This window comes from Ipomoea triloba, chromosome 2 (assembly GCF_003576645.1).
Source record: "Ipomoea triloba cultivar NCNSP0323 chromosome 2, ASM357664v1".
Lineage (NCBI taxonomy): Eukaryota > Viridiplantae > Streptophyta > Magnoliopsida > Solanales > Convolvulaceae > Ipomoea > Ipomoea triloba.
This window is the reverse complement of record NC_044917.1, coordinates 12618391-12689660: the sequence shown is the minus strand read 5'-3', so window position 1 is coordinate 12689660 and position 71270 is coordinate 12618391. Positions and strand designations below refer to the sequence as shown.

Below are 71270 nucleotides of genomic sequence, written 5' to 3'. Positions count from 1 at the left end.
ACCTCGATGGATCTATATGAAGGCCTGAATATATTACATCTTGGGCATGCCCATATTTTTCTAGCTGCCAATCATTTTTAAAATGGACATCATCATACAAAAGAATTAAAATACTAATAACCTTGCAAATACAAGCAGTGAATGCATGCTCATTCAACCCATGCCTATCAAAAGATTACTGAAATAAAAAATTTAAAATAAAAAAATAAAAATAAAACACACACACACAATAGTAATAGTGCAGCATGTTTGTGTGTGTGTGTGTGTGTGTGTGTATACCCATATATATACATTATGCTACAGAAGAAAAGAAAGCAATGTCACTCGTACAAATAAGCTCTAAGTCAGCTCATCATGCTAGATGGATCGCACACACAACATAAGTTAACTTGCAAGTTGCAACCATGTTCCTTCTATGCCATTCTAAGTCATGCATGCTTTAAATGCATGTGTCTACTTGGTTTCTTTTTTAACATAGTTTTTGTTTAATTGGATTTTGCTCTTCATATCAAAATCATATCCTCACCAAAATGAGTGCATTTGCCTTCAATATGTGGGATGTTAACGAATTGCTCCTCAAAGCCACCACTTTCTCAGCATCCTTCAATGCAAGCTGAAATCAAAAGTAAAATCTTAAGCAATGCACACCCCTTGGAGGTTAATGATTATTAAACACACAAGCAACAGCGCATACCCCAGCATGTGTTGTAGGATCCAGCCCACTCAATGGCCTAAATTCTGAATCTGATGAAGATCTATTCTTCAGAAACTGGCTAAACCTATAACAAATATGCAGTTATCAATTGTTATCAGAATAGTGAAATCCATCACTTTGTTCAACAAGTCCATTCATCCAGAACACAATGGAGTTTAACTAGCATGGATGATGTAATCACATCATTTTGGAACAACAGAATCGAGTGGGCAGAAATGGCATTAGAGTGTGTATTTGCATAAGAAAAGAATATGCAAAACGAAATATACCTCAGGTATGAAGCACATCTATTGCTAAGAATGATAGGATCATTCGGTTTAATATTGTTAGCTTTGGAGTAGCAATTGATTGCCTGGCAAAATGGAAAGCATATGAGAAAAGTAGACCTCAAGCAACTAGAGAATTCAATTTGGAGTTATCGAAAATACATCCAAGCACAAAATGGTTACCCATGTAAAAAAAAAAACAAGTTATCATTTTAAAGCAGTAATTGTTGGGATAATGGTAAATTATATTATTATTATTATCCCAAATACTACAGATACATGGGGCATACCCCAGTCCAAAAGGAAATACAAGATACACCAAACATTTGGGATGTCACATTCCATGTTTGGTTCAAGTTATCTTACTTCCCTAAGGGAATACAACTTTCCCCTAGGAATGCAACATGCCCTCCACATACGATTTTGAAGGGAATGTTATTCCCTCACAACTCTTAGGTATTATGAGATTCCCATGCATATTTACTACTTTTGTCATTTTAATTATAATTATTATGAAATATATATTTTATGTTATCTTATGTTATCTTATTATACATATCATGCACATTTAATTATTTTGTAATTATATGTTTTTATTTTATTTCTTATTATGTCATGTTAGCTTATAAAGCAATTCTTATTTCTCAAGTTCAAGCTCTTAGTTAATTATTTTTAAATAATATACTTATATATGTTACAATTGTCTTATTTAATTATTTTAATTTTGAAGTTATGAAATACATGAAAATATGTTAAAGGTATTAAAATAAAATTTAAAAAAAAAAAAAAAAGATAACCCCTAAACCAAACATGTTTATATTACATACCTCAGTTTTAACCAAACTCAGGAATCTAGCATTCCTAATAATTTAACATTCCCAACAATCTAACATTCCCTAAGGTAAGATAACATTCCGTGAACCAAATTCCCCCTAAAAGCCTATATTCGGCAAGAAGAAAAGCCTAGACTGGAAGTTCATAGTCACTTGGATGGGCGCTATTTCATCAAAGGAGAGATAGAGGAAGAAGTAATTACGATCAGAGTAGGATGTTAAGGATAAGAACAGTAAACTACTACTTCAGAACAATTTCTAGTATATCATCAAGTCCACAAAAATAACACCTTGCCTCCATTTTCAGAGTATTAACCACTTTGACTAAAAATTCAATCTACCCGTGAACCACTGAACCATGAGTGATGCTCAATTTCAAAATTAATGTCTCATCAATTCCATTGGATTTGCAAACCAATTTGACACCCAGATTAAATTTCCAGAAAGGAAACAAACCCAATTTTGCTCATTTCCCAGTGCATTCAATTCGTTTTATGGATCAGGGTCCTTGAATTGCAAATAAAGATCCCTTCTCTAACTACATACAAAGATTTCGGTTCAGTACAAAATTCAGTAATTGCTCATCATAGATTCATAGAAACACTAATTGGAAAAACCAGTTATCCAGACTACACACCCACAGAAAGAGATAAAATTCACCTCATCCAGTCTGTTCTCCCGGAAGGCGGTGTTCCCCATCTGCATAAGATCGTAGAGATGACTGAATCGGTCCCACGACATGGACGACTCTCCTTCATTCGCCTGCATTCAAACAAAACCCAAATAAACCTCCATTTTCTTCATACATTCAATAATCTCAAACTCATTTAAAAATAAAAATAAATATAAAAATAAAATTCACCCATGGAAAATCCTCGACATCGTCTATTCCTTCCAAGCTCGGTCCTAACGAGGAAGACGATGAAGCCACGCCCTGCATTCTCACTGACTAACACCAACTACAGAGAAGAATATCGAAAAACCCAATTGGAAGCAGGGGCAGATGGGATTAAATGGCACTGAAGCAGTGTTCCAGAGCGCGCAGCATCGTGTTCTCCTCTGTATCCTTCGTTAACAAATGGACCTTATTTGTTTACGTGGTCTAAATTTCTCACCAAAGAAATGGGTTTTGTTTGTCTACTCTCTCTATCTCTCTCTAGAAAAGTCCTATCAGTGTTGGCAGAGCTTTCGTTCTCAATCTCAGGCTAACCCGGAAATTTAGAGAGCCTAAATTTACTGAAAAATGTGTGTATCCTCTTCTTCATATACACCGCATGTGTATGTGTATCATCATCCTTCCTTCCTCAACTCCCGGCTTAGCTTCTGCCGCGTGACATATATGCTGATATTTATTGGGTGGTATGACTTTCAGTCAACCCGCTCTCTATGCAACTCAAACTTTAACACTTCTCCAGTAGCTAAGGGTTTGGTGTAATTTTTAGGAGATTTTGTAAGTGTGATTAGGGAAGAGAAAATAGGAGCAAAGAGAAAAAAGAAAAAGGAAAAATAAAACAAAATTAAAAAACAAAAAAAAAAAAAATTTACGCGCCAAAGTAGTGCACGCGCCCGCCTGGACGTGATTCGTGAGGCGCAGTTATTATGTTATTTGGTGGGTCCCACTAGGACTGACAAAATTTAGAAATAGCAGGAGAAAAACACAGCTTCAATTTCATCTTCCCATTTGTTTAAAAAAACACACATGTCAGTTTCTTTTCTTAAACTTTGTGTCCAAGAATGCTATTGGGGATGACCTTATACGTTAACACTATTGTGAGACCGTCTTATACGTCTAAATCTACAAAACGGGTCAAATTGTAATTAATAAGTCAAATTTTTTATTAGTGGCCGAATCTTTAATATTATTAATTAATAATCCGACCAATCTCACGAATTGAAATTCGTGAGACAGTCTCATACAAGTTGTTATCCAACTTTATTAGAATGAGTAAAATAGTGGAATTCGAATCAAATAATAAAATATTTAACTCGATTCGATTCGTTTACACTTCTGGTTTTAATGCAAATCTTACCTGTAAAAAGTGAAAATTAATATTAAGTGTCGAGAAAATTTCTTTTTTGGTCCTTTGATTATTATATGAATTACATTTGATTTTTGAGTATTAAAATTTTCTAATTATATGCATGATTATGTAATTTGTAACATATTTGGCTCTGTTAGTCTAAATTTTCTGACCAACTATTACTAGAAGTGCTACTTCTTAAAGAAACACTGCATTTATTTTTTTTTTAAATACACTGCATTTGTGCATACATAGTGGTGCAAAGTCACACGACTGCACGAAAAACAGTAGCCGCACATAAACCAACTTCTAATTTTTTAGGGTCAACTCTCTAAAAATTATAATCATTTTCAAACAACTTTAACTTAATACTCTAACACTCTAACATCATATGCTTAATATAAAGTTTAGTAACAGTAAATTTAACTTTTACTTTGACATTATTGTGATGTTTTGATGCAGTTCTTGCTTCGATGGCATCCAAATTAAGCTGGAGCCAGATCATTAGTTGGAGTGGATGAGCATGTACAGGCTAGGGGTACGGTGGAGTAAAGATGAATGGGCGGACCGTTTCATTCGGCGACCGTCGATCCTGAGGTAAAACGTAAGACTACAAATGCCTCAAAACAAAGCTACTTGGCTTCAGCTTTTGAACAAAAATTAGGATGACTCATTGACTGGTCATTGGTCAACACCCAATTGCTTATGCTGTGTTACCATATTTTATTTAATGTTGTATTTTGGTGTATAAGGCTATTATTATCACTGCAATATTCTTTAACTTTTAAAAGTGAGTTATACTTTCACATAATCATATTTGTAATTCGTTCACTATTTTCTTATAATTTTTATATTTTTACAATTTTAACACACTTTCAAACGTGAAAACATATTTCACATCAAATATAAAAATTATTAGAATTTCATTAATATTATTATTATTTAAATCATTAAAAAAGGATAAAAATAAAAAAGTTACAAAAACTCACTCTCTCTCTTATTTAATGCATTGTACTTTTGCGACAATTTTCAGTACTTTTTTTTTTAAAACAAACCAAGACTTCATTAATAAAGGTCAGTAGACAAAGAGCTTACAATGAAAGAGGGAGAGAGGGAGGACCACACCCTGCGAGCAAACATGGAAAGGGATTCCCGGACTAACAAATGGGCAATCCAATTCGCTGAACGCTTAACAACCGAGATAGAAACATCGTTAAATGATGATAATAAATCTTTTACATCATGGAGGATAAGGTCAAATTGAGAATCAAAAGATTGATTATTGAGACTTTGGAGGATCTGTAGAGCATCAGTTTCTAGGAGGCAGTGAGAAATGTGGTTGTCCTTTAGCCAACTAAGGGCTTCTCAAACAGCCATTGCCTCCGCTTCCTTAACTGAGTAAAGACTACACCAAGGGAGGCTAGCTGCTGCCTTGAAAACACCCTGGTCATCACGTAGAATCCAACCGAAGCCCATACGTCCTCTGGAAGTGTTGATTGCTGCGTCGACATTCAGTTTGAGCCAAGCTTGAGCTGGTTTTTTCCAATTGGTGGTGAAGGACTACCGGGATTATGGAGAGAAAGCGTCTTTATCGTGCACGGTAGTCCATTCGTTGAGGTGAGCTTTGGATTTTTCCACAATGATTGCAAGCGTGAAGGAGGCATTGTTCCAGACCTTTTCATTCCTAGCATACCAAAGATACCAGCAGGGGCGGTTTTTTGATTTGCGTGGCCCTGTGCTGATAAATAAGTGAGGCCCTATCAAAGTATAAATAAACTGCGAATTGAAGAAAAGTGATTCGCATGAATATTACGAAGTAAATTTTTTTTAAAAAAAAATAATACGTAATAGAATTTAGATCAGTCATGAAAACCTCATTTTGAGCCAATATAATCACAAATACATATACTAACTATTGGACCAGGGCTGGACTAGGGGCCCCCAAAATTTTGGGGCCCTGTGCTATTGCTCATCTTGCACGCCCTAAAATCCGGCCCTGGATACCAGCAGATCATAAACATCAATTTGCACTTGGACCTCTCAAGATTTTTACTGTTTTGAGCAAACCAGTCACCTAAGGAAGTTGTTGTCAAAGAAGAGATGTTGATGTCGGACAGATTCCAGCAATGCGAAGCAAAGGGGCAGTGAGCAAGCAGATGCAAGATACTCTCATTGGAATTATGGCACATTCGGCAAAGGGGATCACATTCCACTCTTTTTGCACGCAGAAGATCAGCCGTGGGAAGACACGAGGAGCATGCTTGCCACATAAAGGTTTTCACTTTTGGACGGATTCTGCATTTCCACATAGCTGCCTAATCCTTTTTAGTATCAGCTGGTTGTTCGCCAGTATAGCCCTATAACAGCTTTTAACTGTGAAATGTCCGCGTTCCTCACACATCCATATTAACTTGTCTTCCCTGTTGGAGATGGATAGGGGTATGCTAGATATGAGAGCCACGTCTTTGTGATTGAAAATTTCCTGAATGATCTCTGTATCCTAGCTTTTGGAGTGAGAGGTCAAGAGAGATGACACATTAGCATCATGCATGAAAGGGTAAGGTGTAGTGGAGATATGTGGATTTGAGTTGTCCATCAGCCATTTATCCTTCCAGATCTTAACCGTGTTACCATTGCAAATTCTCCAACGGCTGTGACGTCTAATGATATCCTTAGCAGTCAAGAGACTATTCCAGATCTACGATGGGTTGTTGCCAGATCGAACATCGAAGAATGAGGTTCTAGAATAGTATTTTGCTTGGTAAACTCTCGCAACCAGTGAGAATGGATGTTGAATGAGTCTCCAAGCCTGTTTACAAAGAGCGCAGTATTAAACAAATCAAACCTCTGGAAGCCTATACCTCTCCAATCTTTGGGAACATACATATTGGACCAGGCTTTCCAACGAATACCTTTCCTGCTACCATATCCAGCTCCCCACCAAAAAGCATTAATGGTACCTCCAATCTCCCTTATAATGTCATTTGGAATGTGGAAAACACTCATTGCATAAGATGGTAGGGCTTGAATAACACTTTTGATGAGGACTTCTTTACTGGCTTTTGATAGAAACTTGTGGTCCCAACTACGAATCTTATTGAGAACTCTATTTTTCAGGAAGCCGAGAATTTCTTTCTTGTTTCTGCCCTTTTCATACTTAATTAGTTATTGCCCCGTGCGATGCACAGTCTAAACTTGTATAATCTAAACTTATATAATTAAATATGAATTATTATTGTAACATTTATAATAAAAGAAAGAGAATAATATAATATAGTTTATGAAAACATATGTGATTACTAACAAAATCTAATGTTTGATTTTATGTGATTATTGAAAATATAAATGCAAGTTCTTTGTTAGGCGCATGACTCCGCATATACTCCAAATTAAAGGTATGATAAATTTATACTTGCAGAGAAAGTTTATTGTCTTGATCCCTTTGGCACCACCGGTAAGATCTGTCTAAAATCACCACCTAATACCTCGCTCTTAGTGTAAATTATACAATATAATAATATGGTTGAATTAATTTATTTATGTTAATTTAATTTGAATTAATTTATATTATTAAATTTTATAGATAAGCATACAATTAACACTTGTTAACCTTTCTGTTCATAAGAAATATGATTTAAAAAAAAATTGGTAACCCTTTTATATTTGAAAATATTAGTAATTTTACAGTCGGATATGCATATTTGTTAACCCTTTTATTTAGAAATTAATCTTAGTTAAATTTAGGTATATAAATTAATACAAATTGATTTCAATATATTAGTAAACTATTTTAATTGTAATTTATCACTATAAATAGATTTAATTTTTTGTATGTCATGTTTTGGAAAGTCGATGTTGTTATACTGAAAAAATCTTGTAGAATGCATGAACAAGATCTTGTATTTGTGGTGCGTAGTTTTGTATCTTATATCATTTGTTGCAACAATAAAGTTCTTAATGGAGTACAAATAACCCTTAGAAAAGATTTTTTTTTTAAATTCATCACCTTGAGCTTTTTTTATGGTTGCATGAAGGTTGAATGAGTCACATATAATACAAATTATATGTAATAACTTTCCGTGCAAATTAATGTATACAAATTTATTAAAGTTATGAGTTATGTATGCAAATTATATGTAATGATCCTATATACCAAATGTATTTACATATAATGAGTTATGAGTTATGTATATAAATTTAGCACACTGTTTTCTGTGCAATTAATGTTGAAGATTGAATCAATAATGATTTTATTTGGTAAGCTTGATGGAACAAATTCCTTCCATGTATGTGATATGTCTAGAGTATGTATATCAAAGTGTATGAGTAGAGAGGATGCTAGAAAATAGCTCAAATGAGCTTTCTTATAGCTTTGTTATTGAATCTTGTAGAGAGAATTGAGATGAATTGTCTAAGTGTTGTTTAGAGAGAGTGAGAGAAGAAATGGCATCCTCTGCCAGTAAAACTTCTTCCAGCTTGACTACTTCTTTCCCGCTTTTTGGCAGCATCGAGGGATTGAAGTATGGTAGAATCCAGTAAGTGTTGCCTCCTCATATCATCAATATAAATATGAATTTCTCCATTGTGTCTTGGACAGTAGCCAACTTAGCCTTGAGTTTTTCAATTTGATTTTGCTGATATTGGATCAACTGTTGAGACTCATTCTGAATATAATCCCTTATGGTCGTTTTCTCAACTTCCTGATTTCTAATGATGGCTATGAAGTTGTCTTGGATCTTCTTTCTAGCTTCTTTGTGAGCCTTCTCATTCTCAGCTACAAAGCCTCTAAATTTTTGGACAATGTTTTGCAAATTTTGATGGATGATGGCCTCTCTTGATTCTTCTATTTTTTTTAGATTTCTTAAGGCACACCCTATTTCTCCAAAGAATTTGCCTTGCTTCCCTTTAATGCCATCCACTGATAGCTGAGGAACTGACTTCACATTTCTTGGAAGAAAATCTGGTAATTAGCTTGTTAATGGCATCATTAAGTGCAACCCCCTTTCCAAGAAATATTGGTTTGGGGATCAAAATAATATCATGCTCATCAGCTGGTGGAAGAGCAACATGAGGTATGCCCATGAGACCTTCTTCCCTAGATTTTCTCATTGCCTATGCCATCTTCTTTGAGGTGCTGCTTCTCAGCATAGGTCTCATTAGATTGGTCTGCTGCCTTCTTTCCTTTCCTTACAGCCTCAGCTTCTCTTTTGGCACGCATCTTGTTGAAATAAATTTCATTGATCTTTGCAAGCCTTGTAGCTTCAGCCAAGTCATCAGTTCCTAGTCATCTCAAAGAGAATATCTCATCCTCCTTTATGGCATAGCTGACTTGTGCCATATGCTCATCATAAGGAGTCCATCTCTAAATTCTCCAAGCTTTTACTCTTTTCAATTCTTCTAGAAGTTCAGAATCTTCTTGAACTTCTTCTTCATCATCATCTCAAACTCTTCCAAATCAGCATCAATGTCCTCTACCAAATTTAAATCTTCTATGTTAGCAATTCTGTCTTCATCTTCATCAAAAACATCTCTTTCTATTTCCTCATATTGTAATATGGTGGCAACCTCTTCATCCGTTTCTTGTTGGATGGTAGTATATGGTTGCCCTTACTACTTCTTCTATCCCATCTGCCACCCTAGGACTGTGATCACCAGGTAATTGTAGAGCAATCATATCCTCTCCTCTGCTCACTACCTCTTGTGTAGAAGGTAATGTCCTAATAGGAGTAGAAGAATTAACTTCCCCCCTCAATTTCAACCTCTCTAACCCTCTTGGCAAGTTAAGTAGAAGAACCTTCTTCTTCTGCAACTCTTTTCCTAGTTCTCCTTCTTTTACAAATTCGATTGAAAAGGTACGTATTGGAATTAACAGAGGCCTCAGCTGAGGTATCTCTATCAAATCCACCCTTACTTCCTGCCTGTTTAGGCCTAAATAACTTCCAATATTTGGCAACATTTCTCATCTTTCTCAAATTAATCTCCTTTCATTTTCAACAAATGACTCACCAACAGACCATACCCAACAGAGTCATTAAAGGTATCATCCACAATGGGCCTACAATTTTGCATTAACTCTTTTATGTTATTAAAAATATATCTAGCCCAGTTGTACTTTATTTTCTCCATGATAGCATGGAGGACTCCAATCTTCTCATTACTCACATCATCCAGGGCTCCAATTCTGCTATCAACACATTTGTATAAGATACCCACCAATATTTCAAAATTACGTTTTATAATTGTCTTCTTGATGTTGGTCAACTTGGGCTCTTCAGAGGTTCCTTTGCCCCTAATTCTATTCTAGAAATCTCTCAACTTGAATACATGAGTATCAACAGTCAAATGTAACTCTGAAAGGTTAAATTCTCTTCTAATAGCGGATTCAATGATCTCTACATATTGTCCATTCACCCTGGAGATGAGTACAGATACCTTAGTTGTTTCCTTTTCATAAAATTCTGCTACATCCAGTGGATAGTATCCCTCACACTGGAAAGTGCAAAATCAAAGAGTCAATATTCTCTGAGGGAAACAAATTCCTTCTATGTATATGATCTGTCTGGAGTATGTATATCAAAGTGTATGAGTAGAGAATATGTTAAAAAATGGCTCAAATGAGCTTTCTTATAGCTTTGTTATTGAATCTTGTAGAGATAACTGAGAGGAATTATCTAAGTGTTGTTTAGAGAGGAGGAGAGAAGAAATAACCTCCACTTGAGTGATGACAGTGAAGTAGAGCTTAAGAAGTTGAGAAAAGAGCCATAAGAGATTAGGGTCACACTTGTGTGAGGCCGTCTCACGGATCCTTATTCATGAGACGGGTCGAGTCGAGTCGGAGCAACATGCATATGTCATACTTATATGTGCAAATGTCATACTTATATGCTCAAATATAATATTAATCAAAAATAAAATTTTTGTTACTTATAAGAGAAAAAGTAATATATTTTTCATAATAAGTAATGTTGACAAGTGCCCCTTACTTATAAGGGAAAATATAATACTTTTGAGGAAAAATGTAATACTTTTAAATCAAAATGTAAAAGTGTTGTATTTTCCCTTAAAGTATTACATTTACCCTTATAAGTAACAAAAATTTTATTCCTGATTAGTATTACATTTGAGCATATAAGTATGACATTTGTGCATATAAGTATTACATTTGCATCTTGACCCGACCCGACCCGACCCGACCCGACCCGTTTCACGGTGAGACGGTCTCACATAAGTTTTTGCCAAGGGATTATATTCAGAATGAGTCTCAATAGTTGATCTAATCTCAGTAAAATCAAATTGAAGAACTCAAGGCTAAGTTGGCTACTGTCCAAGACACAATGTAGATGTACTTTAGAGACATCCAATCAAAAGTAAAGCCAGTTGGGAAAATGCATATTTATATTGAAGATATGAGGGGGCAACAACTGTTGAATTCTGCCATACTTCAATCCCTCGATGCTGCCAAAAAGGGGGAAATAAGTAGTCAAGCTAGAAGAAGTTCTACTGGTAGAGGAGACCATTTTTTCTCTCCCTCTCTCTAAACAACACTTAGACAACTCCTCTCAATTCTCTCTACAAGATTCTCTCTACAAGATTCAATAACAAGATTCTAGCATCCTCTCTACTCATACACTTTGATATACATACTCTAGACAGATCATATACATGGAAGGAATTTGTTCCATCACATGGCGCCGTTTGTGGGGACCTAACAAAAAGTCCATTTTTTTTTCTAGTAGATTTTCTGACCTCATATCCGATCTAAACTCGAACCAGCAACCATATTGCAATTTTAGTCTAGTTTGAATAGTTGTTTATCTAGTTAGCATTGTCCCAGCCAAAGTTGTAATTGAAAATTGTGGTCGCATGAGGAGGAAGATGGAAGATTTAAAATCAAATTGGAGCATATAAAGAAGACCACTACGCATCTCTAAGGGGTTTGAATTTCAAAGTTTATCAGGTGCTTCATTTTCCACTCCCTATAATTTCCTTCTTCCTTCGCCAACACAAACGCCTTTTTCATCGTCGGAGAGCTCTACTTCACTATCATCACTCAAGTGGAGGCCATTTTTCTCTCCCTCTCTAAACAACACTTAGACAATTCCTCTTAATTCTCTGTACAAGATTCAATAACAAAGCTATAAGAAAGCTCCTTTGAGCGATTTCTAGCATAATCTCTACTCATACACTTTGATATACATACTCTAGACAGATCATATACATGGAAGGAGTTTGTTTCGTCAAAGCTTTATATATATATACATGTACCGAATTTAAAGTATTCACTTAAATATAATTTAATTTTGTTATGTATTGTAAACTTAGGTTGATCGATTTCAAATTTCAAACTAATTTTTTTGTTTAAAATGGGCGGGGAAAATGACACTTTTGTATATATATATTAATTTTAATTAACAAATAGTAACATGGCATAATGCCTTATCACTTTGAAACAAGCAAAATTTTAGGGATAAGAATAGCCTAATGCACCACAAGTATATATGTGATCGAAAGTTTGAATTTAAATCAACGAAATAATATTTTTTTCAAAAATTGTTTTGAATAGTACTAATCAAGATTTAGTTAGATCAGTAATATTTATAAAAATTGTGTTTTTAGTCTTTTAATTATTCATTATTTGTTGTTTTATTCTTTTTTTTTACTGTTATAATATATCATCTAACTTTACAAATAAATTGCATATTTAATCTATGTAATAATAAATATGAATGGAGTTTAACGGTTCTATTGGTCAAGCTAAGGTCATCCGCATGCGTGAAAGAGTGGCAATTGCAAAGCTGATGTGGAATGTTTTTTTTTAGGGATTATGTATAACAATTATTATTGCAATCTGACAGTCAAATTGTTGCAATTTAACTGTTAGAATTGCAATTGCAATCTAATTGTTAGAATTGCAATTGCAATTCTGGCATCTTTTTTATTTTTATTATTACTTTTATTATTATTTTAATTATTATTAATACTTTATTTATAATGATGAAACTAGACTTTAACTGTGAAAGTATTCTCTATTACTGGATAATTTACATAGTGTACAGGGAAAGTGTATTTCTATACACTAGAGATAGTCTAGAACGACTTATTTCAAATTCAAAACCTAAGGTAGAGAGTAATCATATCAACCTCTCTCCTATCACTCTAACACTCCCTCTCAAGCTAGGACATAAATATCAATCATGCCTAGCCTGTTACAAATGTATTCTACTTAACTCCTTCCAAACCCCTTTATGAACAGTATGCAAGTTGTTCACCGCTTAGAATGTGGCCAGTAGATATAAGCCTCTATTGCACAGTTTCCCATATGAAGTGACGATCTACTTCAATATGCTTGGTTCACTCATGAAAGACCAGGTTATTTGCAATATGTAAAGCAACATTGTTATCGCATCATAGTTTTAGTGGCAACCTTACCTCCATGCCAACTTCTTTCAAAATTTTATACACCCAAATTATCTCATTAGCAACATGAGTCATAGCTCGATATTTAGACTCTGCACTAGACTGTGCTACAACACCTTGCTTCTTACTCTTCTACGAAACAACATTTCCACCTACAAACACACAATATCATGTAGTATACCTCCTATCACTAGGTGATTCTTAGAAAAAGGCTTCTATACTCATGTGTCCCTTATCCACATACAACACTCTTTTTCCAAGAGCACTAGTTAAATACTTCACAATTTGAACTATTATCCCTAATGAGTTTTCGTCAGGGCACTCATAAATTGACTCATCACACTAACTAGAAATGCAATATCAGGACGAGTAATGGTAAGATAATTAAGTTTACCTACCAACCATTTAGACTTCTTTAGATCACAAAGGGTCTCCCCCTCACCAGCTACAAGTTTCACACCTTGATCTATGGGAATCTCCCATGGCTTCGAACCCAACAACCCAACATCAGCAAGTCTAACACATATTTCCTTTATGAGATGAATATTCCACTCTTAGAAAAGTGACGTTAATGCTTAAGAAATACCTTAGCACTCCTAAATCTTTAATATAAAACTCACCTTGGAGAAAAAGATTTAAAAGCAGTTATACCTCATGTATCACTACCTGTGATCACTATGCCATCAACATACACAATTAACAAAATGCATATGTTGTTAGTATGTTTAAAGAATATAGTATGATCACGTGCACTTTATTGCATACCAAACCTGATAATGGCACTGCTAAACCTACCAAACCATGCACAAGGAGACTGTTTCATACCATATAAGGATTATATAAGGATTTCTTTTGCTTGCACACTTTACCAAACTCCCCCTGAGCAACAAACCTAGACGGTTGCTCCATGTACACTTCCTTATTCAAATCACCATGTAAGAAAGCATTTTTCACATCCAACTGATATAGAGGCCAACGGTTAGCAACTAAAGAAAATAAAATATACACAAAAGTCAACTTTGCTACTGGGGAAAACGTTTTTGTATAATCAACACCATACGTTTGGGCATAACCTTTAGCTATCATGCGCACCTTTAGCCTTGCAACTGAACCATCATGATTCATCTTAACCACATACACCCATTTACACCCAATAGCAACCTTACCCGTGGGATGAGCCACTAGATCCCAGGTCCGGTTCTCTTCGAGAGCCGTCATCTCCTCTTCCATTCATCGCACACCTCCAACCATCATAGGACAACGCCCGACTCAAAGATTTTGGAATAGAGTCTGAGTCTAACTGAGAGATAAAAGCACATGAAGAGGGGGATAAATGACTGTATAACACACAAAAAAAAAAGATATAGGATGATGACAACTACATTTACCTTTCTAGAGGATAATAGGAAGATCCAGGTTTGATGATGAAGATTCTAGTAAGAAAGGAGCCACTAGTGGCACTGCTTATGTAACAACTTCCCTTGGATGCCTTTCATAAACCTATGTAATTGGGAGCTACCCGCTGAATCAAACAAGGTAGATGGAACAGTAGCAATGTATATAAGAAAGTCATTGTCCCTAGACACAGAGGTAGGACTAGAAAGACACTCACTATCACTTTGTGTGCTAATCCTATTTTTCATGCACGAACCAATCATGTTGAGATTGACTATCACTTTGTTCGGGATAAAGTTGTCTCAAAGTATTTACAAGTTAATTTCGTTGCCCCATTGTCATTACTCTTATACTTTAGGTCCAAAGATTCCCACAGCTCTTTAGTTGTTTTCAGTTTATAGTACACACTATATAACAAGTCACACAAACTATTTCAAACGTAGTTTTGGCATTGTTAGTGTTTTAAGTCTAAACCCCAACTTGTAATTTGCTGAATTATTATGGCAAGTTATATAGTTTTTAGTTGTGTGTCTGTCAAAGATTAAAGTGAAAACATGATTGAGTAGACACTACGCCAGAGCGTTCAAAATATATTTGTTAGACTTCACCGACTTATTCGCGCTGATCTGGCAGAGTAGTTACTACACAAGAAGTGACATTACAAGAAAGTCCCTACTCTTTAGAACACCTCGAAGGGTAAGACAATAATCTTCTGCCTGGACATTCAAATTAAGATTACTGATCTACCTAGTCTATCAGAGTATATATATGTATAAGGAAGTTGATTCAAGAATTGATATACAACAACTACGAAGAATTCCATACTTGAATCACAGACATTCTTTCTCATATTTTACAAAGACTTACTCTGATATAGTCTTCTTCTCAAGACATAAGTTCTGAAGGTTTACAAGGAAGACCTTGAGAAGAAATTCATTGATGCCTAATCTGTAGGCATGAAGGCCATGCAGCTGTAGTGCAGTGTAGAGTGAGCCAGCGAATCGGACAGCAATAGAGCGGCTCTCCAAGAAGGGATTTCTTGGACTTCTGGTTGCACAGATCTCCGACTTTGACAATCTGCTATAGCCTTTGACAGTCGGGTACTTACCGTGTGTGGATCACATTGGGTGAGATTGTATCATCTCTTACCTTCTGTACAATTGTTGTTGGAGATAGTGGATTGAACGCATTGATGGTCATCCCCAAATGTAGATACAAGTTGTATTGAACTGGTTAACTAATATCTGTTCCATTTACTTTCTGCCAATTATATTTCCGCACTTTAGTATATTCTGTTGAACTATCTGATAGATCAATTGATTAGGGTTTGTATGTTTTCAACAACGTAATAGTTAAGGTAGATTGTATGTTAGTGATTAGGAATTATCAAAATAAGTAAAATCAGAGGCATAGGAAATCAAAATATTTCTAACATCCACTTTCCTAATGGTTTGAGCGTTATAGTCATGTTCTTTTTCACTATGAACCTTTTCGGTCAAGAATCATGTTAAGCCAGGAGTCGTAATGTAGAACTACATTTTTTGTTACAACCTATTGAAATTCAATGTATTAAATTTCCAAGGCATTTTCGTTGAACCAATGGTATCGTCACAGGCACCTGCACCATAGAGATCACCCCTTGCGTGCCAACAACAGGTGTATGATACGTATTCAAAAAATCCAAGTCAAGTGCACCACACTCTCCTTAAAATCGATTTGCTACCTCCCGAGGGTACTAAGAGTTTTGTAGCACCAGTCTTCTTGGACAAAATGAATTACAGTAATATAGTTGAGCACTCAAGCTACATTACTCTCGGCAAACTAAAACACAATGAGAGCACTTAGAATTTGTTGGTTTATCAAGGAAAAAACTTTAGAGAGAGAAGGAGAGGGAGAGGTTTTTATGTACTAATATCAGCAAGCAGCCAAAACAATCTGGTCAACACAAGATTTTTATAGGAGATGATGAAATAAATATCAATAAACAATGACATTAACATATGAATTAAATCATATTTGTAACCTCCATAACATACAATTGAATATGGAATTTAATACAACGGTTATGTACGCTAATTTTTTAAAATAAATTTAAATTAATTCAAAATTAATTCTTACGAATCAGAATTAACACTTCCAAAATAATACACCAAAAGTTGAAACTCATAAGAAACACACGGGAAGAACCGTGGCTAAGCAATCCGCAAAGCACATTCCAAAAATTAATTTCAGAAGAAACTTAATCACTTAGCTAGGGATGACAATTTGCCCTATCCTCGATAGGGATCCCCGATCTTCGCTCCGTTAGGGACAGAGATGGAGAAAATTTTGAGAAACGGGGACGGGGATGGGAATACGCTTCCCCGCCCCGCCTCATCCCCGTCCCCGAATAATTATTATAATTAAAAAGTAATATATATATATATATATATATATATATATATATATATATATATATATATATATATATATAGAGAGAGAGAGAGAGAGGATCGTGTTCAGGTGCGAACGGCCCACGCAAGAGAGAACTAAGAATGCATGTCATCCGCCCACGTGTCCAGATGTAGTTGCACTTAACGTTATAATTAGGTGCACCTAGGTGCATGAATGCCAACAAGTTAAATTACTTGCAATTCTAAATGAAAATAGGTGCACAAGTGCAAGTAAAATGTACTACATGTGCAAGTAAATTATACATTGAGCATCAATACTAAGTGCACCTAATGTTATAATTAGGTGTAATTAGGTGCACCTAGGTTCATGAATGTTAACAAGGTAAATTACTTGCACTTGTAAGTGAAAATAGGTGCACAAGTGCAAGTAAAATGTACGATACTAAGTGCACCTAATGTTATAACTAGGTGCACCTAGGTGTGCATGAATGTTAGGTGCACTTGTAAGTGAAACTAGGTGCACTTATAACACAATTACTTGCATCAAAGTTCGATTTATTTACGAAAATGTCATCTGATTCGAGTTAAATTACATCTGATTCGTTGATCTGGACAAGTGGACGGCTGCGAAGCGTTCTCATTTCCTTCCTGGGCGACAGTACGCACCTAAGCGCGCGCGCGCGCTCGCACACACACACACACACATATATATATAGGGTCATGATCAGGTGTGGCTACCCCTTAACGTGCGGTCAGTGCGGCCGCACCACTATGTATACAAATATACACCACTCAATGTTAGAAAATGCACCACTAAAATATACATCATTAGGTACGCATCACCAAAAAACACACCACTAGGTATGCAAATATACACCACAGAGTGTTATCAAATGCACCATTAGGGGCAGAGGAGTTATGGTGCATTATTTTGGCTGTGTGGTGTGTTTTATGGTATTTTTGTGTATTTTCATTGTGGTGCGTTTTCTAACATTAAGTTGTGCAATTATCGACATGACCCGTTAACATGACACGAAACCGGACATGAAAATAACGGATTAGTGTTTAGCCATAACATGTCCCGGGTCGTTAACGGGTTGACCCGTTAAGAACCCGTTATGTTTTCGTGTCTTAACAGGTCAACTCGTTTAATCCGTTAATATTATCGTGTTAACCCGTTTACACAGACCTGCTTAGAACCCGCTAAGAACCATTGTCATTTAGGTAAGAACCATTGTCTTTACAAAATATATCATGGACATGATTAAGAATGAATTTACTACATTAGGCCAAGATCATACACCAATTATTGATGTTCAATAATATGAAATTTGAATGTTTATTGTGTTCAATTTTATTCTAAAAACTAGTATGGACTTCTTTAATTATGATTTTTGGATGTTACTTTATAATTTTATGAATGTTATAAATTGAATATTTTTTTAGTTTGTTTGATGGATTGGATTATATGATTTATTTCTTTTTTATATAACTTAACTTTAAATTCTAGTTTTTAATATATCAATAGATTTAGCGGGTTTAAATGGGTTTCGTGTCATATCGTGTCGACACGATCGGAAACTCGTTAACAAAACGTGTCTTTCGTGTCAACCCGTTAACAAATCGTGTTCGTGTTCGTGTTACAATTTTGAACCCGTTAACCTTAACGTGTCGTGTTCGTGTTTAGCCTTATCGTGTTCGTGTCGACCGGTTAACGAACCCGTATACATGAATTGCCAGGTTTAGACTGTGAACCACACCGACCGCACGGGAAGACACGGCCACATTTGAACAGATATATATATATATATATATATATATATATATATATATATATATATAGTCATGATTAGGTGTGGCCTGGTCATTAGGTGTGGTTGTGTGGCCTACTTTTAGCAATTAGATCATATCACCTCATCAAATCAACGCGCAATATATATATGTTACAGAACACACCATTCTACGTATTAAAACGCACCAGAGGACCGATAAAACACACCATTCTACACAATATACCAAATGCGTCTATTCACTTAAAATTCATCAATATACTTAATAAAACACATAATTCTAGGTATTAAAATGTCCCACAACGTGCCTCATGTCAGATTATAAGCATACATTATTTACACATATTAGAAAACATGTGCTAGTTTTCAAAAAAAAAAAAAACATGTGCTAAAATATGCACCATTATACGTATTAAAATGCGCCACACTTATTAGAAACACATGTGTTAAAATACACACCATTCAATGTATTAAAATGCACCAGACGACGTATTAAAACACACTATTCCACAACACAGTTACACATCATTCTACGTATGAAAATGCACCAATGGATAGATTAAAACACACCATTCCACAATACAGTTAATGCACCAACATACGTAATAAAACGCAACACAACATGTATTCAAACGCACCACACTATGTACTAAAATGCACCATTTCAATTCACGTAATATAAGTACTAAAATTACCATAATAACCCCACTTAAACATACGCGAATTTCAGTAAGATTAATGAAATTGGACGGTGCAGATTAGGCCGCATGACCGCACCGGAGCTCGCCGCCGCATTTGAACCAAAATCTATATATATATATATATATATATATATATATAAAATTAAAATCTTAGTTTTTAAAATTAAAATTACACTAATATAAGATTTTGATTAAGAATTAATCTGGGACGGGATTCACCGTTCCTGCATAATTTTCTACGGGGATGAGGATGGGGACTATTTTCAATTTTCCGTCGGGGTTGGAGTTTCGAGGACGGAGAGTGGTGTGAACCGCACGGCCGCACGGGAGAGCACGGCCGCACCTGATCATGACTCTATATATATATATCGACGGATTCTGGTGCGGAGATGACTTCCCGTACAGTTGACGCACCTTAAGCATACAAACAAAGTACCTTAAGAACACAGACTACGCGTACCTAAAGCTTTAGGCCGGCGCACCTTAAGTAACAAACCCCGCACCTAAAGTTTTAAAATGGCACACCTTAAGTTTCACACAACTGATGCACCTTAAGCATACAAATCACACACCTTAAAAAGGAAAACAATGCAGATTAAGTTTTAGGTTGATGTACCTTAGCAATCGCAAGAAGAGAGAGATTTTTAAACCCAACAAAATAAATAAGAATGAGAAGAGTCTCTATGTTATACAATTTAACATGCCTCTAAAAGGATCTTGTATATATAATGGTGCAAACTTACTTCCCAAATCAATGTGGGACATGTGCTTTTACGAAGTTTTTCTGCCTTCATTTTCCAACTCAAATAGATGGTCTACTTTGAGAATTAATTTCGCATTCACCTATTATTCATTTTGAGCGTACAATATAGTAATCTCTTCGTCTTACTACGCCAAATATATCAATTTTTTCATCGGTTAAAAAAATCTAAATCTACTTTAACTTATCCTAAACTAAAAGTAGACTACACATATATTCCTAATACAAAATTATCCCTTAAAATATCTTTTTTTTGCTAAAAATTTCCAACCACAAGAGCTTGCATGCCTCCGCTGCTCCGCATGTCTAATCCATCATTTCATCCCGCAAAATCACATGAAACCGTCGTTTTCAGCTCCATACCCCCGTCGCCCTGGGAATCTTCCTCGTCATCATCATTGTCGTCTAGATCGCAATTCGGTGTCGAAAACGACGATTTGCCGTATTTCATTCCCTCCTTCAGAATCCCAGCTTGCTCAACCGGCGGAGTCCTAGGCAGCTGGCGAAATCGACTGTTGACTCGGCAAAGTTCTATTCCTACTAAAAGTTTTACATTCCAAATCCAACGGGATTGAGCAGCTTTTCCGATATATCTCTACGGTGTCTGTCAGGGACAATCGTGTCATTTATATCTTCAATCGGCACAGCCACGGGCGGCAGTTGTAGTGATGTTTTTGTATTTTCGGTGGCGGAGGAGATTGATCTGCGGCGGAGAGAACAGGGAACAGCTGATTCGAATGTTCGAGTTTTCAGTTTATAAGTATTTTTGTTGCTTTCTTCAACTTTCAAGTGTTTGTAAAAATGCCATTGAAAAGAAATTAAAGTTTGGTTAAATTTCTGAAATGATGTTGTGCAGAGGATAAAGCAGCTGCTGAATCAAATTGCAGAGATGAGACAAGACAACCGTTGCCCACGTTGAACATATAATACGTAAATATAAATATAAATGTTGCCCCAGACTTGGTTCGTCGTCTAACTTAAAAGTTTGTAAGTGACAGATTTTGTGCACACATGAAAACTAAGATTTAACCAGTGAGTTGATTGTCCGACTAGCGATTTACCTCCGCAGTAGTGACTCTAGCTGTGGGCTTAGAATCACTTAAGTTTTATTTTTTAAATGTTAAATTTAACTATCAGCTTAAACTTTTAATCAAAATGAAACACATGCTTCAATTGAGGTATTCATAAAATCAAAAAAGTTATGATGTTAATATTTCTAGTTTCTACTACCTTCATATCATATTTTCTATTTTCTTGTGGGTGGCTCAAGCATATGTTGATTGAGATCATGTTCACACCAACTGTATATGAATATGAGCTGTTGGTAAGCCCCTTGTCGCTGGGGTCAGCAAGAAACATCTCTTGTCCTTCAATCCACTGTCAATGGTTATGGAATGGAGGTCCCCATGTCTACTATGAAACCACCCTTCATCCATTAACATTATTATCTTTGGATGAGAATAACCTGTACTTACTGTTGAGCATAGGCCACGTGAGGCACCTGTTAAATATAAGTATTATTATTCACTCTAAGTATTACATTTTCATTTAAAATAAAATATTATATTAAAATATTATTACTCGTACCTCTTTCTATTTGGTCTCCTACAACTAATTACAAACAATCTTGATTTTCAAAAAAAAAAAAAAAACAAACAATCTTGCAAAAGGCCCTAGGTGTTAGTCAGGCGCCCAAGAGGTGCCTAGCGCCTAGGTGATACCTAAGCACCAAGTATATCGTCTCCAATTTTTCCACTGAGGACTAGAAGTTATATTCTTATAATTCCCTCAATCTAATCAAATTAGATATGTTTCATAGTTAGTTGAGTACATGATTGAAGAAATATAGAAGAAAAGTAATTGAGCAGACAAAAAAAAACCACTTGCCCGAGTTGAGCATCGACTCGGTCGAGTTAGGTGCTCAACTCAACCAAGTTAGGCGCCCAACTCAATGCTTAGTTAGACAGTTAGTCAAGTCGATTGTCTAAAAGTCGCCTAGGGGCTAGGGCTGAAATCACCTCAACCTAGGGCGCTTAAGCGGCACCTAGGCCAATTTTTTTTTACAATACTGATTGCAAGTAGATATACAATAGTAACAATACTATACTAGCCACTAAGAGCTGGCCAATAAGTTGGTTTGAAGAGGAGGCCCCAGAACAAAGAGGTCATAGATTCTCATCTCACTAACCTGTTAGTGAGAACTGAGAATTGAATTTTGTTCCAATAACTTTGAACAATTGAACCTCTCATCAAATTGATCATATTCATTGATATCCAACTCATCATTTTGAAGGAAAAAGTGGTATACTAAAAAGAAACCAGCAAGGCAATAGGAAATGATGAGTCTATATACTTTTACAACTCCATAGTGTGATGGTTTACCATACAAGAAGGAATGGAGAAAATAATTACAGTACAAATAAATAACTCATAGCCCATATCACTAACTCATCATAATGACCTTATGGTTCACATGTCTTTGACCTAAGAATGAATCTTTCCACAAAAAGGGAGGGGGGAAATAATGAAAGAACAAAAAATTACAACACAATTATGCAAGCATGCTCACTCTTTCTTTCTTTCTTTTGTTTTTTGTTTTTTAAACACTCGGCTCGGGAGGTTAAGACTATTAGTAGTATACCTTAGTGCTATCCAGAGAAGTTATAAGAGTACAAGCAATTCCTTCAGTACAGTCGTACAGATCACCTGGTACAACAGAATTCTCGGTTGTCTTCCTATGTAGCTGAGAATGCAGCTGAGAGTAAGTAAAAATAATGCAAACTTGCATTTTGGAATTTGGGGAGACCATATTCCAAAGAAAATTTGGTGGTCTGTTCATTCGGCTTCCCTAAAAGGTATTGAAGCAGAAGGAACCATTGGTCCTCATTCCCCCGGTTCAATTGTCTTCTCTACCAGAGCTTTGTCACTGTCAAAAAGAATAAATTACGATTCATTCAAACAAAAAGAAATTTAAGAAGTTGCATCGTATCTTTATCAACAGAAAGACAAGGTTTGCTTGAAAACATGAAGCAGCTGGATGAATATGCTTTATTTAGCTCGGGAAGTATGCTATAAACTGTTTCGAAACTCAAAAGCATGTGATTAAATAAAATTGCTACTTTGCAATCGCCTAAATCCGCCCAACCATTTGAATACCGTACCCATTATTGCCATGCAAGGACGGGATTACAACATACTAAGAACTAAGAAGAAATGAATCCTAAAAGTTCATAGCCTTAATAGGGCAGTTGGTTCTAAATCCAATCTTTCACCTGAACCTCCACATAAAAATAGAGGAAATAAATATCACCATCCACTCAAATATCTGGTACAGTTATAATGTTTGCTACACAATATGAATATGGAATAAGTACTAAGAACAAGGATGAATTCAAGTAGAGTGTCTACATGAGGTACACATTGGTATGAGATAATGACGAAAAGAGAAATTGATATGGAAAATTAGCTTTTGCCTAGAACTGAATGAGTTAAAGTAGAATGTCTAGGTGATGGATACATGGATTTTAGATGAAAATGAGAAGAGAGATTGAATAGAATATTAGCTTCACCAAGAAATTGCTTAGATTATTTTAATTGAATGCAAACCATTTATTTACCTGAAACATCCCATATGATGACTGAATGCTCAAACTTCTTAACCATCCCAAAAATGTAGACATTATATTATGCAAGGATGGAGGGGTAGGATACAACAATCCTACCTTTCATTTAGTTAATAGAAGGTTAAAATTAAAGCTTTTTAGATAGTTGCTTGTTAGTTATGATAGAAATCATAATACTTATTAAAGAAAATTTAATATTTGAAACAAATAAACTGTTACTTATAACAGATATTGTAATATTTATATGTGAAATTGTGATACTTTAAAAAAATTGATTGTTACTAATGATAAATATTGTACTCCGTAATACTTATAATTGAAATTGTGATACTTACCAAAGTGTAATTCTAATGTAAATATTGTAATATTTATATTTGAAATGTTAATTATGAGAGAAATTGTAATACTTATTGTAGAAAATTTAATACTAATTTGAATTAAAAATAAATCATTATTTAGTGTAGATATTATAATACTTATATGTGAAATTGTGATACTGTTTAGGGTAAAATTGGTTGTTACTAATGATAAATATTGTAATATTTATAACTGAAATTGTGATACTTACTCACCCAATACAACTCATCTCACGGATCCTTGTCCGTGATACGATTCACACAAGTTTTTACCTATAGCTACCTGACCCAAGTTGTCAGCTTGAATATCAGCCTAAACTCACTAATACTTGAACCCTTGCACATACAAGCCTACCATGAGATGTGACCCTTTTTAATTCACAAAACAATACGACAAAGGCCAACCCTAGCAATTGAATAATGAAGGCATTCGTTTCTACATGGCCATTGTTGCACTCACCAAATTCAGGAACCCAATAAGATAAGAAAAGAGAGATCTTTCCCATTCAAACAAAGCAAATAGCTGATGGGAAAAGATACAAGAAAGTTGAGTATGCAAGGAATTTGGTCCAATTAGGATCGGCAACAATCATACATGCAGTCCAATGTTCACTGCTAAACACACTACAATGTGAACTACAGAAAACTCATCGCACAGTAATTGCAGATCAAAATTGTAGTGCTCCCCAATGCAACAAGAATGTCACACAATAATAAATTGTTTTATTGATTATTGATTAACCAGTAATTACCATTAAACAGGGATAATCAAAGTAAAAAAAAAAAGGGCTTTTCTTATTACCTACAGATTTATGACTGTTGAGAATTCAGTAATCCACTTGGATGCTTTGCGCGTCGTAAATCATACTGATCTACATTTTGCAGTGGGGCATCAGTCTCATTCCTGATCCTCTTGACGTGCGGGCTCAGCAATCCCCTATGCTTAAACCCATACAGCTTTAGTATTTGATTATCAGCAAAATTGAAAGCTCTCTCCATGCTTCTCAAGCACCTTTCGGCAGAGTATTCTCCATAGCTTTCGCACGGCTTGCATCCCACAAAATGTGTCACAAATGGCCATCTATCGTCACCAAACCCCGGATGGAATTTCTCAATCATCTCCTCGTACTTATCCACCAAACCTGCCCAATATCCGTGCAAATGGTAAGAGTTCTCAATGAACACTTTGTCCATCCACGTATCCTTCTTTGACAAGAGCAAGTATACCAGTGCTGACTGATCGTCAGCTTCAAAATCTGGTCTACCCTTCAAATTAGCCGTAAGAATCTTCCCAGCCTCCTCGCGGACAGGACCTTTATGCCCCATCAGCGCCCAGGCATCAAGCAATTCTAGTGACCACTGGCAATTCCTAATGAGAAAACTACCCGTGCTCAAGGCAGTCCAAGATTTCTGATCAAACAACAAATCCGAGTAGCCATGGATAACAAGATTATGATTGTCATACTTAGACAAAGGTATCTCGAAAGTCATGTCAGTGAACAAAGCATCACTATCCATCCACCAAAACCACTCGATTTCAGGATGAGAAAGCATCAGCCTCCTAATCAAGGGCAGTTTCTCCCAGTAGCCTGTCATTTCACTATCCAAATGAACTAAATTATACATTATCTCAATCCCATGTACCCTAGAATAATCAATTTTGTTCTTAATACCCTTCAAAAGATAGTGATCCCCAACAGGGTTATCGCAAGGACCCGGTGGAGACCCAGTAACAAGCAAAATCCGAGGTTTTCCATTCACAATAATCGGAAATTCTGGATTTCTCTGAACCCATTCCTTTCGCTGTTCATCCCAATCACTGATTTTGGGCCCCAATATGAAGGTAGGGTTCGCGTCGAGAGTTCCCCCCTCCTCCTCCTCCTCCGGCTCACTGTCCGACCGGATCTCGGCGATTATCCGGTTAGTTTCTGCAATGAGATTCAAGTTCTCAGCCTCCGCCTCGGCTAAGGCCTGGGAAGAAGCGAGGTTGCCGAAACCGATGGTGCCGCGGAGGACAAGGATGGTAACGAAGCCGCAGAGGATTGTAATCTTGAGGGTGTTGAAAGCCCGGTGGATCTGGCGGCCGCGTGAGGGAGTAGAGCTAGCTCGGCCGCCGCGGGCTCCGCCGCCGTTGGGGGTGGGTAGGGTTCCGGCTCTCTTTTGAGCTGCAAATGTGGTGGTGGGTAGTGCTCCACCTTCATCTACACCCATTTTAGCTTGTATTACTATGAGTAAAGAGTAAGAGAGCTGAGTATTAAATTCTCTCCCTCTCCCCTTCTCTCTCTCTCTCTCTCTCTCTCTCTCTAGAACTTAGTTGGTGTTGAGAATGAATGAATGATAATATGGAGCTATGGTATCGCAGAGTGAAATGAGTGTGTCAGTGCGGGCGAGTGGTTGGAGTGGGTGGGGGGCTGAGGAAGAAGATGAACAAAGAAGCACCACCGACGGGAATTTTGGCATAAATATAAAATATTCATCTGCTCTGTTTTTTAAATTATTCCTATTTTCTTTAGTGTCTTTTTTTTTTTAATACAAATAAATCATCAAAAGATCTTATGATTTAGTGGCAGCATTATAAATTGCCTTTACAAATTACCTAGTATAAATCTAAGAATAGGATTAATGGACGTAGTAACTGCAATAAATATGTAAATTTATATGTAATATTGAGTGAATCTTTTTATTACAATAGATATGTAAATTTATAATTTTCAAGTAATTAGGTAATATTGAGTGAATCTTTTTATTACAATCGATAGGTAAATTTATAACTTTCAAGTAATTAGGTAATATTGAGTGAATCGTTTTATTACAATAGGTACATTTATAATTTTCAAGTAATTACGTAATATTCACTAAAGTAAAACTAGGTGTTCTTGTTCTGAGATACAATTAAATATAATAAAGTAAAACAATTTATAATTTTCAAGTAATTATGTAATATTGAGTAAATCTTTTTATTACAATAAATAGGTAAATTTATAATTTTCAAGTAATTACGTAATATTGACTAAAGTAAAACGAGGTGTTCTTGTTACGGGATACAATTAAATATAATAAAGTAAAACAATGAAGACATTAATGGAGATGGGAGATTCAAGAATATATGAAAGAGAGATCTTATTAATATTTAGGCCAACATGGATACATATAGATATTTATATAGGACCTCTAAAAGATAAAGATGAAAATATAAAAGATCTTTATAACTCAAATAATTGAGTCTACAGACTAATTATTGTATTGTAAAACACTTCCATTGGATGAATTACCATATAATTGAGTCTACATAAGGTAGTATATATTTTATATTTTCTCGAACATTTTCAACCCAAACCCAAAGTATCTAAGCTCTCACCACTGAGGTTCGAACATATGACCACCAATTTGAAATGATAACCAGGATGTAATCACACTAATGACACTATATGATAGTTGGCCGATGCTACCTTATTAAAAACCTTAGATCAGGGAAAAACAAGACAAAGGGGAAAGAGTGTAACTCACGACAAATATATATACTCCCCTCATTTGTAGACATTTAGTTTAGTTTTTCAAGGCTCCTTCTCATGCCTAAACCATGAACAAGTTTCTCAAAAGTTGGAGGTAAGCAAGGACTTAGTAAAAAGGTGTACAAGGTTCTTACTAAATTTAATCTATCTCACATTAACTTGTCAAGTGTTTTGGAGTTCATGTGTATGGAATAACTTAGGTGAAATGTGTTGTGTTTTTTCACCCTTAGGGCCCATTTTGTTTGTGGAAAATATTTGAAGGGAAATGGAAGTGAAAATTTATGGAAAAGTAGTTACTAGGAGGATGAATTTCATTATTTGGTTAGTTGAAAGAAAATTACTAGGAATACTAATTCTGTTGTTTGGTTGGATTTAGAATTGTAAGGAATAACGAGTATAAAAACTAATATGTCTCTACAAATTAAGAAAATTAATAATAATTAAGAAATAACACAAGGGGTAAATAGTCCATCTACACCACTTTTTCTTCCCATCTTCCATGGAAAACAAAATTCTTGGTCCAAACAAGGATTTTGTTTTCCTCAAATTTGAGGAATTCATTTTCCAATCATGAACCAAATGCAAGAAATGAGCATTTCCCATGATTTGGAGGAAAACGTTTTTTTTTTTTTTGAAATATTTTTCCCCAACCAAACATGCCCTTAATGTAATCCCTTTCAATTGTTCAATGCATGAAGCATTACCCTCAAAAATAATTATAGGGGTATCTATACTTGTGTTTAATCCACACAACTTTTGGATATGCTTGATAAGTGATCTTAATCAAACACACTCTGATCTTTGCCAGCTTCATGTAGGGCGATAATCTTAGAGTGGTTGGAAGGTGTTGCTACTAGCTTGCTTAGTAGAATGCCATGATATGATAGTTTTGTTATCGGTGAATAAATAACAGCCTGTGAACGAGCTTTGTATGGATCAAATCTAAATAATCCAACATTAGCATAACCTATTAACCCAGAATCTACTTTTTTTTTTTAGTATAGTAACCATAAATTCACTATCCACTAGAGATAATGGAAAAATAGTTTAACCCCATACCAATGATTTTATATATCAGGTCTTGTACATTGTGCAAGGTACATCGAAACACCTATTACACTTATGTACCTTTAGGCCCAAGTACTTTTTCATCATTTTCTCTATAACGAAACCAATCAGTTTCTACCTTAAGGCGCCTAACTATCATTGGGGTACTTAATGGATATGATTTGTCGAGATTAAAATGCTTCAATAATCTTTTAGGGTATGTGGTCTAATAGACACGTATACTATCATTTATATGTTCAAGGTCAAGTTCAAGGCATAGTCTCGTTCTTCTTATACCTTTCACTTCATATTCACTCTCGAGACTTTCAGTAATTTTATTAATTTCATTAGTGGTTCCAATCAAGTTCATGTCATCTACATAAATAACTATTATGTCAAATTCTTGACCATATTTCTTGATAAATACACATAGTTAGAGCGAATCATTTTTAAATCCCTCTTTTATTAGTTACTCACTCAAGCGTTGATACCACATTCGTCTAGACTGCTTCAAACCATAGAGTGATTTTTGTAACTTTTTTTTTGAAAATAGTGATTTTTGTAACTTGATTGAATAGAATTCTGATCTACAAGAGAGTATGTATTTTCCAACTTCAACCCCTTTGAAATTTTCATGTATATATATATGAGTCTAGTCAGCTATATAAGTAGGTAGTTACTACGTCCATTAATCGTATTCTTAGATTTTCTTGGACAACCATACTTTTTAGGAAATGGAAGGTAACAATATCTATTATTGAGGAATAAATCTTATCATATTTAAACCCAGGTCTTTGGGAGAACCCTTGTGCGATGAGTCATGCTTTATATCTTATGACCTAGTTTTTCTACTTTCTCTTTCAAAAAAAAAAAAAAAAAAAAAAAAAACTCATTTATGCTGCACAGGATTTACATTGTCAAGGGTTTTAGTTATAGGCCCAAAGAATATCTATTTCTCTAAAGAAGCTAACTTAGATTCGATAACTTTTGCTAAAGATCTTATAGTTGAGTGGCATAGTTGTAACTTTTCTAAGTAAGAGGTCACAGGTTCAAACCCTAGTAGAGAGTTGTTTATGATCTCACTTTTCTTTGTTTTGTTAATTTTAAAACTCTCCCCCTTCAATTTTGAGGGACTATCTCTTTCAAACTAATTGGATTACCACTTTATGTTATGGGACATATATAATTCACATTTTGTTCATTTGAAACACTAACCCTTGCGGGGGCATTCGATGTAGGGCCATGTGACATAGTTACTTTGCTTGCATTGTTAAATGCATCAGGCAAGTTATTAGATAAGGTCTATAAGTAGATAATTATTTTTACTTCTTGCTCACACTATGGTGTACACATGTCTAAATGTTTAAGGTTTCCTTCATGCCAAGATATTTTCTCAATTGGTGCCTTATTATTCCAAGTATAATTGAAATTATGTAATGCAGATATGTAACACAATATGAAACAATAAAAAAAAGCCAAAATAAGTAGACAGCTGAATTTGATTACGCAGTTGGAGAACACTTCCTAATCTACGGGGTCACGCCCAACAACTTTTTCACTTAAGATCAACCCGCGGTTTTTACAATTACAAGGTTCAACGAATTACAAAACTAAGTCCACCACCTATTTAAACATTTAACCTCATAAAATAACTTTTTGAAAAAGTTTACAAGTACAATTTGAACTAATTCTGCCAATTAAACAAACTATAACCAACCTGAATTTGAACGCAGCTTGTACTAATATAAAGTGGAGGATGAAGCTGATTTCTCCAGATGGTACACCAGTCTTTCCCTGTTTTGGAGTTTCCTTGCAGCACCTTCCAAATAACTCCTTGCAGCACCTTCCAATTATAGCTATTAGGACACCATGAAATTAGGAAGTTTAACCATCCATGTCTTCACCATGTCACGCATGATCTTCAAGAGGTTATCTCCACCACTTATTTTGTTGAGATATTATAGGAACCTTAATCAACATAATCAGACACTCCACCTCATCTATTTTTCACAAATACAATATTTTGCCTAATAATAATTGAACCAACATATGTCAATAAATTAACCAAAATACTCAATTAATTAAACTAATATAATTATAATAATTTGATTATAATTATATTACTTTAACTAATTTAGGTACTAACAATAATGAACATAGTCTCGTTGAAATGATAATATGAAAATCTTTCATTAAACAAGTCATTCGTATTAAGTTCCAAACACTTAATTATTGGTAGTGAGTTAAACCCAATATATATCTCAAGTCTTGTTTGAGCAAGCACCCATTTTAGTTCTTAGTGAAGGTGGAATGAGCACTTGAACATCACAACCAAAGGTGTGTAAGTGTGATATCTCTTGTCTAAATCCTAACACAAGTTGTCTAGGAGACATCGTGTTGGATGAGGTGGGGTGCAACTTTATAAGTGCATCAGCATGTAAAACAACATAATCCTAGGTGGCTAGGCATAACTAGGCAACTTGGAATGCATTAACAAAGTTCTACCTATTGTTTGAGTTCTTTTGGTCAAGAATTCAACAAGTCCATTTTGAGTGTAAATGTGAGCAACTAGGTGCTTAACGCTTATTCCATGACCTTCACAATAAGCATCAATTGCATTAGAGGTGAATTCTCAAACATTGTCTATCTTTATACTTTTCATTGGATGATTAGGGAAATGAGCTCTCAATTTCTTTCACTTTGCATTTTACCCACCATGAGACTAGGGAGGAAGTGGCCAAAGTGTATGAGTCTAGGAATGGCAACATGGCGAGGTGTGGAGTATACTCTTCGCCCTGTCTCTACTACCACAGCCCTATACCCGTCTTCGGCGGAGAATTGAAAATATTCTCTATTCATGTCCTTGTGAGTATTAGGCGGGGACAAGAATGATCAATCCCTAGTCATAAAGTGTCAAATTAGTAAAAAAAATTAAATGAAAACCTAAGTCCTAATAATAATTTCAAAAATTAAAATATCTAAGCATTTAGTTCTTCAATGATGTATTCTATTTTTTTTCTTGAAACGCTCATAATTCTTTACAAGGTAGTATCTATTATATAATTTATCAATCTTTTTTAGCCCAAAGAATTAATGTCTCTACCACCAATGTTCGATTATGTGACCACCATTTGAAAGGGTAACATGATATATACCTATGTTTATTACCCCTCTCTCTCTCTCTCTCTCTATATATATATATATATATATATATATATATATATATATATATATATATATATATATATATACACATATATAATTCAGATATATATATATATATAATTCAGTTCCCGTGAGGTTGTGCGGTGGCTTTAGGTGCGTAATTTTCTTCTTAAGGTGCGTGATTTTCACTTGTGTACGAATGTTAACAGAGTAAACTACTTGTACTTGTAAGTGAAAATAGTTTCACTTGTAAGTGATTTTATTTGAACTTTTTACTTACAAACTTGCACCAGCTACTTACACTTGTAACACATTTTACTTGCACTTAAGTTTGAGTTATTTACGAAAAAGTCACCGCGTCATTTTTTCTAATTACATATGATTCGTTGAATCTGAACACGTGAACGATAGTGAGTGGTTCTTATTTCTCTTATGGGCAACTGTTCTCACTTGAGCGTGCCCCTATATATATATATATATATATATATATATATATATATATATATATATATATATATATATATATTATTTGGGGACGATGAGGGTCAGGATGACTTATCCCTGTTCCCGTTCCTGTTATGAGGCAAATTGCCACCCTAAGGATGGGATTCGAGTTGAAAACCTTGTTCCATTGAGGGTATTTAAATCTTTTAAAGAGTAATTTTAAAGATGACCGTGATTCAGTTCAAATTGATCGATTCATTGAGCCGGATACTGTAACAATCAAATCGAAATCGTAATCGTAATCGTAGGAACGATTATGGTTTTTTTTTTAAACAAAAAAATTTTGTTAAATTATAGGGAGTACTATTTTAAAAATTAAAAATAAAATTATAAAAAAAAAATAACAAACGGTTTAAACCGAAATAAAAATTGAAACCTTCCTAAATGATTCCGGTTTTGATTTATCATTTTAGAACCGGAATCGAACCGATATGATGCCCCCACGTAAAATTTTCGCTTTTTCTGATGCGCAAACACCGCTCTCGGTTGTCATTTTATATTTTATAATAAATCCAGATTGTTCGAAGTGACAAGTTAAAACTGTTTTTCTCCGATCAATTTCCGGGCGGTCAGAGAATTTTTTTTCTGTGGATCTTCCGACCAATTCAAGGTACGCCTTGCGATCTGCTGACTTCATCAATTACCATTCGGTTCGAAAATTTACTGCAGTAATCATTATCATCATTAGGTCTCCATTTCCTGCAATTATTTACATTTTTTGGGTCCAGTTTTCGTTTGATCTGGCTTCTAATTAACATTGGTTAACTGAATTAGCTAAAAATAATAATTTTATTTTCAGTGAATTTCGTTGTTTCGTGATAAAGATGTCTAATATTGTGTAACTTTTGGTGGTGTGATGGTAATTTTGTGTGGGGCAGAATGAGCCAGGTGTTCGAAGGATATGAACGGCAATACTGTGAGCTTTCAGCTAACTTGACGAAGAAGTGCACCTCAGCTAGTCTCTTAGATGGAGGTGAGAATAATTTCCTTAAAAAAAACATTTTTGTTTAGATTTTTTTTACTTTTGGTGGTTCCTTTCACTGAATATGTTATGCTTTATTGGTTTAGAATGCTTTGATGGAAATAAAACCTATTTTTAAAACTACTAGTAATTGAATTCTGAGAATGCTCCTTTTTTGTTTTTTTTTTTTGGAATGTGGAATCGGAGCATGGTTTTGAATTTGGTAAAAGGTTGCATAGGGGCTAGAAAGCATAAGGATATTCCCCTACATGGTAATATGGGACAAGTGATTGTTGTAGGACTAGATGCTATTTGAAAACATGGCTTTTGGTTTTGCAAGAGCTAGTTGGAGATCTCTAAACAGAACTAATTCAAGAAAACTCAAGCTCAAGTTTGTAGGGCTATGAGGTGAGAAGGAGTCAAGTAATACCCCACAACCATACTATTTTATGTTGAGCTCTATGTCACCTATGCAAACTCTGGCATTACTTATATAGTGAATGGAGAAGTTTGAAAACTCTAGCTTTCTATAGGTAGTTATCACTTCATCTTCCAACTTCTTGAAGTGGATGAGACTGAAAAAAAATTCAGATAAAACTTGGTTATTGATTTCTCCATTGAAGTGTGGTAGTTTAGTGCATAAATTAGGAAATTTATTTATGGAACTGTGCCAGTAATGCTTTAGCTTTTGTGTGCCTTACATTGATTCCTGCCTTCATTATGAGATCTATGTTACAATTTAGAGGTGTCCTTTCATGCAGATATTTTTATTCTATACCCATTAGTTTGTTAACTGTGGTTTTCCTGTCTGTTCATGCTTGCAGAACAAAAGAAGCAGAAAATATCTGAAGTAAAATCTGGATTGGAAGATGCTGAGGCTTTGGTAATGTAAAAAATGCATTTTCGCGGCCAAGTGTTGCTTTTGTGGAATTCTTTATAAAAAACGCTATTATTGTCTTTCTATTGTGCAGATTCGCAAAATGGATCTTGAGGCTAGGAGTTTACCTCCAAATTTAAAAGCCACGCTTCTTGGAAAGCTAATAGAATATAAAAGTGATTTGAACAATGTGAAAAATGAAGTCAAAAGAATTACATCAGGCAATGGTAACCAAGCAGCAAGGGATGAATTGTTTGAATCTGGAATGGCAGATGCCAAGGCGGTATCCCCTTATCCCCATTTATGATTTTCTGTCTTATGTTCATTGTCTTGAAACAGTTTTCTTGTTAGATAAACGTGCATGAGTTGATGTAATACTCAACATTCTTTTTACTTGTTTGAGTGCCAACTTGCTTGACTGCTATGAGTCCTATGACTTACTTTCTGTAGCCCCAATGTGTGACCTCATATCCAACATCAGTTTTAGTATGACATTGTTGAGACATCATCATTGCAATGCTTTCTATTCAATAACTACACTTAAATAGGTATGTTGTAAGAAAGGAAAACTTTGTACTTCTGTGTTAGGATGTCAGGTGGGACAATTGTATCTCAGGTCTTAATTATTGGTGGAAACCTCTACTATTTGTTTATTGTTTATTTCCTATTAATGCAGCCTTGCTGATCTTTTTTATCCATTATTAGGGGGTCTTTGGTTGGATGGAAAACTTTTTCATTAATTTTGAGGAAATTGAATTTTCCTCCGTTTGGTTCATAGAAAACGTTTTCCTCAAATATGAGGAAAACGTTTTCCAAGGTTCTACCCTTAGACCAAATATGTATAATAATTTTTATTATATTATTATAATAAAATATTTAATTATACTCTGTAATATTTTAATATATGATATTATAATTTTTATAAATTATACTCCGTAATATTTTAATTTAAAAATCACTATTACTTTTATTATCATTATTATTGTGTAGGGGCATATTGGTCTTTATACTCATTATTCCTTACCATTCCAAACTCAACCAAACAATGGAATCAATATTCATACTTTCATAGTAATTTCTTTTCCACTAACCAAACAATAGAATCATTCTTACTGGTAATTTCTCTTCCATGGAATTTCAATTCCATTCCTCAAATATTTTCTGCGAACCTGATGCATTCTGGGGGCGTGGTTATGTTCGCAGAAACAGATCAGCAGAGAAGCTATAATTTGGGAAATTGCAGTAATGAAGGAGTTCTATTTCATTACCATACTATAGTTTAGTTCTATTTCATTACCATATTATAGTTTAGAAAGTTGTTAGTTTATTATTATATCATAGTTCAGAAAGTTAAGAGTATTATAAAGCTTCCTAGCTTAGTTTTAGTAATTAGATCAGTTTTGGAATCCTTGTACTGTATCAATTTCAATAAAAGTAAGCAGAGTTTTAATCCCAAATCAAAGGCTAGGGAGTTCTGGGAACTCAAGAAAACCCAGCTTATCTTTTTTCACAATTGTTCCTTTCTTTCTATTCCCTGTTTTCTGCAATTCCACAACCCATAATAGAACCAAACGCGCCGTTAGTGTTTAGAAATTATGGGTGAACTTCTATTGGATTAAAAATTAATTGGGTCTATTACTTACAGCCCAAAATTCTCAAAAAAACTCCTGAAAAGGCCTCTGTCCTGCACAGGGAGTCTGCCCTTTGTTCTGCAACAAGGGTGCACGTCCTTGTGCTACTTGTTCTTACCTCAACAACGCCTTTTTAAACCATGCAGGTGGGACAATCATATCTCAGGTTTTAATTATTGGTGGAAACCACTACGGAGTACTATTTATTTATTCTTTATTTGCAAAATATTAAGTTTCTAATTTCTATGACAAGCTCATGTGATTGTAGTCCTATTGTGCAGCTGAGCTGCTTCTATCCCTGGGAATGGCATCTTGAGTTAATGAGATTGAGAGGGCACCATAAAATCTCTTATATTCCAACACTTTAAGCTTTTAATAATTTGAAGATTCTTACATAATGTTACAGGTATCAGCTGATCAAAGACAAAGACTGATGATGTCAACTGAGAGATTAAATCAGTCCAGTGATAGGATTAGAGAAGGTCGAAAAGTGATGCTGGAAACTGAAGAGCTTGGGGTTTCAATTCTTCAAGATCTGCACCAACAACGGCAGTCTCTTCTGCATGCTCATAACACGGTGTGTCAAATAATCAGCTGCTTTTAACTTTTTAGTTGTTGCTTTAATAAGTGAAAGACTGGGCAATATCAACCAAGTTTTAATATTTTCAAATGTGTGAATGTAGAGGTAAAACAATCTCCTTACCTTTTTCACAGCTTCATGGAGTGGATGACAATATTAGTAGGAGCAAGAAGATACTGACTACCATGTCAAGAAGGATGAGCAAGAATAAATGGATCATTGGATCAATCATTGCAGTCTTGGTGATTGCAATCATATTGATTCTTTACTTTAAGCTTTCCCGTTAGTCAAAATGCCCAGGTTTTTGCATCTTCGTCCTTTTTTGTGTTTGAAACTGGAATGCATGCATTTTGGAACATCTATTCTCATCTACTGAACTTCTGGTTGTGGGTCAGTTTGAAGTCTTTGTTTGGTAATGGTATGTTGTGCTTTAAACCTTCAAACTGCATTTTTATAACTTCTGGCAGTTTTTGTTAAATAATGGTAAATAATGGCCTTGATCCTTATTTTGCGGAGGTAATGACGGCTAAGGAGGCCTTAACTTGGCTCAAAGATCGTGGAGTCGGAAATTTTATTCTTGAGTCGGACTGTTTAAACTTTGTATTAGCTTTAATTCTGTTTCGTTAGACCTTTCGTATATTGGTTTAATTATTAAGCAATGCCTAGTGATTGCTAATGACATCAGGAATGTGTTGGTTCGCCATGTCAGAAGGTCAGCGAATCATGTGGCTCATGTCTTAGCACGAGCAACTGATTCTTCATCTGTCCTTGGGTTGTGGGAATCTTCCCCGCCATTTTGTATTTCGCATCTTCTTGATTGATGCAAGTTATTGTTTTGATTTTCAAAAAAAAAAAATGGTGAATAAGTCCATTTTACATCATATGCTTTAGATATATTATCCATGCTTTTATACTAGGTGCTTGTATTTCCTTTCTCATCATCGCCTATTTTGTTTTGGTTTTTTTAGCAATTTGTAGAAAGAAGTGAAAACTGAAAAGCTAGAAAGGGTTTGATTCCAAATATATTGATGAATGTTAAACTCCTACATTGCTTTTGGAGATTCAGGTTCGCCATGCTGAAATATGGATATGGCCTTAAATTCTCAAATATGCATGAATGTAAAATTATTAGAAAATTTTACTTAATAGTTCTAACATTATCAAATTATCCAATTGGTACACCATGGACCATGGTACACCTTGCTTTGTGGACTCTGGTTTAAAAATTATTCTGTAATTAATATATTATTTTGCATTAAGTTGAAGACATATAATATGTGAACTACATGCACATAATGTGTTTTTTTTTTTTTGTGTACCCATGGTTTCTATTGTCAGACAGAATGACTATTTTTCTCGTTGAATTGTAGGCACCTTTAATGTTAACTACATATTATGTGTCTTCAATTTATTTACAATATATAATTTATCAATTGTAGACACATAATATATTAATTGTAGACAAATACTTTGAAAGTCATTTTAAACCAAGTTCCACAATACAAGGTGGAACTTGCTTCATAGTATAATTTGCCGAAATTAAAGACTACAATTCTACTTTCCAAGTTAAAATTTGTGACTTCATCAAAACATTAGTTAAGGATAAAGATTTAAATTTAGAGAAACTTGTTTGTAAATAGATAAATGATACTATTAACACATAAAATTAGATCACAAATATTCAATGATAATTAGTTCAAAGGAAAATGGTTAAATGGGCCCTCAAATTTTACACAAAAAAAATAATAATCAAGCTCTAAACTTTTTAAAATAGTAATTAAACACATCAATATTTTATTTTTGTGCAATGAAGTCCAAAAACTGGTTAGTGGCAGATTGCTAAGATTTTAGTAACACTTCGTCGTCATTTTCGACACCAAACCGATCGGCAAATAATTGTCGATCACTATTGAAGAAGGCGACCAGTGGTTGCATTTTCTAGCAGAAGGCAACCACTGATCACCTTTTCGGTGTCAATAGGCAACCTAGTGGTCGCCTTCTCTAGGCGATCGGCGACTGTTCATCAGTTACTTTGTTGTCAGAAATGGAGCTAGAGTGTTGTCGAAATCCTAATGACTTGCAATAGCATGTCATTCACTGATTTTTAAACATCATTGCATCAAATTAAAAATATTAATTGATTTAATGGCAATTTTAAAAAGTTGAATAAACCAAATGTGACGATGATTTAAAAGTTAAGGGACCAAATTTAGAAATTTTAATAGTTAGAGACCACAATACTTGTGGGGCCAAAATGAAAATAACTCTGTATGATTAACCAACCAACCAACCAACCTATTACAGCAGTCTCATCATAATTCGTATGGCGTTTTCCCGTAAAAAAAATGTTACATGTTCATGATGGTCTGAAACCAAAATAGATTTACCTTGACACTCTTTTTATATGGATCAAAGTACAGCATATTCAAAGCAATCAAGTCACAGCCATCAATTGATAACTTCCACAAATCCCCATATAAGCTCCAAATGAGTAGTGCATTGATCACTCTTAAGCTTTATGAGATTGGAAGAGCATAGCACTGAAGCGGGAGAGAAACTCTCGAATTGATCTTGCATGAAACCAACGACAACATTATCGGGGGCAAAGTCGAGTCTGGGGTTGTGCAATTACGCTAATAATACCTGATACAAAAGCTCCATTGACGGGGACGAGTACGGTTCAGAGTAGAGAAATTGAAGTGTCATCTTCAGGTGAGGAATCCAAAGTAGTTGTTTGGTCTTCGTCGTCCTCGTCCTCATCATCCTCTTCATCATCATCTGCAGAGGCTGGGTGTCCATTAAGATCCACTAAAACTCCATTGGGCTTCCTAACGAACTGTCCCCTAACCCTAGGTCTCCGATCTGCCAGGCGTTTGCGGTTGACATACCGAATCTTCTTGTCAAAACATCGCGCCTTTCTCTTCTGCCTGAATTTCATCAAGGCTGCCTCTCTATGGTCTATTTTCCCCATCTTACCATCAGCAGACGAGGAGCTCCCGTATGATGGCCATGGATGTTGTGGTGGCATTTGGCCCGGTTGCAAGCACATGTTCATTGGATAATAGGGAAATGATCCCATTCCAGGCATATGGGGAGGACAATGCGGTACATGACTGTATGTTGGAAGCATAGCGGAATTAGCATGGTTGTGAAGATCGGGCAAGTTCTTTTGATACATTTGTGAAGAGGGCATCATAACTTGATTCATTATCCTTGGAATGTAATACGGTGGATAAGCAGCATGGGCATGGGCATGATAACCTGAAATGTCGTGGTGAGACTCGTTTGTTGGATGCATATGCACCTTGGAGAACTCCTCCATCCTTTGTTGCGGGAATTCCATCGATAAAGGTGGAGTACAAGACCTTTCCATAGAGAGGGAATCGGGAATACTGTTACTGCTCGGATAGCCATCTCCTTGTGAATGATTTTCGATTGCATCACCATTGGCCCGTTCTTTGGATTCAATATCCACATTCCCACCCTCATTGATCCTTGAATGATAAGTCACGTTTTCACGGACAGTAACTTGGTCATTGCTCTTGGGCATGCTTGACTTGACATATGTAAAGAATGCAGAAGACTCGCCTATTTTCAATTCACTCTTCTTTGGAAATGAACAGATTTTTCCTGGAAACAATATTAAATGTAAGTGATAAATCCAAGCGTAACAGATTAAAATGATACCCATGCTTCATTGAAAGGCAGAACACTTGAGAAGATAACAAATTCAAGTGCACAAGGAGGACAATAACAACATGGATATCCAAAGTTCTTGCCAGCTAGTAATGACTATTTCAGTCTACTTAAGAAACAAAGTTCAAACTGAAAATCTTCATTTGTATTGTAGTTTAGGAGACAAAACTGAAACCAAAATTCTCTTGCCCATGACACGATTTTGTCCTTTATAATAGGAGGAAAAAAAAAGAAAAAAAGAAAAAAAAAAGTGACCATAATCTCAGTATGCTATTAAAAGCAGTCATCAAAATGATACCTCTAACAAAGTAGAACATAATAATATATTAATATGATGGATAGATATTGAACTTGCAGAGTAAATACTTCTAATTTTCAGAATAAGTTACTAAATCCACAAGTTGATGGTAATGTGTATTTCTATCTGTTAGCATGTGGACAGTAATAGAGAGCCATGTGAACCACTCACCTGTTTTTCGGTCACTACTTCCAGGAACATCCGGCAGACACTCAAATGAACCAATGACTAGAGTCTCTGGGGAGGCAGCATTTGTTATGGCATTGGTCTGAATTGTAGGCATGATTGATTTTTTTTTTTAAAAGACACACTATGCAAATCAGTACAGCATGAATGATTAAAAAAGAAAAATAATGACTATTTCATCTTCATGAAAAATTATTATCTTATAGCATGAAAGAATGTAACCTACTATAATCAGAAAGGAATGCTTTACTGTTAACATAAAAACATCTTTAAAGATTCACTAAGTGGCTTCCAGCAACTAATATTTAAACCACGTAAATTCTAAGGATCTATTTTGTTGTAGAGAATGCTTTTTCTTCAACTTCAAGTTTTCAAGCTTTCATTTTCCATTATACTGTGTTCTTTAGTTGTAAGATTGCAATTATTTTCTAATTTAGATTTTAAAAAACAGAAAATTTTGAATTGAGTAATACTACACATACTCCCACATTCTACTCCATTTTCTACTCCCTGCTTACATGTCATTCCTTGATTCATTCAAAAAAAAAATGCGGGCCATAGTTTCTATTACTTTCTTTTTATCATCATCCAATAAAATCAAGACATGGCAAGACTACAGGAGTTTTACTCCCTTGGAGTCCATTGATCATTTTCCTTTTGAATTTTACTTAATTGTCTTCATACAAAACTACCAATATTGGTGGTGGTGGGCAATGCTGTTCAGTCAGGGGTGGTGGGCAATTTTGGATCACCCATGTTTTCCATTTGGCAAACTCAGGACACTGATAAGCCACAATAATACAATTTCAATAACATCTTTTTGGAGTTATTCAATTTATTTTAATTGGAAAAATAAGGCTAGAAATATTCATTTTTAACAAACTCTACTTTCCATTATTCCAGAAAATGGAAACTGAACAGGCCTGGTAAATTTTTCCAACAAAATTTGAAAAGTGCAAACCAGTTGAGAAAGAAATGCAATTTCAGTGCTCAACAATAACCAAGTTGATTCCAGAACACAGAGTTAATCTCCCCCACCCACATTCATTTCCTGACAAGCCACTTAATCAGGTCAACGCTAGATTCAATATTAATCTTTGTATGGTGTTGTTGAATGTCGAGAACATCAATAATAGCCTTAAAGCGAACTCACTAAGATTCAAATACCGACACTCAGTTCCAATAACTCACCTCATCTTCCTGTTGAGTAGAGGGACCAGTTTCCAGATTTATGCTTTTCCGGGACTTTTCATCTGTGTCATCTGAGAAGAGTGTAGTGCTGTTTGTGTTAGCATCACTCGGGTCTGATACTACCAAATCAAAGTCATAATTTAGAATGTTCTTCTCTGCTAGTCCAAGCTGTCAACAAAATGAGATACAGAAATGATTATATGAAGTATGTCAAGAAGAATATTAAAAAAAAAAAAAACTACATAAAATAACAGAAAAGAAATTAAAGTAGCTACTCTAAATATTGATATATAGAAGACATAATATCTGATGCATTTATCTCTCATCCAATCTCAGGCTAAGGTTTCCATAGCCTTTCTATATACTGCAGAAGCATAAGGATAACTACTTTCTAGTTACCCTAATATTTCATGAAACTAACACTAGAGGGAAATGAAACATAGAAGGTATAATAGTGCATACCATTCGCCTTCTTCTCCACATATGAGTCCACAAGTTCAATAGTTCATTAGTGCGGAGGGGCTTCACAAGGTAATCTGCAGCTCCCAATTTTAAGCACTTAACGACAACAGAAACCTCATCTTGAGATGACATCACTACAACACATAAGAAAATAAGAAAGAAATTTTACTTCAGTTGTTGAATAACTTTTATTTTAAATTAAATGGGAATGGGAATATAATGAAGTTTGACTTACTGATAACTGGAATTCGCCTTAACTCCTTATCCCTCATAATGTATTTCAACAACTTCAGCCCTTTGGACATCGGAAGGTCCACTTCAGAAAGTATAATATCAATATCAGGCCCTTCTGCATTCAATGCATCGATCACCTGTCTGGGTGACCTCACAGAAGTCACTGCAAATTAAAAAGCAGACTCAGTAAAGACTAAAGAATCTAAAATGCAACTCACAAACATTTAGCAAGAAAATTAATGATAAAAAATAACTCTCCCAACACGTATTTATCCACTCATTAGCCTAGTACCTAGACTTTGAAAGCACATATTATATTTCATTTTTTCCCGTTTCTAGGGTAAGGCAGCAGGGTGTGCTTTCTGGTGAGCATTAGCATGTCAAAAGACCTACTTCTCCCCAAACCAACAAATTCCTTAATGTGTTAAAACACTTGTACTTAAAGAATCCAATTTTCAGGCAAGCAGTACCTAACTAAATGCATCCAAATCCAAAACCCATAAATTGTAAGATCCTAAATTTCAGTAAACCAAAAAACCAACAAAGACATCATCTATCACAGTAATCATGAATCAACTTACAATTGATTTAGAATGACAGTAATTACAACATTTTAAGCTGCGATCTTCCTAAAACATACTCAGAACTAGAAAAATTAAATTCAATCCAATTCAGAATATGCAGAACATGTTGCAGCAACATAAAAGTTTTAGGCATAATAAAAATAAAAAATAGCAATAACAACAACAACAATCATAGTAGCAAAGTTATCTCTGAACTGAATAACAGAGAAGATTTAATAACCTTGATAAGAACATTTGCACAATAGCGTGAAAACCTCCTCAGAGCTCTTGGAATCATTATCGCACAGTAAAATCCTAACTTTACTTCTATCTATGAACCCATCTCCAGTCTTCACAATCTCATTCTTCTCCATCATCGCTTTTCAAAGAACAATTAAGCAATATACATATACGTTCATAGAAAATATACAAAATAAAATTAAAAAAAAAAAAAGAAAAAAAATGGTTAGGGTTCAGCTCAAACCCCTAAACATCTAGTCTTATAGAACCTCTATATAGAAAATTTTTCTATTTACTGCTAAAACTAAAGCGTCTAATTTCGAAAACCCCATTTACAGATCGCAAACTAATTCAAATCATATCCAAAATGAAAAAAAAAAAAAAATCTATAATTTTCTAATAATTACGGTGCGCACCGGAGGTGCAACTTATCTATAAAGCATCTGAGCTGCTAAAAAACACGGCGAAGTCCGGCCATCTAATGGTGACGGGTTAGACTGTGAAATTAGTATAAAAAAAAAAAAAAAAAATCAACAAAACAAAACAAAAAGAAAAGCTTCGCCAGCCCGCCACCTCCGGTGCACGTTAGCGTCCACCCTTTCAGCCTAGCTGTCTTCTACTACCTATGGGGTCCTTCTAGAGAGAGAAAAGAGGGAGAAGCTCCGAGACCGGCTTCTGGTGGTTGAGGAAGAAGCTCAGAATTTCGGAGAGAGAAACTTGATATTTTGACGGCGCTTTTTAGCCGCGGTGGTGAGTGCTAAAGTGCGCGACCGCTTTGGATGTACAAGATCTAGGCCGTTCCCGATGCCAATCGGAGGGTGGAGATGATATGAGCGGCGAGTAGTGCGCAGCTCCGCGTAAGATAGCAATTTTGTCGACGTGGAACGTTGGGAGAAAAAAGAGGTCCAAAGAGTGACTCGTTAAAGGATAAATTGCACTTCATACACCTCGTTTACTGTGATTTTTACAATGAAAACCCATCTTTTTTTTTTTTGGCAAAAGGGTCAAATAGACACATGTAGTAACCATGATTGTTCATCCAGCACCATGAATTAAAATATGGTCTATCTAAGTCATTATATTCCTAATTATTTTTCATCTAGCATTTTTAACATATTTCTAACAAGTAACTCATCTCATTTGTTGACATGGAAAAATAAAATAATAAAAAATGATGACAAGTTATTTATATGAATGTTTTGGATGATTTTATCATATTTCATTAATGAAGAAAATGATTTTTTGCAATGAAATAGGGTAGAAATCAAAGTTGTTATATAATGTTTTAATTACAGTGTACTGCATTACTGTGTATGTATAGTGGGGTATTCAAAGTTGTTCGGCAATGAAATTCTATGAAAATCGATATATGAAAATTAAATATAATAACTTATTAAGATATTGTATTAGGTAAATTTTATTACTTTTTTAAAAAAAAAATAATTTTCGTATATCAATTTTCATGGAATTTCATTGTCAAACGACATTGAATACCCCGCTATACATACACAGTACACTGTAGTTGAAACTTTATATAGCAACTTTGATTTTTGTCCTATTTCATTGCAAGAAATCATCCAAAAATACAATATCTTAAGTTATTCAATTATCAAAAAATCCAAAAATATTAATTTATTTTTAAAATAAAATAAAATTTACCCAATACAATATCTTAAGTTATTATAAAAATAATTTAATTTTTAAATATTTATTTTCATGAAATGTCATTGCCGAACAATAGTGAATACCCCGCTATACATACACTGTAGTTAAAACTTTATATAACAATTTTGATTTCTACCCTATTTCATTACAAGAAATTATTATTTTTTCATTAATGAAATAAGGTAGAAATCATCCAAAACATCCATATAAATAACATGTCATCATTTTTTCTAATTTTATTTTTCCATGTCATCAAATTAGATGGGTTACTTGTTAGAAATAGGATAAAAATGTTAGATAAAAAATAATTAGGAGTATATAATGGTTTAGATGGACCATATTTTAATTCTTGGTACTAGATGAACAATCAATGGTAGTACATGGGTCTATTTGACCCTTTTGCCTTTTTTTTTTAAGAAAACAAACTGCCAATCTTCATTACTTAAAACATTCAAAAGAACATCACATAGAAAGAGAGGAGGGTGGATAACCCACTCCTCGCAATCTGATATAGAAACGGACTCTCGTGCTAGGGAATGGGCAGCTCAATTCGCAGATCGCTTAATAAAAGAGATAAACACATTAGAGAACCAACTAAGCCTATCTTTGATATCTAAGACAATCAAATCAAAAGAGGACTCTCCTAAGTTTGAATTTAAACATTGAACAACAGTTAATGCATCAGTTTCTAAAATAACATGGTCTAAACGAGAGGATTTGATCCAAGAGAGTGCTTCCCGAATAGCAACTGCCTCAGCTTCCTTGGGAGAAAAAACACCATTCCATGGAGTACATCTTGCAGCCTTGAAGTGTCCATTATCATCTCTAAGAATCCACCCAAAGCCCATTCTACCACTGTTTGCATCAATCGCAGCATCCACATTGAGTTTTGACCATCCAGTTTTAAGCTTCTTCCATTTGACAGTAACATTCACTTGAGGGGGTCTGTTGGTCCGATCACTCTCAGTTATGTCCTCCAGTCTCTCAAATGGGTTGAGGCTCTTTCAATGATTTGCAAGGTTGTGATAAAGATATTCTTCCACACCTTCTCGTTCCTGCACAAGCATAAATTCCAGCACAACATAACCAAAAGAGAGAGATCATCCCTGGTAATAACTTTTATATTGTCTTGCACCCAATCAGTAAAAGAGAAGTAGCCATCAGGATTAATAAAACTAGTCATTCTAACCCAACATTCATCGGCCGCCAACGACGGTTTCGTCGCCGGAGACATTTGTGGTCGCATCTCCGGAGAGGCGACCGCAAATGTCGCCGGAGAAGGCGTCGACGACGAGTTGATCATCGATGGTTGATTTTTTGCCAGAAATGATGTCAGATCACAGGTCACTAACATAGGCTTTATTGCTCCAAAATAAAATGTTAATGGGTTTAATTACAACTTTTAAAAGTTTAGGTACCTAATTGACTTTTTAGGTAAAGTTTGATGGCCTATTTAACCATTTTTCCTTCTTTAAATTATATATCAATTTGTTCTCCAATGTAATTACTGATATATTTGTTAGTTTTTATTTCCTGAGCACTACTTGAATAAATTGATATACTTCTCTTAGATGTCCAATCATCATGTAACTGAAGAATCAAATTTACAAATCAGTTAAGAGAGTTGCCAAGACTTGATTGGGTTAATGTTATCCTACGAAATATGAAAAAATATAATCAAGAGAATGTGCTATTCCAAAACTTAGATTTTTCGATGTTTGGTTCATGCTATCTTGTTTGGAATGCAATATATGAATTTTCAAAAGATGTAATTCACTTACAATTCTTAGATTATTTAATATTATAATGTATATTTGCAAATTTTACCCCATTTAATTCTAATTACTATAAAATACTACGGTATATATTTTATGCTAGCTTATTATATATATCATATTCAATTGTTTTTGTAATTATATATTTTATTTTATTTCTTATTACGTTATATTAGCTTATAAAGTAATTTTGTTTCTCAAGTTCAAACTCTTAGTTATTTTTAAATCATGTACTTATATATGTATTACCATTATCTTATTTACTTTAATTTCAAAGTTTATTGAAATACATGAAAAAAATATTAAGAGTATTAAAGATAACACTAAATAGAACAAGTATATATTACATACCTCAATTTTAATTAAACACATAAATTTAACATTCCTAGCCATCTAATATTTCCAACAATCTAACATTCCCAATAATCTAACATACTAGTAATCTAACCTTACCAGTAACCTAACATTGTTTTAAAGTTGATTAGTTTAGAAGTAAATGTTGCAGGTTGGTAGCATATGATTTTTGAAATAGTTAGAGTGAAATGAGGGGTGAGGCAATTTGAAATAACAAGTGTGGTGAGTAGAACCAATTGTGGTGTTAAAGCAAAGCAAGGCCTTCCTGATCTGTCTGTGTATCAGTTGTGATGCAGTATCAATTTTTTGAGGACTAAGCGGATACCAGCTCTTCCTTGGTAGTCATATGCATCCAAGCTGAAGTAAACATCCACAAAACATCCTGCTCTCACCAACCCATCCAATTCTGCATTGTTATCAAATCTACTGGACACAATCTTTCTTCCTCTTCCACTCCCTGTTTCTTGCTCATATATCTCTGTGGCCCAGCACACTATTTCACCATTTACTATGCTTGCTAACCTGCCAATTGTACAGCATTCCAAGTTATACTCAAAAAGCTACTACAGGCATATTGACTACTAATCTAACTTCCCTGTCACTGTGAGCTCAAGAAACCAAGCTTGTTGTACAGTATTTTGATCTCTTGCCTTAGTTCATTGATTCAGTAGGCAATATTTGGGGCAAGAGACCAAGATACAAACTCGACAGTGAAACGTGAGGATTATGCATTTATGCCTAAAGTAGACAGATTCCTTGTGCGCACTAGCAATTGACCATGTCTATTGAACTACTGAATTACCGTCATTTACATCCTTCAAAATACTCTATCAGGTCGGAAAGTAGTGGCCCTTGGAGTTGGAGATTCAACCTTTTGGGGCAAGTATTTTGACCTCTAAACTTTTTACATTTTGGTAACGAAGATTGCAAGTTTGTAAGCACAAGGTCACGAGTTTGAAACTCAACCATTTTGGTTTGAGCCAGTTAGCTATGAGCAATTTAGGCTGGTTTACCTCTTTGTGGTCCTTTGGCAGCTAGGATCACAATGCGGGATTTACTCTGGTTCACCCCAAAAGATGTAGTTAAAAAGCTATACAAGCATATTGACCACTAATCTAACTTCCCTGTCACTGTGAGCTCAAGAAACCAACAAGCTTGCTGTACAGTATTTTGATCCCTAAACTTTTTTACTTTTTGGTAATGAAGATTGCATGTTTTTCATTAAAAGAAGAAAGGGAACTTACTGAAATCGGACAGTAGGGAAGTTTTCATAGCCGGGGTTTCTGGATACTATGGGCCTCCATTCAGAGCTGCTACCAGATTCAGCACACAGCCTCTGGGCTCGACTATTGATTTCATCCAGGATCTTGCAGAGGTTTGGTGTTGCATTCACCACAAAATTCAACTGTGGGCGACCGGCATAATCGAAATATTTTTTACTGATTCCAAAACGGACTTTCAAGCGTTTACAACAAACCTGCAGTTCAGCACAATCATGGAATACTTTTATCTTCTGCATTCCACGATAAAACGGGACAAGGGTCACAGAGAGATAAGGCATGGAAATTTCATTCAGTTCTAAGAACCCAGTGCAGCAGCCCCTGGGAACTTCACTTTCAATTTCTGAGGATGACTCATCAGAAGGGCAATATTCATCATCATCCTCATCCTCATCATCATCATCATCCATGTCACCTTCTGATTGATGGGATTCTATTTCAATTTCATCAAGAAGTTTGCCCATGTTAAAAGGGTCTGGCATAGCAGAACTTGATTCAATAACATCTTCAACCTCCACCTTTCCACTTACAGCCAAAAGTGAAACAGGATGATTTTCAACTCTCTCATTTTTCTTTGAATGTGTCTGGTTTTCAATCTTCAGGTTTGTTGAGGGAGTAGTTGCACTCGAACCTGTACTCCCAGGAGAAGCTTTACTACGACTTCTTGTGATAGCATTAGGAGAAACCCAACACTTCTCTGTGAATATGTCAGGGAGGCTGGATTCCTGTAGGTAAACAACATTTCAGCAATTTAACAGAATTATGTTGGCATTTCATTGATTCTTGTCTCCTCAAACAAATGCCATTTTTCTGAATAAAGGAAATATACAAAAAATCTAGCAACTCCATGAATTAACTTCAGTTTACAGCATATCATATTAGAGTTTCATGGAGCATGAAGCGCAAATGCACAATTAAAGGATACGTGAAGCTTATTAAAGGAAACTGGATATAAAGTGGAAATTAAAGACTGAAAGAAGGATGCTATAAGTCTTAAACCTATAACTATCATGACCATACTTCATATAGCTCATAATTGAAGATATGAACATTCTGGTATTACCAAAAGTAATACAGTCGAACAGTACTTGAGCACTTCAAGATTCATCCGAACATCATCTAAACTCCTGGAATAGAATAAGAGAAAATTTTAGCAAGGTCAAATCTAACATCAGATGAGCTTGCAATGCAACAGTACAAGCTACATTTAATTTAACACTAAATGTCCTCAAATTTCCCTACTCACATTACAATTTTTTTTTTAATATACTTAGGTTATCCCAACTTCGCCGAACTAATCCTAAGCCTACAGGATTCCCCGCCCCTAGAGCCACTACAGCGCAATCACCCCACCAGTCATACCCTAGTCAGATTCAAACCCCCACACTGCCGCTTCAATCATCGTGACATCAAGTCAAGCGACGAACCACTATGCTAAGCCCTAGGGGCCACATTACAATTGTTTTAACTGATCAGATAAATGGCACTCTATACCATAAACTTCAACTGTGATCCTAATTGTTATTAACTCCGACATCACCTGCCTATCAAACATAGGTGTACTACTGTACTTGTTGAGTTCCCAACCATGAGCTAGCTTTTGAGGTAGTATCTGGGTTTCTAACAAAAATAATCAATCTTAGACACCTAAATCCCAACCCAGGCAAGAAGAAATGAAGAGAACAAAGACACACAAGCTACATATTTGAGGCAAATACAAAACAGCCCCTACACAAGGATGATGTGTACAAACTGATACATAGATTAATGAATAGTGCAGACATGAATCTTTATGTTAAGAAGGAGAAGACCCTTTCACCTATGTTTTTGTTGTCCAAGACCAAAATAAGTAGCAAGAGATGCCATCTGCAAGCAAGAAAGAAGGTAAATTAGCACCTAAACATGATGTAAAAATTGAAGTACCTTCAATTTAGAATCTAGAAAGTAAAATCAAGTCAAAAAATTAGAATTGGTCCAACTGACAAGAAAAAGTTGAGTAATTTAACTGGATCTATTGTTAGGAGCAATCAAGAACGTTTGGTGACTTTGGTCAAATAACAAATGATCCAAATTTGCAGTCTAAATAAAAATCAAAGACATCCACTTGGTAGTGTAGCATTATAAACTCTTTGGTTCAATATGCTTAACATTCAGCACATTTATAGATAGCAAACTTCACTATTTACAATTGTCAAAACTTGGTAAAGAATCTAAAGCCAGTTCCTGCTAAGTTCTATAAAAAGATCCACAAAATGGACAAACTTTTAGCAAGACTATTGTACCTTCATATCTCCAGCTCTCCGTCCAAACCTTTGAGTCAGCAGGGCAAGTGAGTCAATTGTACCCTTAGGCTCTGGAGCTGGCCTATTTATCCCAGCAAAAGCCTCACGAATCCGATGACAATCAAACTTCAATATGTTGTGACCTGCCCATATTCTCCCTGTGTAAGCAACAAAATAGGTTAATCTCTCAATGAACACAAAACTTTCCAAAACATACATAAAGGCATACTGCATGTCAAATCTCAAATCACTAAAATAGCAAAAGGACACACTTCAGCACTTCCTTATCTCAGCTCGCCAAAAACAACCCAACCCTGAGAGATCCAATTCACTACATTTTCATACAAATTCAGAAATTACATGTTAATTTCTATGCAATACAAAATCAAGCCCAAGGGCTAGCTTTGCAATTGTAGAGTCCATCGTACATGTAGACTTGATCAAAAAATTATGTGTCTGAGTGTAGTTAGTCTTCAATTATAGACACATAAATTGTTAAAAGGTAGATACAAATAATCTGAAAGTTATTTTAGATTGGTCTACAATGCAAGATAGGCACTGGTCCGAATATAATTTGCCCTGGCCTTGTTGGTTCCATCAGACCACCAACATAACACACCAACCATGGATTTTTCACTTAAATGGTGGATTAATCATTCAAAGACCATCCAAAATCCACACGTGAAAGTTAAAACCCGGGGGATCGTTTACCGTCGAGAATGTCGTAGACCTTGTCAGCAATATCAGCGAAAGTAGGCGCAGAATCGACGGCGTCTCTGCAAATTCCGTTGCTGCGAACGGAGAGGTTAGACATGAGCGAAGGATCAGCGGGTCGGACCAGGGTGGAGTAGCTCTCCAGCTCAACGAGCTTCCTGGGACAAACTAGAATGGCGCCGAACTCCAAGATCGCGTGACCCTGTCCGGGTCGGGTGGGTGTCGTCGTCTCTATATCGAAGAACACAATCTCCGACCTGTCCCCAGTCAACACCATTGCTCGGAGGTCCGACGAGAGAATGAAAAACGCCTCGAAATGGAAGAAATGAATATGAATAAGATGCGTATGCACGGGAGGGAGACTTGCAGTGCAGGGGAGGGGAAGGAGAGATTTTTGAAATGAGAGTAAAAATGCTTAGGAGGGAAATGTGAAGAACACTGAAACGTATAAAACGGTATACTCCTATAAGACACGGAAGGAGGATACGTCACGTTATTACCCATGCCCCTTAATTTTAGGGCCAATTTAAATAAAGTCAAATAAAATATGTGTCGCACGTGTGTAAGACCGTCTCAATGATTCTTATTCGTGAGACGGGTCGGGTCGGTTTAAAGCGTCATGCAAATATCATACTTATATGTGCAAATGTCATACTTTTATGCTCAAATATAACACTAATCAATAATAGAATTTTTGCTACTTATAAGAGAAAAAGTAATACATTTTTCATAATAAGTAATGTTGACAAGTGCCCCTTATTTATAAGGGCAAATATAATAATTTTGAGGAAAAATGTAATACTTTTAAATCGAAATGTAAAAGTATTGCATTTACCCTTAAAAGTATTACATTTACCCTTATAAGTAATAAAAATTTTATTTCTGATTAGTATTACATTTGAGCATATAAGTATGACATTTGTGCATATAAGTGTTACATTTGTATCTTGACCCGACCCGGCTCGACTCGTCTCATGGTGAGACGGTCTGACACAAGTTTTTGCCATAAAATATTCATTCTGATCAGGTGAAAAAAAATGTTCAATTTGGTTAAAAAAATGTCTTCTTAATTTTGTAGTCAAAATACATTTTTTTTAATTTTTAGTTTTTCATCCTCTTTTCACTCTCTTCCTTTTCAAGTTAGTTTCCAAATTATTACTCCGTATATTAATACTACCATCACTACATTCCCACGCTTTCACCACCACCATTGCTGCCATCGTCACCACACCACCAACACCAACACTATCACCACGATTTCCAACTCCACACCACTACTAACATTACCAACACCACCACATATTATTATTATTATTATTATTATTATTATTATTATTATTATTATTATTATGTTGTTGTTGTTGTTGTTGTTATTGTTGTTGTTGTTGTTGTGAGACATGTCACGTCCCGGACCCTATGCCAAGCTATTGAAGCTACGTTTGAGGCCTCCTCATGGGCACGAACTTTGAGTCTCCTTAGTCAACTACAGTCTTTGTGATAAAGTGATTCCACTATGAGTGAGTATCTTAGCAAAGTCAATATTTCAATTGAATTACTTGTAGAACACGGTCGACCAATTGGTTTAAATGAGTATAATCTATACATGTTTAAAAGTCTTCGCCTTGAGTACCATGCAATGATCTCTTCATTGACCACAAAAGAAACAATGACAATTGATCAAATAAATGACTATCTCATTGTCCATCAGTTCATCTATATTGACGACATTCCTTTGTCGACTTCCACACAATCACTTGTAGCTCTTATGTCAATGTTACAAAAAGGAAACATATATGTCAATGTAGGGAAGATGCATAAATTCTATGGCTGGTCCCAATGGATGGCCTGAAACACAATGAGTGACACCACTACCACCTGTCTACACTATAAGAGCTGGAAGACCTAAGAAACTGAGAAAGAGAGGAGTAGATAAGGAACAACAAAGAACAAGAGGTGCAAATGGCAACCTATGAACACAACTAGCTTGTCCACATTTTGTTGCTATCATATTAATCATAACTACTCTTATCAAGAACAACATAACTATCACTTGCTACTTCTTGTTGTCTTTCTCACAACTAGGCTTCTTTTGACGATTTGCACTTCGTAATAATGCTTTGAGCCTCTCAATTTCTTTCTCATTTCGGTTCACCTTCTTCAACAATCCGGGAATGATCTTCTTTGACTTTGAACACATTGGAGGATCAAACCAATCAAAAAATCCACATGAGTGCATGTCCTGTAAAAATGTATGAACAAGTTAATGAACAAGAAAAATTTGTGAAGAATTCTAAATAAATAAATAAATAAATAAATAGCAACACACGTAAAAACCAACACAATTGCTCAATACAAAAATACAAAAATTAGCAACACACATAGCGCCAACCATGCTGTTGGTAACAAAAAAAAAAAACAAAAAAAAAACAAAAAAAAACAAAAAAAACAAAAAAAACAAATATGGCTACCAACACAATCCTAATTCCTAAACCCTTAGAAATAAACCAAAAAATTTCACAATTCTTTAGAACCAACACAATTATATTTGAACCATAAAAAATTCCAAAATAATGCTAATTGCTTACATTGATACCAACACAATTCCAAAACCTTCGACCAGAATTATTATAACTCCATGAAGTTTGAAGGGCTAACTTATTACCGCAATTACAATGGAGATTTGGAATTACTTCTCCAAAGTGTATTCTATGTTTCACTGAGCTAGAAGATGATAAAGAAATCTCCTTATTTTGCTTCCTCCCTTGTAGCGACATTCTTGCTAGGGTTGGGAATGGAGGCACAAAGCTAGGGCGAAGAATGGTAGCGCAATGCTAGGGTTGAGAATGCTCTATAATCAAATTATATTAGGGTTTACGCTAGGGAACACTTGAGGAAGGATTTTAATTAGAACGGTGATTGACGATTTTGCCCCTCAAAGTAACGGTAATTGGATGACATTTGTAACAGAGGACTAAATTCTGTCGATTTTACAAGTTAAATAACTAAATTGAATTATTTCTAAAATTTGAGACTAAATTAAGCAATACGTAACAATCGATGGACTAAATGGATAATAACTATATAAGCTAAGTAGCTAACAAATAAAAAATTGGCATATCAATTCTAATTTACACTTAATGCCAATTCAACAGGCTACCAGTAGGCAGCATGCTAAAAATGTTTATTCTTATTTTAAGGTTTGATTGCATATGAAAATACGTTTACGCGGCCGTTTAGTCAGAGGGGAGGAATTAGGTGAGAAATGAATTGCAATTCCATGGAAAAAGAATATGTATGAATAAAGTGATAGTTTAAATCCTAGTGTTTGGTTTCCAGAAATAAAATTATTGGGAATTTCAATTCCAATATTTGGTATACATGGGAATTGAAAGGGAATAATTAGTATAAAATAAAAAATGTCCATTATTATTATTATTGTTATTGTTGTTGTTGTTGTTGTTGTTGTTGTTGTTATTAACAATGCAAATTTTATAAACAATGCATAGAAATAAATATCGAATTCATTTGCTATTATAAACAAAGTTAACAAGCACACAACTCACGCCGTTCACTGTTACATAGATCGGCGCACAGAATGAACATTATACAACACACCTATCATCAACGCACAGAATTTTGTTCAAAATAGAACACCGTTTGATTGTAGATAGTCACACTCCTAAGTCCCAACTAACTTATCCATAGTAATGGCGGAAAAGAGATAAAAAGTACTTGAAGATGATGACATAATGATGAGCAGGAAGAGAAACACACACTATCAAACTTGATCGCGGCGATGGCCGAAAAACGGCGGAGGTGACCGATGGACGGAGGTGGTAACCGGCAGGGTCACGGAAACTAAAAACATAGTGAGATGTGTCTCTTCGAGACGAATCCAATGGATGAAACGACACCTCAAACAGAGATCGGAGGAGGGAGATATGGCCAAAAAACTGTTGAAATTCCAATAACGAATAGTGGTGCGTGTAGGTGTGTGCGGCTGTGAACGGTGACGAGATTCCAAGCATAGGCTTGCGACGATGATCCAAGAAGGCTTGTGGTTCAAGTATGGAAGAAAAACCACAAAGACATGTTGGATATGAGTTTGGCAATCGCAGCGGTTAACTCTGGTGTCGATTGCTGCGGCGAGAAAGCTAGGGTTTATATTATGATTTTCTCTAATACCATTTTGAAATTGAGGGATTGAAAAGCCTGGCGGGGTTGTCATTCTCCACTTGCGAGGCCTTTCAATATCTCAATTTCAACAAGGCCTAACAATTTAACACATCATAAAATTTGATACGAAACTAATGAGTTAGTGTTTAGTCTTAACGCGTCACATGTCAGTTATAAATTGAACATCTTTAATATTTTCATTAGTTATAAATTTTTGATATTATTTTATATTATAAATTGAACATCTTTAATATTTTGACTTCAATTGTAAATTTTAAAAAATTCTAAAATTTTATTTTCTAAAAAAAATTATATTAACATGTCTACCCATTTAACTGAGTAATTGAGTTCTATTAAATTATGTATACCTAAAACCTATTAACTAAAGGCCAACATATATAATTTGTTCATGTGACATACCTTCTTAATTATAGGATAGAATTGTTGAGCATGAGGCATATATACTATACAAATTATAAATATGTAGTTTCATTATCAATGTAAAGTGAGACAAAGCATATATTTAAATTTGAAATTAGACACAACCGAGAGGCTATTGGCTTAAATTTTTGAGGGTGTCATAAATCATCCCAAGGAAAAGAAGATGTTGAGAGTTGATGCAAACTATTAACCATATATGGGTTTGACCTTGACCAAATCTTAGATTCTAAGATTACCCAACAATATATATCAAACTCAAACTCGTACATTCAGGAATGTTACTCAGTAGAAAATTTTATGTTTCCAGTACCGGTATGGGTGTTCTCAAGGGGTGAATAGAACAAAATTGAAGCAACGGCCAGCAACTACAACTACACAATACTAAAACATACAACACCTCAAATGCAGCAATAGCAAGAAGTAATTGAACCATCCAGAATTTGAATACCTGCAAACAAGTGCTCTGGTGTTTTGTTATGCCAGGCACTCGTGATTACGCGCAGGTTGATATATCCCCAGAGATATTTCCTAAAATCATTGTACATTGCTCGGGAGCGTTATTGCAAGCATACACTGCCGGTCCAATGGAACTCTTTTGTGAAGGGTCAGCAATGGCATCCTCCAGTTGTTTAAGTCTCTGTCTCTTGCGTTCATGCTGAGCCTTTCTTTTTTCAGCCTTACGCTTCCTCTTCCTGCATTCGTCAAGGTTTTCATCGTCAGGACATGTCGGGTTTGACAAAGGTGCTTGCAATGCCATGTTAACCCCGTTTCCTTGTCGCGGCACAATAAGATTTTCCGAAACAAGCCGATGAGCTAGCCTCGCCAAACAAGATCCCGATATAGACTTGGGAGGCATAGGCCTAGAATGGTTTGTCAAGTAGAGAGATATTAGAGCTCAAAAGCATGATTCGTTTATAGAACACTATTCATAACTCGTTGCAAACATAAAAGAAATTCTCACCTTACGGTGACTCTCCCTGTGGTGATGGCAGTCTTCTCATGCCACAGCATTGGAGGTGGCTTGATGTCATGCTTTTTGATAGCCTGATATACAAAAATATATATAACTTACAAGTTATGCAAGGAGAGATTTAGATTTATAAAGACCCGAATTAGAATAGAGAGGAGTAAAATACCTTTCCAGGCAATATTACTCCTTCAGGCAGTCTGGTAATATGAGGATGAAAAGAAGGGACTTTATAAAATACACATCTGCAAAAGGGAATAAAATACAATCTTTCAGCTCCACTTCCACCAATGCCTGAAGTAAAAGCAAAACCTCTACTGGGAGAACGCCATACATTACTTTGTTGTCTCTTATCATATCCATGCCATCAATTGGTGAAGGTATCTCTATAGGACACACGGGTTTATCAGAAATATACATGTACCCATTCATTCCATGGCTGCAAAATTTAAATCTCAGCTTCAAAGTTGGAGAACCAAGAAAGCAGGTATCATAAATTCAGTACATAAATCTTGAATTACCAATAAATAAATCTAGTGTCTTAACTTGCACAACTATCATCAAACTGTAAATCCTAACGCATAAAAGATTGGCAATAACCATGAAATAAAGAACTCCTTGCAGAATGTCTTTCCCTTTGTCGTAAGGGTCGTAGTGCAAAGGTAGACAATACAAAAGATGAATGACCAGATGACTTCAAGTAAAGAAAAAACGCAGATCAGATTTAGTGAGCATAATATTTGATACATGGCATCATTGTGTACAAAGTGCAGCCATACATCAATGTTAATCAAAATCTTACTCCATGTTCATCATGACTGTTATTTTATTTCATGCAAATGTCAAATACCCTTTTTCCCAAAACAATCAGTGAAATACCCTTTTTCCCAAAACACAAATGTCAAAAGGTGAATTCTGCTCAATGTTATAGCTCGATGAACATAACAAACCTGAATTTTGGGTTGATTTTCCGCTTCACTTTTGTCTGTGTCAGCTTTGGATTATCTTTATTCCGTTCACAGAATGAAAAGATCTTTCCACCTAAAGGATGTGATCCATGAATAAATAGCATATCAAGTCCAAGGCTGTTTCTCTTCTTTTCTTCATCCTATATAACAAAGATGCCATTCAAATTTATCAAAATTGCAACCAAAAATTGTAAAAAGATGACTATTTATCCACAGCAAGAACAACTACCGTCAATGTATTCTCAACTTTTCCTATCTCTGAGAGAAGACGGAATTCCTCAATAAATGGTAACTTACACACAGCCTGCATATCAAATGAAAATAAGCAGGAGCAAAACTAACATGTGGAAATGTGGAATTACAAGAAAGTTAGTTTCAGAGGGGGCATTCCAGAACTGAGGATGTGCATAAATGAAGAAAGCAGATTATCAACAAATACCTGCCATGAATGCCTTTTTCCATTGATGTCAAGCTCAAAATCTGCCATGAAAGAAGAATCATATTTCACAGAAGGAACTAATCAAGCAAAAAAATTCAAATTAGTAGAATTCGTCCTACCAGGAGGATAGAAGTCCAAAATGGGGGATAGTGGATCTGTCATCAACTCCCTGTACGAAAGAGGGAGTGCTTGTGCACTACGTGTGTGCAGCAGTTTTGGTTAAAAAATCGTTTTATAAAAAGAAAAAAATAAATAAATAAAGAGGAGTACAAATAAATCCCAAAACCTTGCAGCTGGAAGGACACCCATCAACTGATCAAAAGGCTTGAAGGGCTTGCCTAGTGTGAAAGTTATTTCTAATTGATCAAAACCATGAAAATCAGATGCAAACGGAGCATAGTGATAAGGATAAAACCTGCAACATAACAATTTCATGTTGAGTAAAGCAAAGATCATAATTACTACTAATATCATCTTCTGAAAACAGCACACATTGTATACAGGGCATACCATTGCCAGGAGCAGACTCCTTGGTAGTAATAATGCATCACCCAACATATCCCTTCAGCATATTTCAAAACCTATGTAAAAATGAAAGCTGTTATTGAAAGGAAAATTGAAGATGAAGTTCAATTTCATGATAAGTGAGATGATTAGTTTGAAGCTGATTTGAGTATGAGATGCAGCAGATACATGTAATATTCATTTATACCTTAAAACCAACTCTAATTTAAACATGTTTTATGGATGCAGAAGTAAGAATGATATACAGAGTAATATTCTACAATGTAAGGATCATTGCAAATGAATCAAATGTAGTATAGAAGTCACAATCAACACAACCCAAGAGGAAAAATATAAATTAGACCAAACAAGAAAGAAAAAAAAATGACCAAGAGAATCAACAAGACAAAAAAATAATCCGTACAACTGGATTGGGATATTCTAGTTTGTTTTCATGTTTAAAGGCAGTACAGCAAGAATGAATACCCTTACCGTATCCCTACGAACCCTATCACAGTCTTCAACAGATTCAACCCCAAATTTTTCTGCATAATATCTGTCTTTCCAGCCCTCTTCCCCTAATTTAACCTGAAATTATAAGATTTAGAATTATGAATTAGAAACTTGTCAATGCCTGTTAATGATTTTTACAAAGTAACTTGAAAATAAAATGAAATATCAATAGACCTTGTCATCTTCCAAAGCAGTCTTGAAATTTGCATGGCTTTTAGTTTGATTCCCTTTAGGACCTGACTGATTAGACACAACCATCCCATCATATTCAATTCAAAATTCAATAATAAACTCTTTATTCACCAAGAACTCAAAATAAGGTTCAATGTTAACATCATACTCACTTTAGTTGAATGATGTCTCATTGGCCTCTCCCATTCTTTTCTTGCCTGAATTAATCATAGGTTCAGAATGAGGCAGTATTGCATTAACTCTCTAACATTTTATGTAAGTAATACTGTCAATAAGTTCAATTAAACAGAACCTGTATGCGCTTTTTAAAGATCCTATTTTCACATGAACCAACAGCTTGTATGAAATGCTCCACCCTTTTCAAATTAACCTGCACAAGTTTGAAGAAAAAAGTAATGGAAATGACAGAAAAATTAGGAGGCAAGTTATCAGGTTTAACATGTATACCTCAAATGAATTAGTAAGGTAACCACCCATTTGGACAAATTCCTTCTTGTAGACATTCATGAGCAAGTCAATGGCCCCCTGGAAGAAATCCAAATGAAGGAAGTTAGGTAAGAAATAGACTTTACTAATTCAAACACCCTCAATGAGAAACACTAACTAGCACTACAAGAAGACAAACCTCTGATATCTCCAATGAAGGCATGTGTGGTAAAAAATCATTTCCAACAAATAAACACATAAAAACGAAATCATCTATCAGTCGTTCCAGGTCTATTTTAACTGCTGAATCTGGTATTTGTAAATCATAAGCTAGATAGTCCCTGAGAACCCATATTCTGAGAAGCTGGAAAAAGAAAAGGTGAGGGAATGTTTAAGATACAAGTGGAACATAATGTTAGGAAGATCCTTGGTTATATGGAAAGGGTGGGAAAAGGAGAGAGGAAGAAGTTTTACCAACCTGAAACTTCTGTTGTGATATAAAATTTTCTAACTCCTTGCCACACTCTGCAACTTGGACATGTTTCAAATGTTTTGGACCTCTATCCTTGGAGTGTGCTTTGCGAACATCCTGTGCACACCCCATAACATGATTTATTTAATCTCATAAAACTTTGACAATATGCCAAGCATAATGGTAGCAAAGAAAATTCAACATAATACATACTTCTCTTAGAACCGTGAAGTGAACTTCGTGGGTGGCAAGTGCAAGCATAATCAGATCTGCATCCTAAAACACAACCTCACAATGTGTTCATAAATTGGTAAGAAAATGCAACATGTACAATAAATGTGCAGAGGCACCATGTTGTGTGGGGTGCCAGGTGGGAATCAAAATTAGGCATCAATATTTACCAATCCATACAAGCAATGCCGTGTGTTAGGATCAAAACCATGAAGATTCCTTTGCAAGCGGATGTAAGAAACAATCTTGTGCTCTCCTTCACCAGGTACACTAGCATCAGAGAGAATAACCTAAAAAGGTCATGCCATAAAATCAGAAGAAATGAGAAAAAGCAAGTTCTGAACAACAAAGAATCAGACAAAATGCTTTAGATGATACAAAATACCTTGATTCCTTTCCAGCCTGGGTCCTCATTCATTCTGGTCTGTACATAGTATTGTAGTGCAGATGACAGCATAGCCATGAATTCAGTTCCAGGAGTGATTACATTAGAATCTAGTCTTTTAGTATCTGATGAATCTGCCCCTTTTGATTCATGTATCCCTCTCAGATTCTCTATTCCAGAAGCCTGATAGTAATCAAATTTCAATTTCCGTATAGAAGGAAGGTACTTGCTGAGATCATATGATCAAATATTGTTTTAAAGTAGTACTCATAAAATAAAATAAAAATATATGAGAAAACTCACTGCATCAGCTGCATCAGCTGCATCTTTAGCAGCTCTAAAACGCCTTGCTCGCTGTTGATTCATTTTAGCACGCGGTGCAACTCCATCTGCAGACAACACGTCAAAACACAAGTTCTCAGAACTACAGCAAAATGTTACATACAATGTGCTTTCTAAAACATCATATATCCTTTCAAATCCAAACCAGCTAGGTCACCCTAATTTCGGAATACCAAGCTGCTAATCCGAGAAATTAAAGATTCTTTTCATAAATGAATTAAAGAAGCTCACTAACCAATCGCCATGAATAAAAGCTTCCGGGGCCTAATGATTGAAAAGATTCTATCAAGATACTTGAATACCGCCATGAACACATCATCGTAGGTCTTCGGAGGAGGCTGTGAACATCAAAGCACACTTCTCAATAAGACAACTCCGTAATCAATCAGGGTAATTTGAAAATTTTGGAAATTTGTGAATTTACCAAGCCTTCAGGATGAAAACAAGGGTGTACAATCCCATTCATATCGAGATACAAGTTATCAAATTCATAACCGTTAGGATTTGGTCCGGTAGTGTCAATTGGGACGGTAACGCCATTGACCGTAGCCGGAGTTTCTTCCACTGCCGGCTCAACGGAACGAGGGTATCGTTCGAGCAGCCATCGATAAAACGCAGGTATACCCATCTTGAGAAGCAGTTAGTTTTACTGGGTTCTGTTGTTCAGAGAAAAGACATTGTTCAGAAATGCAGGGTTTAAGCTAGGCTTTGCGGACCAGCAGGGTAGAATGATATATTGATATGACTAGGGGTGGAAATAGGCTAGGCCAAGCCTATTGATATGACTAGGGGTGAAAATAGGCTAGTACAAGCCGGGCTTAGGCCTGGGCCTGCTATGTAAATCTAACGCCTGAATCTGGGCCTGTATGTAGACTTTTTTTTAGGCTCAAGCCTGAGCCTACAGTTGGCCTAGCCTAGCCTGAAGCCTTATTAAAAGCCTATTTAACATATAGGCCTTTAAAAAGGCTTCAAAATAAATTCTAAATAGGCTTTGAGCCTATTTAAGGCCTTTTAAAGTATACCTGTAAAAAATTTACAAAAAATAACTAAGTTCATAACCACAAGTTTAATAAGTAAAAGTTTGTAATATAAAATTCAACAATACAAGTTCCGTACCACAAGTCCATAATACTGAAGTCCAACACAACGAAACAAACACAAGTTTAACAATAACATAATCATAAATCCACAATACAAACATAATAACAACAATATAAACATAATAATATTAAAACATAAAATGAAACAAATCACGAGCTCACGGCTTAAGCATAATCTCCTCATGAAAAAAAAATTGAGACGTAACAATCTAAGTATCTAACATTAAATATTATAAACAAGTTAACAACTATACTAAACACTTGTCCAAAATCCTCCTACACAATCCTCCTAACTAGTAACTACTGATTACTAATTACAACTAATCTAACATTGTTTAGTTGTTTACTAATTACTAATTAGTATATCTAATAAACAGAATAGCAGTAGTAACTAATTTAGCATAATAGCAGTAGTAAATAGCAACTAGTGTTTAAAAACTAACAGAATAGTATTACTAATTACTAATTTACTATATCTAACAGTATACTAATTTAGCAAAATATATAGCAGATTAGCAGTAGAATGAAACTATCTGTTGACTTCTGGGTATCTAACAGATTAGCAGTAGTAACTAGTAAACACTACTAACTTACTAAGTACTAACAACTATATCTAAAACTTTTTACTAATTAGTTTAACTACTAACGTACTAACAACTATATCTAAAACCTTTTACTAATTAGTTTAATTACTAGTAGTAGTATTACTGCAAATCTACAATCAAACAAATCTACTAAGTACTAATTATTAGCATACAGCAGTCATGGGGGCAGAATAACATCACAAGGCAGAATAGTAGTCACCGCAGAATATCAGCCGCCGGCCGCCACCACCGGGCACCAACGGAGGTAGCACTATACCATCAAGTCGCCGCCACCGGCGGAGGCATGAGGCCGTCGGTCGCTGCTGTCTACTGCAGACGAACGAACCTGCCACTGTCTGCTAGAAAGCCTAGAAGTCTAGAAAGAGTAAGGAGACCACATACCTCGCCGTCGGCCGCTGCCTCGCCGGAGTGGCCGCTCAGTTGCGCAACCCTCTGCGGCTCTACCTGGACGATTTATTTTTGTGAAATTTTCAAATTGGGAATTAGGGTTGACGGGTTGTAGCCTTCACTCCTCAGATTTGGGGTTATGTATAAAGTATATATAGTGGGGTTAAATTATAAATTATAAACTATATTAGATATAAAATGTAATATACAATGGTTTTCAAAAAATGTAATATACAATAATTAAATATTATATATAAATATAAATATATACTAGTATTGTCCCGTGCGATGCACGGCTAACTATTAAAGAGTTGTTTGTAATATTATAATGAATCTATAATTGTCAAAATTATTTGAAGTTGTTTATTATAAATTTTGATCATACTATATTATAAATTATTAAATATTTCGTGATAAATAATTAAATGTTAATTTTAATACAAACAACCAATACAATTTCAGATAAAATCAAACAATTCTAACATAATATTTATTTATATCATATATTTATTTAAAGTTACTACTACATATTTTTCTTACACTAACTAAAATTCAAAGCTATTAAATATGATTAAACAAAAATTAGTACAAAACAATTATTTTTCTTACAATAACTGAAATTCAAAACTATTTAATATTATTGTACCCGTGCTATGCACGGACTAAATATTAAAAAATATTGTTGTTGTGTTATAGTGAGATAAGTATTATTATTATAATATTTTACATTATTATTATTATTATTATTTACTATATTAAAATTTAAATAAATTTAAAATTTTAATATAAAATACTATTTTTGCGCATCGCGCACAAGAATAATTAGTATATATAAAAAAAACCCTAGAAGGCTCCTCCTTCTCTCTAAACTCTTTGCTTCTTCTTTTCCTTGGTTCGGCAGCCGCCGCCTCCGCATGCTTAGCGGAGGCGGCGTCTTCTCCTCTTCACGATTGTCATTTTCTATTGCTCTTTTCTCTCTGCCTCTCCTCTCCATTTTCGCCTCCCTCATCGCCGTCCACCACACCTATGATCTCGCACTGTCACCGTGTTCTTCGGCTATCGCCACCCCTTTTCCTTTCCTTCCGACATTATTCCTCTTCCCCAGCTTCGAATCTGTCAAGAAGTACATCACCATTGAATAAGGAAAAGAAGGTTTTAGGTTTTGCAAAAGGTGAAGTAGGAAGGAGTGGTTTTTCTTGATTCAAAGCAGTGTTGTTTTTTTTATTAGTAAGTTTTGTTGCTATTATATCTTTCGTTTATTTATCGAATTTGTTGCTTCTCGCATCTTTAGCAAGTTTATTTCCTCTCGTTTTTTTTGCGAGTTCTTGTTATAAGCGTACGTAGAACGATAATTGGTCATGGCGCATGTGAACCACAAAAGAATGAAGATTGATACTCGAGTGGTGTCAACGACTTTTGAACTAGAGTATGCCTTCGTTATGTTTGACCAAATTACTATTGACAGTAAAGAAGCTTGGAGTGCTCCTGTCGACTTCAGCTTCAAATTTGTGAAACAGTCTGCGATTCAAGTTTTCGATAACATTGGTAGGAAATTTGTTTCTATGTCTGACTGTAAGGAATGTTTGTCCATTCCATTAATCTTTCTTGTAAACGTTTCCGCTTATGATTCAATGAATTAGTCTTGAGAGATTATTATCAAAAAAAAAATAATTAGTATATATATATATATATATATATATATATATATATATATATATATATATAAACAGGCTAGGCCTGCAGGCTTGTAGGCCAATCTTTTAAATATACAATCATTATTGTGTGGACCATACTATCAAATAATGTACATTCAGTATAAAAATAATGTACATTCAATATAAAAATAATGTACATTGTATTTAGGGAATATACATTATTTGTGTACTGAATGTACATTGTTTTTATAGTGTAAAATAATGTACATTCAGTACAAAAATAATGTACATTTAGTATATTAAAAATGTACATTTTATTATGGTGCACACAATAATTTGCCTTAAATATAGGCCCAGGCCTATTTAAGTAAATAGGCTTCTAATTAGGCGTGTATGCTTATAATGCAGCTCAATGGAATTACTTGAATTTGTTAGACCAGCAAAATACTTTCTTGAAACAAAGGGCAAAGGCTCACTGGTTTAAAGGTGGTGACATGAATCCAAACTTCTTCCATAAAACGTGTCAACGCAGGAAAAGCAACAATCTTATCACAAGGCTCAAGGATGATTCTAGTGTATGGTGCGAAAAGGGACCGGAACTCGACAATCTTATGGTAACTTATTTTCGGAATCTTTTCAGCTCTACGCAAGGGAATATGGAGCCGGTCTTGTCATGCATTCCTACCAGTATCTCTGCGAATCATAATGAAACGTTGCTCAGACAAGCAAGCCCGGAGGAGGTTAGAAAGGCTGCTTTTGGAATGCACCCGGATAAATCACCGGGTCCTGATGGATTCAACCCGGGGTTCTTTCAAGCTTATTGGGATATATTGGGGTCAGATATTGTGAGGTTATGCAATGAGTTCATTCACACGGGGCATCTACCTGGAAACAAAGGATATTATCCGCCGCAATAGCCGCTGGAGAATAGGTAATGGTCGTGCTGTCCGAGTTTGGCATGACAATTGGTTACCTGATCCTGTTAATTCAATGATCACCACCCCAGGCCAGCTTATCCTTACCTCCAGAACGCAACGGTTGATTCACTTCTTAATACTGAGGGTTCAAGTTGGGATGAGGACGTGATTGCAGATATCTTCAACCAAAGAGATTCTAAGTTGATACTTCTAAGTGTTCCAATCCCGCATGGAAATAGAGATGATCAACTTAGTTGGAATAAAGATGACAAAGGAACATTTACAGTAAGAAGCTGTTATAAATCCTTAATGAGTGATCTCTCTAATGATGCAAGCCCAAAGTGGACGTGGATATGGAAATTACATCTTCCACCTAGAGCTAAACAATTTATATGGCAAGTCTGTTCAGGTTGCCTTCCAACACTTGACAAGCTACGCCAAAGGAGGGTGGAATGTGCAACTCAGTGCCCTTTGAATTGTGTGAAGAAGAAAACGAAACAGATTTCCACCTGTTAGCCTACTGCAATTTTGCGAATCAATGTTGGAATTTATTCGACCAACTGCCGAACAGAGACCTATTCCACAGCTGTTCTGATTGGATTTCCCAGATTTTTGCCACCTTGCAGCCTCCAAAAACATGTTTGTTTGTCATCATCTGTTGGAATATTTGGCTTGCGAGGAATGAAAAAGTATGGAAAAATCATGCTACAACTGCAGGAGCATTAATGGAAAAATCAAGATCTTTTCTGACGGAATGGAATGCGATAACAATGAAGGAAGAATCTCTTAGGCAAAGCTAAGGCATAATCCAAGCATCACCAATTGGGAAAAACCTCAAACAGGATGGCTGAAGCTTAATGTGGACGCAGCGTTGGATGATGACTCAGGCAAGATGACCAAGGAAGATTTAAGGCTGCGGCTTGCGTACCGTGGAATGGAACTTTCACCCCCAAGGAAGCAGAAGCTCTTGCAATCAGGGAGGCACTTAAATGGTCTAAATTACATAACCTGGAGTATGTGCATGCGGAGACAGACTCATTATTGGTGGTCCAAGCAATAAATGATCCCTCATCTGTCTCCTCGTTTGATTTACTTTCTATGGATGTAAAAGATATGTTGAGTTATTTCACTCATAGTTGTATCTCTTTTGCAAAACGTTCTGCGAATCGGACGGCCCACCTCTTAGCCAGAGCGTCCATTTCTAAGACTGAACGTTCAGAGTGGTTTCTTTCCCTCCGTCTTTCGTTTGTAATGCTCTTGCTTTTGATTTAATATAATGTTATTTTGTTTTGTTTAAAAAAAAAAAAAAGGCTTCTAATTAGGCTTAAGCCTGGCTTTTTATTAAGCAGCCCAGGCCGTAGGCCCCTATGAAGGGGTCTGGCTTATTCCCACTCTTAGCTATATACACATATCAAATTTAAATACTTGAGAATTTTGAGAAAAACATACTTAATTAAAATTGGCCTAAAATGATTATTATTCAAGAATGACATTCTCTGTTGACAATAGTTGAAAAATAATACAAGTTATAATATAGAAGAGAATGTCAAGCATCAATTTTAAGTTAAAAAAAAAGAGTGGTAATTTTAGGATTTGTTTTTCTTCCTAAAATCCACAGAATTAAAACCGCGGGGAGTCATGGGATTATAACTCCATGCAAATTCCATTTTTAGTCCTCGACTATTGTGATATTGCCACATTTGGTCATATTCTTTTAATTTTGCCATATTGCATTCCTAACTTTGAACAACTCTCATTTTTAGTTATCTACTATTGTGGTATTGCCACATTTTTCTTTTAATTTTGTCATATTACATCCATGTCTTTGAACAACTTTCACTTTTAGTCCTCGACTATTATGGCAATGCCACATTTAGTCATGTTCTTTTAATTTTGGCATGTTACATCTATAACTTTCATTTAATTGCCACTATTAATATTACGTTAAAAATTTCATTAGTTTACCGTTAGAATTGACAAAGAATATCGATAAAAAATACTTACACGCATCATAACTCATATTTCAAAAACATTAATTACACTCTAATATGTTCGAAATATGAGCAGGGCCAGCCCTAAGGAGGGTTCTGGGTGGACACCTGCCCATAGCCCATCTCTATAGGGGGTCCATCAATAGTAAAAATATATTTTAAACAATATTAAAGGTAAATTAAAAAAGGAACAGAAATATTTCAATAATAATATTCTACAACATCAATTAAAAATGGAACCGAAATTAAGTAAAAATATTACTGCATCTAATATTTTAATTGACGGAATTGGCTGAAAATGAATCTGATATTACTAATAGGCGGAATATATAAAAAGATCACTAATTTACTAATATTCTACCATTATATATTTTCTATTGTTGAATGTTTTATTTCAGAATACTGAATTTATGTTGTATGTTAGACAATCATACTTCAATATACATCACAAAATTTAATCACAGAATGGATTTGTTATCCACAAAATATAATCACAAAATGAATTTGTCACTCATATAATATAAATTTATATTATTTATTTATTAATATTGGGATTAATACTATATTTTAGACTTATACTACAATTTAGACTCATACTCATAATATATTGGTTAAATGGTTTATTTTAGAATACTGAATTTTTGCTTTATGTTGTATGTTGTATATTAGCCAATCAATCTTCAATATACATCACAGAAATAATCACATAATGAATTTTTTATCCACAGAATATAATCACATAATGAATTATTACTATTTTTTAGTATATTCATGATAGAAAATGATAAAAAATTTATAATATTTATTTATTAATTAATATTAATATTTATGGGTGATTCTCTCAGGGAATTTGTATTCATTTACAAATTTCTAAAGAATTTGTCAAACAATTCAACAAACTCTTGAAGAAAGGGAAAATCTATAATATTCACAATTTTGTTGTGCAAACACCTCTCGCATGAGGTTTAAGTCGTGCGAACAAAAGTACATTATGAAAACGAATAATGACACTTTGATTAGTGTTACGGATCAAGATGATTCTGATTTTCCCAAAGACATGTTTAAACTCAAGGATTTTGAGTGTTGAAGGCTCCTGAAGGTGTGGATAGCAACCAAGTAATTTTTAATTACAATTTTGTTCTACCTCATGCAATAAAATTTTTTTAGCCTTGATTTTTTAATAGTTATTTTCGACCAGGGCATAACACCACTGGAAGCTACATATTCGACAAATCCAGAAGTCATCTCCGTTGATGAAACCACTCCTGAGCAGTAGTCTTTGAAGAGAATAAACATGCATTGTTCATCATCTTCAAAGAATTTGAAAAAGCCTAAGATTGAACCCAAAAAGGCATGATAGCCTTGGTTGTTTTGTTTTCGATTTACCACAAACAATGGCCCTGTTTGGTAAATGGTTGTTGGCTGATTGGGTTGGTTGTTTGGGTTAAAAGGTATGATTTGTTAATAACATTAGCTGATTGTAAAAAGTTGGTTGATTGGGTTGGCTGTTAGCTGATAGCTGTTTGGTATAATTTTTTTTTCTCAAAAAGCTAATTGAAAATGCTACTTTGAGTGGCCTTTTGAATTTTAGTATTTTAGAGTTACAAAAAGCTTATTAACCAAACAACTAATAGTGATCAAATAAGTCAAAATTGGCTGATAGGCTGATTATTTACCAAACATGGTCAATATTTATTTGAGTTTCAGTTCTTCTTAGTTTGATTGGACTAATTAAATGCTTAACATATGGATTAATTAACTCGTGTTTTCTTAAAGGAAACTATAAAGGAAGGAAAAACTAAAAAATGCACTAATTAACTCATGTTTTCATTTTTTTTTTACAAAATGACAAAATTGTTATATATCTAGACAAAAAACATATGTTCCATACAAATGATTTAAGATAAGAATTGATTCCTATAACGGAGTTGCTAGAGAACAAGTACATCTGCCCAATTTATAAAAATCTTAAATAATGATATATAAAATCTCCAAAGTTACAACACCGCATGCGTAGATCTACACATTAGCTATTAATTTGAGCAATTATTTGCTCAAAACTCAAGCAATAATAACATCAAAAAACATAAATGATCCAAAACATATCTTCAATTGCACTATATAATATTTGATATTCTAATTTAAATAATTATATATCGATCCAAATATTTTTAATATATTATAACAAATTCATTCCGTGCATCGCACGGGCGAAAATACTAGTATCGATAAAAAATACTTACACGCATCATAACTCATATTTCAAAAACATTAATTACACTCTAATAGGTTCGAAATATGAGCAGGGCCAGCCCTAAGGGGAGTTTTGGGTGGACACCTGCCCATAGCCCATCTCTATATGGGGTCCATCCTTATCTCAGCTTGCCAAAAACTACCCAACCCTGAGATATCCAATTCACTACATTTTCATACAAACTCATAAATTTCATGTTAATTTCCGTGCAATACAAAATCAAGCCCAAGGGCCTAGCTTTGCAATTGTTATACCATGGACGAGAGTCCATTTTACATCGTGGACTTGTCAAAAAAGTATGTGTCTTTAATCGATATATTCCTTCAGACACATAAACTTTTAAAGTTATATACAAATAATATGAAAGTTATTTTAAATTAGTCCAAAATGCAAGGTAAACACTGGTCTTGGTATAATTTGCCCTAGCTTTATTGGTTCCTTCAGACCACCAACCATGGCCGAATTTTAAGACGTGCAACAACATAGGGTCCCAAAATTTTGGGGGGCCCTAGTCCAGGCTGGGTCCAATAGTTAGTATATGTATTTGCGTAAAAAAATGTTAGAAGGACAACCCTTTTTAAATAAAATGTTTGTAATTTGCATTATGTTTAGAATTTTTTTCATAATAAATAAAGTTTGAATTTGTGTAAGCTCTTTTGCATTTTTCTCTTTACAATTTTTCTTTAATTCGTAATTTATTTATACTTTGATAAGGCCTCACTTGTTTACCAGCACAGGGCCACGCAAATAAAAAAACTAGCCCTGCAACCAACATAACACACCAACCATGGATTTTTCACTTAAATAGTGGATTAATC

The 71270-nt window shown here is 35.0% G+C and overlaps 7 protein-coding genes across 11 annotated transcripts in view; 1 reads left to right on the top strand and 6 right to left on the bottom strand.

Moving 5' to 3' along the window:
* LOC116009888 (LON peptidase N-terminal domain and RING finger protein 1) overlaps positions 1–3124 on the bottom strand; it is a 7937-nt gene extending 4813 nt beyond the window's left edge. Inside the window, exons 1-6 of the mRNA XM_031249071.1 lie at positions 2677–3124; positions 2475–2576; positions 985–1067; positions 695–779; positions 527–613; positions 3–64 (exon numbers count right to left, since the gene is read on the bottom strand). Coding sequence (XP_031104931.1) covers positions 3–64; positions 527–613; positions 695–779; positions 985–1067; positions 2475–2576; positions 2677–2754 — 497 coding nt within the window. The 5' untranslated portion in view covers positions 2755–3124. The remainder of the gene's footprint in view (positions 1–2; positions 65–526; positions 614–694; positions 780–984; positions 1068–2474; positions 2577–2676) is intronic.
* A 19491-nt stretch (positions 3125–22615) lies between these two features.
* LOC116010665 (probable xyloglucan 6-xylosyltransferase 5) lies at positions 22616–26708 on the bottom strand. 2 transcript variants are annotated; one of them, XM_031250158.1, is made up of 2 exons: positions 25073–26708; positions 22616–23217 (listed from the first exon to the last, which is right to left on the bottom strand). In XM_031250158.1, the coding sequence occupies exon 1, from the start codon at positions 26479–26481 to the stop codon at positions 25081–25083; it is 1401 nt and encodes a 466-aa protein (XP_031106018.1). In that variant the 5' UTR covers positions 26482–26708; the 3' UTR covers positions 22616–23217; positions 25073–25080. The 2 variants fall into 2 exon arrangements, with proteins under 2 accessions (XP_031106018.1, XP_031106019.1); XM_031250159.1 differs by having other exon boundaries at positions 25077–26708.
* Positions 26709–32948: 6240 nt separating this feature from the next.
* LOC116010602 (vesicle transport v-SNARE 11-like) lies at positions 32949–37223 on the top strand. The gene is made up of 6 exons (XM_031250085.1): positions 32949–33108; positions 33377–33471; positions 34284–34342; positions 34431–34619; positions 36374–36544; positions 36682–37223. Exons 2-6 carry the CDS (start codon positions 33378–33380, stop codon positions 36832–36834), a joined length of 666 nt encoding a protein of 221 aa, XP_031105945.1. The 5' UTR covers positions 32949–33108; position 33377; the 3' UTR covers positions 36835–37223.
* Positions 37224–38788: 1565 nt separating this feature from the next.
* LOC116009920 (two-component response regulator-like APRR1) lies at positions 38789–44103 on the bottom strand. The gene is made up of 6 exons (XM_031249120.1): positions 43419–44103; positions 42616–42777; positions 42381–42514; positions 41919–42086; positions 40713–40809; positions 38789–40177 (listed from the first exon to the last, which is right to left on the bottom strand). The coding sequence occupies exons 1-6, from the start codon at positions 43552–43554 to the stop codon at positions 39228–39230; spliced, it is 1647 nt and encodes a 548-aa protein (XP_031104980.1). The 5' UTR covers positions 43555–44103; the 3' UTR covers positions 38789–39227.
* Positions 44104–45627: 1524 nt separating this feature from the next.
* Positions 45628–46385, bottom strand: LOC116010768. Its single transcript, XM_031250278.1, has 2 exons — positions 46128–46385; positions 45628–46083 (listed from the first exon to the last, which is right to left on the bottom strand). The coding sequence occupies exons 1-2, from the start codon at positions 46383–46385 to the stop codon at positions 45628–45630; spliced, it is 714 nt and encodes a 237-aa protein (XP_031106138.1).
* A 774-nt stretch (positions 46386–47159) lies between these two features.
* On the bottom strand, positions 47160–51898 carry LOC116009690 (protein NEN1-like). The gene is made up of 6 exons (XM_031248810.1): positions 51485–51898; positions 50774–50931; positions 50311–50357; positions 49555–49618; positions 48456–49216; positions 47160–47733 (listed from the first exon to the last, which is right to left on the bottom strand). Exons 1-6 carry the CDS (start codon positions 51762–51764, stop codon positions 47493–47495), a joined length of 1551 nt encoding a protein of 516 aa, XP_031104670.1. The 5' UTR covers positions 51765–51898; the 3' UTR covers positions 47160–47492.
* A 4392-nt stretch (positions 51899–56290) lies between these two features.
* LOC116010195 (5'-3' exoribonuclease 3-like) lies at positions 56291–63754 on the bottom strand. Of its 4 annotated transcripts, none has more exons than XM_031249482.1 (24): positions 63630–63754; positions 61968–62199; positions 61779–61881; positions 61505–61590; positions 61202–61384; positions 60987–61106; positions 60799–60861; positions 60592–60702; positions 60313–60477; positions 60135–60212; positions 59980–60057; positions 59840–59884; positions 59670–59735; positions 59475–59570; positions 58989–59059; positions 58765–58893; positions 58598–58674; positions 58479–58519; positions 58269–58343; positions 58022–58179; positions 57406–57510; positions 57241–57316; positions 57066–57148; positions 56291–56964 (listed from the first exon to the last, which is right to left on the bottom strand). In XM_031249482.1, the coding sequence occupies exons 2-24, from the start codon at positions 62169–62171 to the stop codon at positions 56598–56600; spliced, it is 2580 nt and encodes an 859-aa protein (XP_031105342.1). In that variant the 5' UTR covers positions 62172–62199; positions 63630–63754; the 3' UTR covers positions 56291–56597. The 4 variants fall into 4 exon arrangements, 3 of the variants coding, with proteins under 3 accessions (XP_031105342.1, XP_031105344.1, XP_031105343.1); XM_031249484.1 differs by having other exon boundaries at positions 61514–61590; XM_031249483.1 differs by lacking the exon at positions 63630–63754 and adding an exon at positions 63448–63587.
* Positions 63755–71270: the final 7516 nt, after the last annotated feature.

Excerpts from the sequence above, each read along its gene's own strand:
- LOC116010665 (XM_031250158.1), bottom strand. The coding sequence starts at position 26,481 with ATGGGTGTAGATGAAGGTGGAGCACTACCCACCACCACATTTGCAGCT.
- LOC116010602 (XM_031250085.1), top strand. The coding sequence starts at position 33,378 with ATGAGCCAGGTGTTCGAAGGATATGAACGGCAATACTGTGAGCTTTCA. Across the intron at positions 33,472-34,283 it reads AGCTAGTCTCTTAGATGGAG|AACAAAAGAAGCAGAAAATA; the intron begins GTGAGAATAATT and ends TCATGCTTGCAG. Across the intron at positions 34,620-36,373 it reads GAATGGCAGATGCCAAGGCG|GTATCAGCTGATCAAAGACA; the intron begins GTATCCCCTTAT and ends ATAATGTTACAG.
- LOC116009920 (XM_031249120.1), bottom strand. The coding sequence starts at position 43,554 with ATGATGGAGAAGAATGAGATTGTGAAGACTGGAGATGGGTTCATAGAT. Across the intron at positions 42,778-43,418 it reads GTGCAAATGTTCTTATCAAG|TGACTTCTGTGAGGTCACCC; the intron begins GTTATTAAATCT and ends TTTAATTTGCAG. Across the intron at positions 40,810-41,918 it reads CTACTCAACAGGAAGATGAG|ACCAATGCCATAACAAATGC; the intron begins GTGAGTTATTGG and ends CCTACAATTCAG.
- LOC116010768 (XM_031250278.1), bottom strand. The coding sequence starts at position 46,385 with ATGATCAACTCGTCGTCGACGCCTTCTCCGGCGACATTTGCGGTCGCC. Across the intron at positions 46,084-46,127 it reads GCTTGTGCAGGAACGAGAAG|AGCCTCAACCCATTTGAGAG; the intron begins GTGTGGAAGAAT and ends AATCATTGAAAG.
- LOC116009690 (XM_031248810.1), bottom strand. The coding sequence starts at position 51,764 with ATGGTGTTGACTGGGGACAGGTCGGAGATTGTGTTCTTCGATATAGAG. Across the intron at positions 50,932-51,484 it reads GGTCTACGACATTCTCGACG|GGAGAATATGGGCAGGTCAC; the intron begins GTAAACGATCCC and ends TTGCTTACACAG. Across the intron at positions 50,358-50,773 it reads GGAGAGCTGGAGATATGAAG|ATGGCATCTCTTGCTACTTA; the intron begins GTACAATAGTCT and ends TCTTGCTTGCAG.
- LOC116010195 (XM_031249482.1), bottom strand. The coding sequence starts at position 62,171 with ATGGGTATACCTGCGTTTTATCGATGGCTGCTCGAACGATACCCTCGT. Across the intron at positions 57,511-58,021 it reads AAAATCAACCCAAAATTCAG|CCATGGAATGAATGGGTACA; the intron begins GTTTGTTATGTT and ends TAAATTTTGCAG. Across the intron at positions 56,965-57,065 it reads ACAGGGAGAGTCACCGTAAG|GCCTATGCCTCCCAAGTCTA; the intron begins GTGAGAATTTCT and ends AAACCATTCTAG.